At 47.7% G+C, this 62323-nt stretch overlaps 1 protein-coding gene across 2 annotated transcripts; it reads right to left on the bottom strand.

Moving 5' to 3' along the window:
- Nucleotides 1–1514: 1514 nt before the first annotated feature.
- On the bottom strand, nt 1515–49835 carry FAM117A (family with sequence similarity 117 member A). 2 transcript variants are annotated; one of them, XM_066263904.1, is made up of 9 exons: nt 49600–49732; nt 38302–38384; nt 23252–23421; nt 11281–11376; nt 9731–9841; nt 9146–9280; nt 7829–8030; nt 6528–6678; nt 1515–2762 (listed from the first exon to the last, which is right to left on the bottom strand). In XM_066263904.1, the coding sequence occupies exons 2-9, from the start codon at nt 38354–38356 to the stop codon at nt 2462–2464; spliced, it is 1221 nt and encodes a 406-aa protein (XP_066120001.1). In that variant the 5' UTR covers nt 38357–38384; nt 49600–49732; the 3' UTR covers nt 1515–2461. The 2 variants fall into 2 exon arrangements, with proteins under 2 accessions (XP_066120001.1, XP_066120000.1); XM_066263903.1 differs by lacking the exon at nt 38302–38384 and having other exon boundaries at nt 49600–49835.
- Nucleotides 49836–62323: the final 12488 nt, after the last annotated feature.

Here is a 62323-nt window from a genome sequence, read left to right on the forward strand (position 1 = left end):
GTTTAAAGTATTATTTGTCATTACTTTCTCAACCCTAATCTTATTTCCTCACATCTCAGAGGTGTAAATGGACGGTTACTGAAGTGAGTTTTCTTTAGGGCCTTGCAACTTGCCAACCATGCGGCAGATCTTCCTGCTGCCCTCCAGATTCTTTCCTATTACTGAGCTCCTGGTAGGACCACCCTCCTTTATCCAGGTGTTGGACATCCACCTGCTGACACCAAGAACTAGGGCAAGACTAACCCCAGGTCTTCTCACTACCCACCCCAGAGCCCCACTTGACTGCACTCTGGGCTGCTGTTTGGGTAGAGGTTCCTTCTCCCCTTCTAGCAGCCTGCTCCTTTGGCACAGCCTCGGGCAGAGGAAGGAAACTCAGGGCAGCACCACACCCATCACTCTGGGCCTGACTCACTAAGGCTTTGGGGAGTAGGCCAAATATCTTTCAGGGGGAGGGGTAAGGATAGAATATGAGGTCTGTCCTCAACCTCCTCTCTCTATTATACTAGTGAGGGAGGAGGGACCCCCACACATTCGCCCTTGCCCAGTATCTTGTCCACGAATCAGTCAGTGATTGCACGGCACTGCAGTAGCTGGGTGAGAGACCTGGGTTCCATTTCCCAGCTCTGCCTTTTCACCAGTTGGGATTTGAAACAATTCACACCTCTGAGTCAAGTTCCCTCACCTGAAATTAATGGGAATAACAGGTGGAGAGTGCTGTGGTTAGAAGCATGGGTAGTGGATTCAAGTGCTCTGGTTTCCAGTCCCAGCATTGTATCTGTTATTCAATGTTTCTGTCCTTCCTTCAGAAGTACAGTGGGATTTATCACATCTCTCATTGGGTTGTTGTAATATTTCAGTGACATTTTATGCAAGCACCTAACAGGGTTATCTGATGCATACCAAACCAATGAATCTTAGTTGGGATAGCTGCCTTAGGAGTTTGTCTTGAGGTCTTTCAGATAGTTATGACTGCCCTTGAGGTAGTCAACTTTTCATCCATACAATGAAAATTAACGTCTTTTAAAACAATGCTTTGTAAATCGCAAAGCACCATCAGGATGTTGGGATGGTTATTCCTATTTCCACCAAAAGCCTAAGAGCTCTTACAGGTGTGGCACTGTCATTGCTGAGAGGCAGCAAAAACACAAGAACAGTTTTTTCTACTAGTCAAGGGGCACCCACAGTGTCAAACTGTCTCCCACTGGCCACCCTCATTTCCTCTCTGCAACCCACCCTCCCTAGAGCACCTTTCCAGACTCCCTCGAGGATAACTCCTTCCCCGCTCCTCCACCACACTCCTCTTTCTGGGCAGCCTTTCAGGGGATCCGCCGCTTATGTGCCCGTGGAAAGAATCCCAGCCTGGTGGCTTGAGGACAGGGACTCTGTTCATCAGCATCATTCATTAGGTGTTAATTAAAGGCTCCTTATGAAGGATGAAGTGACCAATATAATACAATACTCTCACTCTCCATCCCACCCCCTCAACCCCCAAAATACTGAATAGAACCTCAATCTGCTGGGAATACTTATTTATTTGGTCTATTAACACCAAGATCTGCAAAAAAAAAAAAAATACAACTTCTAAACTAAACACAGGATAAGAAAACTTGAACAGTAACATTCTTCTTCAGTTTTGTGAAGCTCTGCAGTACGGAAAATATACAAACTTCAAACAGCTGCAAAAATAGTGTCTTTGGGAGAAAATAGAGTTTCTACATCGATACAAGAAAAATAGGCATTTTTCTAATCCAACCCAGTCCTGGGGCAGGTGGAGGGTATAGAGTTGCCATTTGACACCTGAAGGAATGCCAGCTCTCCCTCCCCCCACTACCCACCTGGGGCTGGGTAGGCTGGGCTGCTGCTTAAGACAATCTTAGTCAGGATAAAAGCGAGATGAAAATGCCACTTGGGAAAACACTAGGTTCCCCCTCTGCCAACAGCTGGATTGGTCAAGTGTCGTGGCCTTTTAGGGTGCTTTGGTCAGCTCCTCCAACCAGAGGGAAGCCCGGGGATGGAGGCCGAGAGGACGGGGGTATCTTATCTTTGGGTCTCCCCATCTGTGTCTGTAGAGGAGAGGGAAAGGAATCTGTGGTGTCTCCTCTCCACTGATCACAGCCAGCCTGCTCCATGACAAGGACAAGGACCCCATACACAGTCCTTTGCACTCACACCCAGTAGTGGGGGACCCAAGACCTTCTGAGTGAGTTTCCCACCAAGTGAGAGAGGTGGCAAGAACACAGGTGTGACTTGTGAGCTGCCCAGCTGCTAGTGGAGAAGGCAGGTCCCCTCTCATTTGGAGGGGAGGGTGTCCATCAGAAAGAGGACCCAGGGCTTTGACACAGTAAGTGAAAGTGCTCGAAGGCCGAGAGGGAAAGGCTCCTTTATCCCCACCTCGGTGGACCTAGGGAGGGGCCTGCCACCAAGGCACTGGTCTCCACGGTAAAGTGTTGGGGGAGGGGGCTCAGACCACCAGGGAGCTCTGGAAAAGCACGGGCTCTTCTGATGGCGGGGTGTGCTGCCATGGCTCGAATGGCAGCATGGAGGCCTTGGGGGCCTCTGAATCCTTCCGAGGTGGTAGCCTGGGGCTGGCGGGAGGAAGGGGGGACCCCGGGCTTGAGGGACAGTTACGGAAGATGAAGCCCATGCTGGGGAAGAGGGGCTTCATCAAGCTGACAGGGCAGAAGGCTGAGCCGGTCGGGTTGAAATGGACTTTGTTCTTGTCAGGACAGGAAGTCAGGAAGACCAGGTCAGGATCTGGAGACCTGGAAGATGGAAAAAGAAACACACAGATATACACATGTGTAAACACACATACACACACACACACACAGAAACAACCAGTGAGAAGAGATGAGAGATTTCCCAGTGTGGGGGGAGTAGAGGAGCTGGGTCCCCAAACAGGATGAGGATTGAAGCTAGACAGGAAGGAGAACTTCCTGACAATATGATTCTAGAAGAGACTAAGGGATCTTTTAACTTGGGAGATTTTGTCAGTGAACAGTGTTTTGGGGGCAGAAAAAAGAGAGTAGAGATCCAGGCAAATGACTTTCTAAGACATTTCACAATCTAAAGCAGGATTTCTCAGCTTCAGCACTATTGACATTTTGGGCTGAATAATTCCTGGTTGTGGGGGGCTGGCCTGTGCATTATAGGATGTTTAATGGCATGTCTGGCCCCTATTCACTAGGTCCCAGTAGCACCTGACCCCCTCCCCCCAAGCTGTGACAACCAAAAATGTCTTCTGACATTGCCAAATGACCTCTGGGGGTAAAACCTGTCCCCTATTGAAATCTACTAGCCTAAAGAATCTCATTCTTGCCTGGCCTGTGGTGGCACAGTGGATAAAGCGTCAACCTGGAACGCTGAAGTCGTTAGTTCGAAACCCTGGGCTTGCCTGGTCAAGGTACATATGGGAGTCAATGCTTCCTGCTCCTCCCCCCTTCTCTCTCTTTCTCCTCTCTTTTCTTTCTAAAAATGAATAAATAAAATCTAAAAAAAAAAACTATATAAAAAAAGAATCATTCTTGAGCACATTGGGAAGGTGTGATTTTTTTTTTTTAATTTTTTTTTTTTTTAATTTTTCTGAAGCTGGAAATGGGGAGAGACAGTCAGACAGACTCCCGCATGCGCCAGACCGGGATCCACCCGGCACGCCCACCAGGGGGCGAAGCTCTGCCCACTAGGGGGCGATGCTCTGCCCATCCTGGGCGTCGCCATATTGCTACCAGAGCCACTCTAGCGCCTGAGGCAGAGGCCACAGAGCCATCCCCAGCGCCCAGGCCATCTTTGCTCCAATGGAGCCTTGGCTGCGGGAGGGGAAGAGAGAGACAGAGAGGAAGGAGAGGGGGAGGGGTGGAGAAGCAAATGGGCGCTTCTCCTGTGTGCCCTGGCCGGGAATCGAACCCGGGTCCTCCGCACGCTAGGCCGACCCTCTACCGCTGAGCCAACCGGCCAGGGCTGGGAAGGTGTGATTTTAAAAATCTTCACTGGGAGGGAAAAATAGCAACCATTGTGAGAAAGACAGCCAAGTCTACAGCCATGTCCCCTGAACGCACAGCACCTCGTCTGGTGTCGGAAGCTAAGCGGGGTCGGGTCTGGACAGTGCTTGGGTGAGAAAGGCAGCCAGACCGCATCAGGAAACCTAGGTTCTAAATCACTCTGAGCTCTTGGCCTGAACTGTCTCACCTTTAACGTGGAAAGAACCACCTTACTCTCCTGATTGTGTTGGGGAAATGGAGGGATAAAAGGAGGACAGGTCAGAGTTCTAGGACAGGGAATCCTTACATGAAAAGGAAGTGTGTGACCGTGTTTCAAGGGTGAGACCGCCTGAGAAGCACTGGTTGTGAGGATTCTGGATGAGAAGACAAAATGGGTAGGAAGAGGGGGGACCCTGTCGCCCACGGCTCCCATCGACTGCCTTTTTCTTGAAGTCCGACATGTATACAGAAAAACGCACTCAGTGTACAGCTTGATAAGTTGGCTACCATTTTCACTGTAGATTCTGAGAAGTCCAAACCCAGGAAGAAGAGCAAGGTGCACGGAAGGGGCAGAGGTTGGCACAGAGTAAGAGCTGGAAGGAAGTGGAGAGCTGGGGTCCCAGAGGACTCCACAATGGCAAGGTGTCCCTTGAGCGAGCAGGGATTAAAAGGGTCTTACTTTATGGAGGGATTGGGAGCAGGCAGGCAGAGGGAATGTTTCGTGTGTGTGTGCATGCACGAGTGAAGAAGGTGACCCACAGACCAAGCAATGTCTGAGGGACATGACGGCAGCCAGCATGACCTGAACAGCCCAGTCCCCTTCCTGGGAAGTTCAGGCCATCTCACAGGGGCAGCATCTAGAAAGAGGAAAATGAGGCAAAAGAACCACTAAACACAAGAACTTCCCAATAAGAAAGCTGACATAACGAGGAGACCCCAATGAGCTGAGAATTTCTATCCTGGGATATGTTCAGTGAGTGACAGATCAGCACCTCGCTTAAAGGGTGACATGGGTGCAAGAATCTAGATGAGATGACTTTAAGACCTCTTCCAACACTGAGTCTACAAAAGAATCAAGCAAGCAACCATCTAGTTTCCACAAGCAATTCCAGGTTGTACTTGCTCAGCTATACCGTGGACCAGAGAGGGACACAGGAGTCCAGAGTCCGCTACACAATCCGGCCTCTCGTCTCCACATCACCCCAGAGGGCCCCGGGTTCTGGAGAGAAACCAGGCAACCGTGATGGTGTGAGAAACACCCTGGTGGCTAGGCTTTCTCCTTAACTCCTGCTCTGGGTTATAGCTGTCCTGCTGCTGCCATGGCTTGTCCTCTCCCTTACCTGAGATGCAAATGAAGCCCTCAAGGCCACAAACCTTGTCCCAGATAAATGTCCACTCACACACCATGACTAAACTTCCTGACTGCCATGAAAACCACAACTTCCACGGTGAATCTGCCTTGGGGAATATTAAAGCTGGGTTGGGGAGAGGCGGAGGGCAAATGAAATAGGCTCTTGGCCCTGGCCGGTTGGCTCAGTGGTAGAGCATCGGCCTGGCATGTAGGAGTCCTGGGTTCGATTCCCGGCCAGGGCACACAGGAGAAGCACCCATCTGCTTCTCCACCCCTCCCCCTCTCCTTCCTCTCTGTCTCTCTCTTCCCCTCCCGCAGCCAAGGCTCCATTGGAGCAAAAAGTTGGCCCAGGCACTGAGGATGGCTCCATGGCCTCTGCCTCAGGTGCTAGAATGGCTCTGGTCGCAACAGAGCGATGCCCCAGATGGGCAGAGCATCGCCCCCTGGTGGGCATGCCGGGTGGATCCCGGTCGGGCGCATGCGGGAGTCTGTCTGACTGCCTCCCCGTTTCCAGCTTCAGAAAAATACAAAAAAAAAAAAAAAGAAAGAAATAGGCTCTCAGGGTGCCTAGTATGGGGGCTGGCTGTGTAGGCATGGGGAGAGGTCAGCTCTCAATTCTCTCTGGTAACAGGAAGAATAAGAACAGCTTCTGATTGTCCAGTTGGGTTTGGGAATATGCCACAGTCCGTACTTGTAAGAACTGGAAATTTCTGTCTGGACCTTCATGACACTTGAACCAGTGCAGCTGCAGGGTGAAGACCCGACTCAGAGGCAATCAGAACACTGTTCAGGTTGCCCCGCCCCTCCAGTGGGGACGAGACACTTCTCCTCTCTGCCTGTAGAGAACTACTAATATATTCTCTCTCTCAGATTATGGTCTAGCAAATTCTCACACCTTCCCCAGGGAGGGGGGGAAAATAGAAGAAACAAAGGGTTTAGGTTTCAGAGCTCTTTCCTTTCCAGCTCCTGCTGGGCTGTGGCTGGCAAGTGGGCAGAGAGCAGGTTTCTATGGAGACATGATAAGCAAAGACTTAAGTGCTCACAGTAGGTAATGTCAACAAGTTTGATCAGGGAAAATCTGCAATACCAATCATCTGAAGTTGACAGTGCCTCCCGGACGAGAGAGTCCGAGACTGGAGCAGGGCTGTCAGGTGGGACAGCACAGGGCTAACCCCTCTGCCCTCCCCCCAGGTACTCACGTGGCCTCTTCGAACACACGCACTCTCTCACAGCCTTCCGGGGGCTCCCGTTTGAAGACGTAGCTGTGATTGGGCCGAGGGGAGGCGGCAAAGGCAAGGACTGGAGATGGGCTGCCGTCTTCAAGGAAGGCCGGGTGGCCTGGAGAGGAGGCTGCAACAGAGCAAGGCCGAGTCCAGCGGAGCTGAAGGAAGGCTCTCCCCACTCCTCCACGCAGGCCCAAGTGCAGAGAAGAGGCTGGGGGCACGGTAAGCTGGGGGCCGGGGTCATGCCAATCCAGGTGGTGTGTCTGTGCTCTACCTTAAAAGATCTTTGGGGCAGCTTACAACAATATAAACATGTCCTGTTACACAGGATAATAAAGATATGGTCGGAATGATGGAAAAATCAGGTCTAATATCAATTCTGTATTCCCAGGAGATAGAGGACAATTGGAACTTCAAGTCTCAGACTTGAAGGAATCCGAACTCCTGTCTCTCTGCCTTCTTCCAGGACTGCGCCGCCCTGCCTGCTTACACACCACAGCTCTTCCTTCCACAGCCTTGACAGTCCAGCCCTCCCTCCCAGGAATGCTCTTGTACTGACTCAGAGAAGCAATCTCTACTCAACCCCACTCGTGGGATAAAATTCCTTTTGCTTCCTACACAGTGAATATACTTTGCAAATATTGACTTTATCTGTATTTATCTCACATTTATTCCTTATTAAACTATGCTCTATTTACCTCTTCGTATTGTTAAATCACGCCTTTGGCCAGCCTGCCTCATGGGGTTGCTGTGAGAATCAAATGAGGCGGTGAGGGCAACAGTGCTTTGTAACGTGAGCAGGACTCTTAGCTCGTCCTGTCCATGATGTGGCCGGAGCACAGCAGAAAGCAGAGATTTGGAGTCAGAAAGCTTGGGTTTCCATCTGGGTCAAACCAGGTGACCCTGGACACTTTCTCTTGTTTTATATAATTTACAACCACCTTGAGACCTATTGCTGGTAATGGGTGCAGCAGACGCCTGAATAGACTCAAGGGCTTTCCAGTCAAAAATGGGGATAGGAGGGAGTGCTTCCTTGGATTACAGTGAAGATTAAATAAAAGTATGGGTGTGGATCTTTATGTAAATTATAAATCACAATCGATATCAAGAACTATTAGCTGGTATAAAGTATGGAATAAAGATGACTCATTAGGATACTCTAGTTAGCTGGCAAATGTAAAGAAAAATGCCAGGCCTGAAATTGATTAGAGGCAGAAAAGGGAACGGAGCCAGCCCTGTACCCCGAGTGGCCCTGCTGCGTGGGCCTCCACACTTACCCTTGTCGCTGGGGACGGCCGCCAGCTCCTCGAGCGCACCCCGGTGTTCCTCGCGGCCAGTGTGGCCAGAAGGCTGGGGGGATGCCAGGGGCATGGAGGGCGAGCTGGAAAGGTTGCCAGGCTCCAGGAGGAGGAGGGGGTGGTCACAGCTGCTACTCTGGGGGGGAGCTGGGGCGCGGTGCCCATCAGGAATATCAAGGATCTGCCAGGGAAAGGGAGGGGGATGACTCTCACGTCGGTCTCTTCAGGCTTACAGGGACCCTCAGGGTCCCCCCTGTGCCCTTGATCTTATCCTCTGGTTCATAACACACAGTGACAACAGGACACCATTTTCTCCAGTCCCTGCTTTCCCAACGTCCCACCTCAATCTAAGGGCAAACCCCTCCGAGTTCTCCCCTAGCACTTTGTTCTTTTCCTTCGTAGCATTTACAGCCCAATTTATAATCATATATTTATTTGAACAGTTTCTGAGTGTGTCACCACCCAGGCTGTAAGCTTCCCGAGGGCAGGGGCCCTCTATGTGCCGGCCACCAGGACCCGGGAGCGCTGTGGGCCACTGTAAGACAAGTATGCAGCCCACCATCATGTGAACCCCTCGCCCCTTTCCACATTCACTTGTCCTTGTACCCACAGCTTACCAAATTGTGTGCATGTGTTTGGGTGGGTATACACTCCTACATATAAGCAAATTTAAAATCCACCACTAAGTAAATCGTGAGAGGTATATATCCACTAGGATTGTATTAATACTGCCCAACTGGCATTCCCCAATTGTACGGCATCCATGTAAAAATGTGCCTGAGGCTGCAGAAGAGGTAACTAATAATTCTGCTCAGGAGTGGGGCAGAGGAAGGCCACACAGGGGCAGCGGGCAAGAAGGATACATGTGTGTCACCAGGAAGAGGTGGAGGGCAGTGCTCACACAGGCAATGGGGCGGCTTCCACTGAGAACGGGTGACAATATTGGTGCCAAGTGTGTGGGAACAGTAAGCTGGTGCTTTGAAGACAATGTTTCATTCATTCCTCCCTGTGACTCTTCTCTCTGCTAATCCCTGTTTCTCCTGTCGACCCACCACCATAAAGCCTGCCCCAGTCACACCCAGCCACCAGCCAGCTCTACTGTCCCTGCGGCTTGATCTAATAAACGCAATCCGTGTTCCCTCGGCAGGTTGGTATCTGCATGTCACTCTGCAGCTGCAGCCGCAGCCTGTGAGCCCCAGAGAGCAGAGCCCACTGCCCATGGCCCAGCGTCCAGGCTCCGCATGCCGCCGCCGCCAGCCAGCACAGCCAGGCCGGCCAGCGCGCGGGCCCACTCACCCGCAGCAGCTCCTCCTCCCCCTGCTCCTTCACGAACACCTCCTCCAGCTCTTGGTTGAGTCCTTCCAGGCTCCTGTGCAGGCAGGGGCTGAGGCGAAGGACAGGGGACCCTGAGGGGAAGCTGGGAGGGGACGCCTGTGGAGGAAGCAAAGGCAGCACTCAGTGAAACCCACCAAGCCCCACGGGGGTGATGGTCATGTCTGCACAGCAAAGCCAAGCGAGTCAAGGAGGGTCTGGGGACGGTTATGGATTGTACTGCGTCCCGTCAGTGGGGCTTTCTCCAGAAGTGAGAGCTTTGAGAGGCCTGGAGGACGCTTTGAAAGGCTGCAGCAGCAAGGCCGCAACAACACAGGGGGTGAGCGTGGAGGAGAAATTCTGAACAGGAGGAAGCACCTCACCTCCACTGCCATTCACCAAGTCCAAGTTTGCACGAAAGCTTCAGCTGAGCGCCCACATGGCCACAGACTGCCCGTGCGGTAGGGCTTGGGTGCCGCTCAACCCGAGAGGCTCTGCCCACATGGTGGGGGAGGGTGCCACGGAGGATGACAAAGTGGGGGGAGGCTTGGGGGGCTTGTGGGGACATACCTTCAGTGTCCCCCGCACAGCATGGTCCCCCTGGAGTGGGCAGCCCCGCTCCTTCTCCTTCCCGCTGCGGCTGAGCTTTGTCCTCTGCAGCTGGAGCTTCAACTTGGTAATCTGGTGGCCCAGAGAGAGGGAGAGAGGGAGAGAGGGAGAGAGGGAGAGAGGGAGGGGGGGGCAGGTGAAGGAGAGCTGAAAGGCACTGTGTCCCTCCTTCTAGGCGTGGCTCCTGCCAGAGGCCCATGAAAATGCACAAAAGGGAGATGACAGTTACTCTCCCATCTCAGATACCGCAGTGGTTCCAAACTGTGATGATAGCTTCGTTGGGCCAGCTGGGCACCTTTTTAACTAGATTTGATTTCCTTGAATTACCATGTATTCCACGGAAGAATCAGTTCCCCCCAAATTTAAAAATATGTGACACTGAAACCATTCTGGTCTTTTCACAGATTCCAAAGGCAAGGAATACTACTCTATTAATAGAAATGCAAAATGGTGTTTTTTAATTCACTCCCAAAGTACATTCACAGCTAACTCCAAGGCCCGGGGACCAGGATGTTAGGAGTCCCCCCCCCCCCCACACGTTAAAGCAGACTGCACTGAGCAAGGAGCAGGCTCTACAGAAGGACTATCAGATTCCCACTCCTGTGACAATTAGGGGTTATCATCCCAATTTTGAATATTATCCCCATCACATTTGGAATTCTGGACTTACTTGCCTCAGCTGGCAAGTGCTCAGGAGATGCAGAGCTATTAAATATGAGCCTAAATAAATGGAATTCAGAGGGTAGATCTGCTGCCACAGCCATGCAATATATGACTACTGCCAAAAAGAAAGTGCTTTTAGAATTGCTATTGGGGATCATTCAACCATGACTCCATGCTTAGTGTAAATAACTTTCCTACTCTTATAATTACAAATTTTAAATACTTTTTATTTTCCACTAGCCTTAAACATTTCATATTTTTTCTCTGTTCTTGCAGCCAAGAGGGCAGAAGTGACTCTTCCTGTAAAGAGGTCAAAGGTGACTCCTGGAAAGCTGGCCCCATCGAGGGGCCCCCCAGCATGGCAGATGGAAGGGGTCTGGGAGCCCGGGAACCCTCCTGAGAGAAAGAAAGGCCAGTAAAAAGTGCTGGGGAACAGTGACTATCATTTTCTTCTTTTAAATACAGCTGGGTGAACAGTTAAGTAGAACATGGGGCTGGGGCTTGCCAGTGCCCAGCAACTCCCTCCCTATCTATCTCCAGCCTGAACCACTTATCTGGATCCAACCTCAAAGGAAAGGGAGAACAATGGCGGCTCCCACCCTGTGCTTGGCTGCTGAAGGGCGCCAGCAGTCACCAGCCAAGCCCTGCTGGCAGGAGGGTCTTGGCTCCAAAGGCCCGGCCACCAGGCAGCTGGGAGGCAGCTGCGAAGGAGCCACCTCATTAGGAAAAGGCTTGGTGGAGAAAAATGAGATGGGAAGAGTGAGCCCACCTTGGAGCTGGTGCCTCCATGGGGCTGGGCATAGACAAGAGGCTGCTACTCTGGCTAGGAAGCCAAAGGGGGTAGTTACCTCTTTGCGGTGGTCTGTGCTACCCCAGGACGCGGAGCGCTTATGTGTACAGGAGCTGGCCCGCTCACCTTCAAGCTCTTGCCAGGACAGGGGGGTCTGCAAGGAGAGGAACCCAGTGAGACAGAGCAGCTTCTCAGGCAGGCGCAGGGGAAAGAGAGACCGTTCCCAGGACAGAGGCAGTGGCTCTCTGAAGTCTTCTCTCATCTGCTCACCAACCTCCTCAATACTGTAGGCCGCTGTTATTCTTTTGGGCGTCTTCACTTGCACCTCCTCTTTCCCAATCACCTTCCTCCAGGAAGCCTTCCCTGATGAGCCAGTATGGCCAACCTGCTCTCTGTTCTCATGACTTTTATGCACGACAGGCCCCGCTCTCCCAGGTGCTCCCTGATGGTGAGCACCAGCATCGCCCTCCCTGTCCCCACTAGCTCCAAAAGAGCACACGGTCAGGGGCCCACTAGCATCCTCAATTCTTGTACCTCTATGTGCCCAGCACAGGCCCACGGTGCCTGGGAACCTAGTGAAAACAAGTTACTTGCCTGACTGGTGGTGGCGCAGTAGATAGAGCATCAACCTGGGACGCTGAGATCCCTGGTTCGAAACTCCGGGGTCACCAGCTTGAGCACAGACTCATGGCTGGAGTTCAGGCTCACTAGCTAGAGCGTGGGGTCACTGGCTTGAGGGTGGAATCATAGACAAGACCCCAGGGTTCCTGGCTTGAGCCCAAAGGTTGCTAGTTTGAAGCTCAAGGTCAGTGGCTTGAGCAAGGGGTCACTGGCATGGCTTGAGCCTCCTCAGTCAAAGCACATATGAGAAAGCAATCAATGAACAATTAAGGTGCCACAACTGTGAGTTGATGCTTCTCATCTCTCTCCCTTCCTGTTTGTGTGTGCCTCTCTCTACCTCTCTTCCTCTCATTAAAAAAGATAAATAAGCCCTGGCCGGTTGGCTCAGCGGTAGAGCATCGGCCTAGCGTGCGGAGGACCCGGGTTCGATTCCCGGCCAGGGCACACAGGAGAAGCGCCCATTTGCTTCTCCACCCCTCCGCCGCGCTTTCCCTCTCTGTCTCTCTCTTCCCCTCCCGCAGCCAAGGCTCCATTGGAGCAAAGATGGCCCGGGCGCTGGGGATGGCTCTGTGGCCTCTGCCCCAGGCGCTAGAGTGGCTCTGGTCGCAACATGGCGACGCCCAGGATGGGCAGAGCATCGCCCCCTGGTGGGCAGAGCGTCGCCCCTGGTGGGCGTGCCGGGTGGATCCCGGTTGGGCGCATGCGGGAGTCTGTCTGACTGTCTCTCCCTGTTTCCAGCTTCAAAAAAAAAAAAAAAAAAAAAAAGATAAATAAGCCCTGGCCGGTTAGCTCAGCGGTAGAGCGTCGGCCTGGTGTGCAGGAGTCCCGGGTTCGATTCTCGGCCAGGGCACACAGGAGGGGCGCCCATCTGCTTCTCCACCCTTCCCCCTCTCCTTCCCCTCTGTCTCTCTCTTCCCCTCCCGCAGCCAAGATGGCCCGGGCGCTGGGAATGGCTCTGTGGCCTCTGTCTCAGGCACTAGAGTGGCTCTGGATGCAACAGAGCAAAGCCCCAGATGGGCAGAGCATTGCCCCCTGGTGGGTATGCCGGGTGGATCCCAGTCCAGCGCATGCGGGAGTCTGTCTGACTGCCTCCCTGTTTCCAGCTTTGGAAAAGTGAAAAAAAAAAGATAAATAAAGTCAAACAAAACAAAACACCAAGTTATTAGACAAGACTCTATTAGGAAATCATTAATTGGTAAAGCACGTCAACAGCGCTCCCCTTCCTTCTACCTGGGACAGAAGCAGAAGACATCTGTGCAGAGCAGTGCCTCGAGCTTATTCCGTGATCCCCCCTGTACACAGAGTAAGTGCTGGAAGCCCTCCTGAACACACAGGGGAAGGGACATTGTTGGAAAGGAGGGAGTCGCCTGACCTGTGGTGGCACAGTGGATAAAGCGTTGACCTGGAATGCTGAGGTTGCCGGTTCAAAACCCTGGGCTTGCACGGTCAAGGCACATATGGGAGTTGAAGCTTTCTGCTCCTTCCCCCCCTTCTCTCTCTCTCTCTCTCTCTCTATCTCTCTCTCTCTCTCCTCTAAAATGAATAAATAAATAAAAATAATTTAAAAAAAAAAAAAGAAAGAAAGAAAGGAGGGAGTCAGAAGTCCAAGCTCAGCCCTGACCCCTGACCCCTCTTGGCTTCACCACAGCTCCTTCTCCGGGGCCCTGCTCCACTCCTTGTGAGAACAGAGTTGTCAGTCTGTGGGCCTCCCTCCCCCGCTGCAGAGAAGACAGAGCTGGGCCAAGATGGAGGTAGGGGGAATTTGCAGACCCACTTCCTGAGCCCCCACCGGAAGGAGGAAGCTGTTGGCTCTAAGCATGCATGCGGCATGAGATCCCTCCCCACCACCAACCTCGTTATTCCCATTCCCAGGGAGGGGCCCAAGGGGGAATGCACCAGTGGAACCAGTTCCCCTCTAGCTTCTTTGCACAAGCTGCCAAAACCATGAGGGCTTGGGAACAGTCTCCTCCAACATATCTGCTGACCTCCCCCGAGAGGTTGCTGCAAACAGAAAGGGGGAGGAAAAGAGAGAGAAAACCAACAATTCAACACCCAACAGCTGCTAAGAAGTGCTCAGCAGGGCAGTCGGAGTGGGACTGTGGGAGCAGTCTTCCCGTGTGACAGCTGCAGTGGAGAGGGGCCGCGGGGGGCTGAGGCTCCTGGCCCTCCCCTCTCCCAGCAGCCCACCCACAGGAACTTCACTGGGCTGCGAGATAGCCAGGGTGAGCCAGCTGCCCTACTTCCTTCCCTGAGGCTAGTACCACAGGGACACCAGCAGAGACACATCCCCCCACAGAGCCCCCTGCAGGAGAAGGGCTGGCAGCACCCCTCCATGCCCATACTCTAAAGTCCTCAAGGTGAAGCTGCTCTGACAGTCTATAGAAGCCAAGCAGCTGTCTACTTCCAAATGCCTGCATGTCTCTGAACCACAGTCGGCTGACAGAGCTCAGAAGAACTGCTGCACAGACTGAAAAGTGAGGAGAAGTCCCCCGCTCCCACAGCCCCTTGGCCCAGCAGATGCACAAATGCTCCTCCTTCCAGGGCTCCAAAGCCAACCTACAGACGACTGCTCTGATAATCCACATGCTGAGTCCCATGCCAGCCTGTGTCCCTGGAAAGGTGTCCTAGGCTATGGAGGAGGGATGACAAAAGCTAAGGTGATGAAAAAGCCCATTCCTCTCCTCCAGGAAGATTCTGTACTCACGCGTGGGTGGTGAGAGGGAAAAATAGCCAGTAATGCTGCCACTGCGTCTACTAGCACCTCTGGCAAACCCTTAAACTGCCTTCTTTCTTCTGAGATAGTGAGGGGGTGGAAGGAGCAATGTGGGCTCACGCTGCAGTTTAGAAAGGATGTAAAAATTCGCAGCAGCAAGGATCCTCTCCTCTCTCAACCCCCGCCCCCACCCCACTCTGCTACATCTTCCAGCAGCTACCGCCTACTCTGTAAACCAGGCTCCCAAGGCCGTCGCTCTGCCTCAACACCCACACCCACCCTGCCCATCCATCTCACCATCTCACCGTCTATCCCAGGGGCTCTCCTCTCCAGACTTGGCTCCCTGTCCTACCCAGGCAAACCCAGCTGCTTTTTCTTACCTTGCCCCTGACCCCTAAGCCTGGTCTCCCCATCTAAGATGGCTCGCCCTACTAACTCTTCCCAGCCTGCCCATTAGGGTGACTTCCTTAACTTGTCCACCTCATGCTCACTGCTCCTTTGCTCTGTGTCTCCTCTATTCAGATGGGTTCAGGATACACATCATTCATGCATTCAACAAACAGCTACTGAATGCAAACTGTACGTCAGTTACTGTTCAAAGTGCTGAGGACACTACAGTGCACAAAACAACAAAAATGCTCATCCCCTTGAGTTTATGTTCTAGTTGGGGACACAGTTTAAACAATGGTAAGAACTAAAGAGAAAAATACACCAAAGAAAGTAGCTGGGGATGCTAGGGTGGGGCAGGGCTAGGGAAGAGGGAACAGAAGTGATTTTATTTTATTTTTATTTTTTAGGAGAGAGACAGAGAGAGAGAGAGACAGGGACAGACAGAGAGGAAGGGAGAGAAATGAGAAGCATCAACCTGTTGCAGCACTTTAGTTGTTCGTTAATTGCTTTCTCATATGTGTCTTGATGGTGGGCTCCAGCTGAGACAGTGACCCCTTGCTCAAGCCAGTGACCTTGGGCTTAAGCCAGTGACCATATATGGGGTCATGTCTATGATCCCAAGTTCACCCTGCACTCTAGCTGGTGAGCCCATGTTCAAGCCAGCGACCTCAGGGTTTCAAACCTGGGTCCTCAGCATCCCAGTCCAACGCTCTATCCACTGCGCCACCGCCTGGTCAGGCCAGATGTAATTCTAAATTTACAAAACTCTTCAATGAAAAGGTACTGTCTGAAGAAAAACATGAAGATGAGGTAGTGAGCCACATCGGCATCCAAAGTCAGAGTGGTCCAGGCGGAGGAAGAGCAAGCACGAAGGCTCTGAAGCCGGAGCAAGCTGATGCGTTTGAGAATGATGAGGTCAGAGCGGCTGGAACAGAGTGAGCCAGGAATTCAGCCGTAGGAGATGAGGTCAGTAGGTGTGACAGATTGAAAAACAGTCCCCCAAAGCATCAGGTCCCAATCCTTGGAGCCTGTAACTGTTACTGTAGGTGGTCAAGTTTTTGCAGATATGATTAAGTTAGGGTGGAAAGATTATCTTGGATTATTCGAATGGGCATTAAATGCCATTACAAGTGTCCTTATGAAAGAGAGACAGCAGGAGATTACACACACAGAGAAGGAAAGGCGATGTGACCATGGAAGCAGGGACTGGAGTGAGGTGGCCTCAAGCCAGAGAACACTGGCAGCCACCAAAAGCTGAAAGATGCAAGGAATAAATCTCTCGAGAGCCTCTGGAGAGAGTGTAGCCCTGCCAACACCTTGATCTTGGCCCAGGAAAATGGAATTTGGACTTCTGGCCTCCAGTACTGTGAGAGAATAAATATTTGTTGTTTCAACTCACTAAGTTTGAGATAATTTGTTACAGCAGCATCACGTACCTAATACACTAGGTCCCTGGTTGGTCCCTTGAGTGTGGGCCAAAATACCACATGTGGGTGCTACCTCGATAAGGAATGTACATACCTATATAATTTAAGTTTAAAAATTTGGCTCTCAAAATAAATTTCAATCATTGTACTGTTGATATTTGGCTCTGCTGACTAATGAGTTTGCTGACCACTGCACTAGGTTATGCTGTGTTTGAAGCTGTTTACATGATGGCCTTGAGTATTCTATTTTTTTTTTTTTTTTTTTTTTTAGGTGAGAGGAGTGGAGATAGACAGACTCCCGCATGCCCTCTGACCAGGATCCACCCAGCAACCCCATCTGGGGCCAAAGCTCGAGTACAGAGAAATTTTCTTTATTTTATTTTATTTTTTTTTAATTTATTTATTTTTTTACAGAGACAGAGTGAGTCAGAGAGAGGGACAGACAGGGACAGACTGACAGGAATGGAGAGAGATGAGAAGCATCAATCATTAGTTTTTCATTGCAACACCTTAGTTGTTCACTGATTGGTCTCCCACACGTGCCTTGACCATGGGCCTCCAGCAGACCGAGCAACCCGTTGCTGGAGCCAGTGACCTTGGGTCCAAGCTGGTGAGCTTTGCTCAAACCAGATGAGCTGGTGCTCAAGCTGGCGACCTCGGGGTCTCGAACCTGGGTCCTCGGCATCCCAGTCCGACGCTCTATCCACTGCGCCACCGCCTGGTCAGGCCAGAGCAATTTTCAATGCAGGAGGCTGAGGTGCTCCAAGGAAGCCATCCTCAACGCCCCCGGCCAAGATCGAACCATTCCAGCCACTGGCTGCAGGAAGGGAAGAGGGATAGAAGGGGGAGAGGAGGGAGAAGAGGCAGATGGTTGTTTCTCCTGTGTGCCCTGACCAGGAATCGAACCCAGGATGTCCAATACACCAAGCTGACATGCAATCCACTGAGCCACGGCCAGCCCTGGCCGTGTATTCTTAAGGCAGGCCGAGTATTCTTAAGGCAGGCCTGTGCACAAGTGTGGTCTTTGGCCCCTCCAACTGAACTGGGAAAGTCAAGAGCGGAAACCATACCCTGCCCCTTATTTTTAGTGCCCCTGGGTGTAGAAGCCTGTCTTTCTCAGGGTCTCACCACAGAGGTCTCCTTGGAGCACAGAGAAGTCACAGCTATTGAAGGCTACCCTTCAAAGAAAATAGGGACCCTTCATGGCAAAACAGGGACCAAGCCATGCTGCATGACAGCACTGTAAACAGTTGTTCCAGATGTTCCTTTGGAAGCAGGGTAGAGCTTGAGCTCAGCAGGCCAAAGTCATGTTTGTCAAAAGGACTCATGCACTGGAACAGATCTGTTTGAACACCCTGGCCCTGGGGACCAGCTGAAGGAAAAGCAGGGCTATTTACTAGTCATGATGATTGGCTTTAGCCAACTGTGCAAATGATGCTCGGATTATGCAAAACTGAATATGAGTTAGACCAGAACTTGCCTGGGATCCTGGGATTCCAGAGCAATATGTGGAAGCATAGCAGGGCATGGGGGCAGAGAAGAGATTTCCAAAAAGCAGCCTGATAGAACAAGAAGGCAGGGGCCAAATGGTATGAATAACCTTCCCAAATACAGCCTGTTTCTCTGCCCCCAACTGGACTGAGTTTCTGCCTGGACTCTGAGACAGAAAGAGTACTGGTCATGTTGTCCCCAGTGATACTGGCAGAGCCCAGCTGGGCCCTGGGAACATAACCAGGTATACCTGTGCGAAGGCTTGGGGCAGTGAGGCGCCTGGCCTGATACAGATGGTCAGTTACTATGTGTTGAAATGAAATACAGCAGGGACTCGGCCCCCCTGGACTCTGGCCAGAGACAGGAAAGACTCTGAGGGGGGTCTGCCGACCAATTCTGAGAACTCTGGCTGCAGGTGGCCAAGGCCACCATCTCCGGCTCTCCAGTGACTAGGCAACCCTCACATTTTCCATCATGAACCCATTTGCAAACATTCTGCACTGTTGTCACATCATATGCTGAACAACTGGTCTTGCTCACCAGTTTGGAAAACAGGCGCTGTGCCCAGGCCCCCACACCCACAAAGGAAGGCTGTGATGGGCAGACTGAATTGTGTGTCATCGCTAAACGCTGAGGCACTGACTTGGGAAAAGGAGGAAGATGCTACACAGGTAGGACAAGTCACAGAAAGGGGAGGCTTCCCAAACAAAGCATGCCGCCGCTGCCTCCGGCCTTCAGGACACACCATAAGGTTTGTCAAGGACTGAAGTTATTTTTCTTCCCAAAGGGTAAGTTAGACCTAAAGAAAAGCGTCTGCCATGGAGGCTCACCTGGAACATGCAGAGGAAGTAGGGATGGGGATGAAGAGAGGAGAGGAGAGGGCAGTGGTGGGGAGGTAGAGCAGGCGCCCAGCAGCCCACCTGTCTGCAGGATGAGAACACCAGCAGGGGAACTTTGCTCAAACAGTCATTCCAGCTGTGGTGAGACCACTTCCTCCCTCCAGAGGAGTGTAAGAAGACTCAGATGCTTTGCACAGCAAGAAGGGAGAGGGGTGACTGCAACTGGCATGTGGTGTCATCACCACCCTGGCCCGGCCCAGCCACTAGGAGACCAACCTGAAGCACTTGGTGGCCAGTTCCTATTTACCAGCTGACCTAGGGGAAAGGTGGTTCAGAAAGGGAACACGTATTCAGATTTATCTGGAGAATTCTGACAAAGTCCTCCGGATAACAGGGCCTCTGCACAGAAGCCCTCCTCTTTCTCCCTGGCTGGCCACTCTGCATCCAGTTCCTGCTGCACCTGAGCTCTTTCTTTTACTCACCAAGCTGGTCCCTGCGAGACCTGGTCATCCCTCTCCCATTGCTCGTCCTGGTTCAGAACATGCAGAAGCTCCAAAGCACTCCTTCCCCAGTGACCACATTCATGCACCTCCTCTCCTTCCTAGAACCCAACTTCCCAAGTAAGATCTGTCTACTTCTCTTCCTGCCCTGCCCAAAGTACCTGGGTAACCCAGCGCTCCATGGCAGACTGTGAATTGCCTGGGGACTACCTGTGCTATGCTCGGTGCCTGCTAAGAGCCTAGAACACAGCTATGCCCAGGGAGGGGGGCTAGGGCTATTGGAAACCTACCATATTCAAGAGCAGAGAGCTATTCACTCCATCTTCTGCATTGTGAGGAAACCCTGAGGATGTAGCATGACTGGCTATCTAAATGGCAGGTGTTTTGTGTCTGCTGCCCAGGTCTGAGACTTGGTTGGAATGGGTAGGGGCCTTGCTTGCTCTAGGCGGTTCAGAGAGGAGAGTTGAACAACGGCTCCCTGACTTTATTACAAGGCAGGCCCCCAGGAATGCCAGGGCTGACGGGCTCTCAGAACCCACACTCTGGCTGCTGGCTCTGCAGTAGGGGAGGGAGGGTGAGAGGTGGTACAGGGGAAAGTAAGAGCGCAGCAGTGAGGGCAGCCAGACACAGCGGACGCACTATACTGGTGTGGCTGGAAGAGAAAGGGTAGAAGGTAGGATAGGACTGGGAAGAGGCCACTTAGAGCTCAAAAAATTGAGAGTACGATAGGGCATCAATCTATTTCCTTTGTTTGTTTGTTTTAGTGAGGGTGGGGGACAAACAGAGACAGACAGACAGAAAGGGAAAGAGATGAGAAGCATCAATTCTTTGTTGCAGCACCTTAGTTGTTCACTGACTGCTTTCTCATATGTGCCTTGATCAGGGGCTCCTGCTGAGCCAGTGACCCCTCGCTCAAGCCAGCGATGTTGGGCTCAAGCCAGCGACCTTGGGCTTCAAGCCAGTGACCTTTGGGCTCAAACCAATGACCATGGGGTCATGTCTATGATCCCACACTCAAGCCGGCAACCCTGCACTCAAGCTGGTGAGCCCACACTCAGGCCTGGTAAGCCCACGCTCAAGCCAGCAACCTTAGGGTTTGAACCTGGGTCCTCTGCATCCCAGGTTGATGCTCTATTCATTGTGCCACCTCCTGGTCAGGCCTATTTTTAACAGTCTAAATGTTTTCAAGGACTTTGCTAGATCCCACCTCCTTACCTTTCCTCTACTCTTTCCCATACTCCCTTGCATCTCCCCAGTAAAAACTCTCCCTCATCTCCAGTACATTCTGGGTGATATACCCAGGCCCAGAGGGAGACGCCAGGAGAGCCTCAGGTCGTCGTGGTGTAATATCAGTGTGGAAGAAATAGCTTGTGCCTGGCCAGTGAACTCAAACAGGAATTTGAATGGAGCCCAAAACCTAGAAGCAGAAAATTCCCAGAAGGCCAGGAATGAAAGATGGGCAGAGTACATATTTTGGTTTGGATGCCTACGTTGATCAGACTTCTCCCACCTCTTGACTGCAGCCACAATATTGACAGGTTGCTAAGAGTTCCTCGAGGGCTGGAGCCCATCCCGGCAAAAGAGGAAAGCTGCACAGCTCGGCCTTGCCAGACCCATGGAGGCGCATTGCTGACCTCTGTCTTGCTGTGGCAAGAAGCCCAGACTTGTTACATAAAAAATCTGGCCTGCAGCTGGAGCCTGAGCAGCCACACAGAGCCTAGAGCCTAGGCATCTCAACCCAGCCCAGGGAACATCTGAGGCTGACCCTGCCTTGAGCTGACAAAGGAATGCTCCTTGAGAGGTGGGATAGAGGCTTCCTAGAAGGCTGGCAACAGGAGTGACAGAGACAGGCTACATGGAAGCCTGCTATTCAACAAAGAGGGATACAATTGTAAGGTTACACATGTGATGCAACCTCAAGTCCTGCTCCTCCAAGAAGCCTTCCTTGACTACATACATTATTTAGGCTAAACACTCCTATCAAAAGAGAAAGGGGTGTGTGCTCCAGTTCTGTGAGGGGGAACCATAACCTGTCCTACTTACCCTTTTCAAAGGGTACAGGGAACAATAGTGCTCAGGGCTCCCAGGAAGTAGACCTACTCTGTCTGCCACCTGAAGTGTGTTTTCCCTTCACATTCTGTTCATAGATCTAAAGAGAGCAATTGATTTCAACTGCAGTAAATTTTTGCAGGTTCAAGGTAGGGTATTCCCATGAGAATTCCCCTCCTCTGAAATGTGTCAGATATTTGGCCCCACCTCCTCCCCTGGCTCTCTGTTCACTGGCCTTCATGGAACTGGCATCCAGACTCACAGAGGCCAAACCTTGTTCTCATTTCCTTACTCTTCATTTCAACATGCCAAGAACAGTACTGGGCATTCAAACTTTCACTAATAACACTTAAAAACAGACCTCATTAAAAAAATAAATAAAAGAAAGAGGTGATGTGACGTGTTCAGAAGAGGAGGTGGGTGAAATGAGTGCACAAAACCCGGTCCCACTTGGCCATCACTCCACCTACGGGCAGGCAGATGGGCACATGTCCTCCATTCCCCAGCTTGCAGAGGAAGAGCTCATTTGCCTAGTAACACTCCAGGACTCTGCTTTGCTTCTGAGCACGTATCCTCCTTCCTGAGGACAACTCATTTGTTCTGGAGTTGAACAGGAATGGCTTTAAAATGCATCAAAAGGGAGATCTGACACTTAACAACATAACTGCTAAGACTGTTGAAGTCCTGAATCAGATTAAGAAATATCCATGCATAATTTCACAGATGAAATGACTTCTTGCTTAGGCTAACATTATCTTATTCAAAAACTGACAAATGGGCCAGATGATCTGCAGTGATTCCAAGTTTATGATTTTTATTTTGAGAGAGAGAGAGAAACATCAATTTGCTGTTCACTTATTTACACACTCATTGGTTGATTCTCGTATGTGCCCTAACCAGGATCAAACCTGCAACCTTGGCATATTGGGACAATGCTCTAACCAACTTAGCTACCCCAGGGCCCAAGCTTATGATTCTTCATGAAAAGACTGTCATGAAAAAAAAAGGGGCATGGACTCCCCAGAACTCCAGTGGGTCCCCTGAAGCCCCAGACTGGACCGCTGGCTAGGGATCAACTCTCCATTATCTGAGAGCCTTCCACTCCTATTGCTCCAGTGAGATCGACCCTGGCTCAGCACACTTTTTGGCCACCTCTTCCCTCAGCACACTTTTTGGCCACCTCTTCCCTCAGCACACTTTTTGGCCACCTCTTCCAGTTGTCTGGGGAATGCAAGCTCAACTGAATGTTGGCCCCACTTTAATTTTAGCAAGGTAAATCTTATTTTATTTATTTATTTATTTTGTATTTTTCTGAAGCTGGAAACGGGGAGAGACAGTCAGACAGACTCCCGCATGCGCCCGACCAGGATCCACCCAGCACGCCCACCAGGGGGCGACACTCTGCCCACCAGGGGGTGATGCTATGCCCCTCTGGGGCGTTGCTCCACTGTGACCAGAGCCACTCTAGTGCCTGGGGCAGAGGCCAAGGAGCCATCCCCGGCGCCAGGGCCATCCCTGCTCCAATGGAGCCCCGCTGCGGGAGGGGAAGAGAAAGACAGAGAGGAGGGAGAGGGGGAGGGGTGGAGAAGCAGATGGGCGCCTCTCCTGTGTGCCCTGGCCGGGAATCGAACCTGGGACCCCTGCACGCCAGGCCGACGCCCCACCACCGAGCCAACCGGCCAGGGCCAGTAAATCTTATTTTTTTAAAAAGCTAGAATAAATTCCAAAATCAACTCTTGCTTACCCACACATGAATACACAAGCCAAACCGACTTCTCTCTCCCACCAGTCAGGTGGAATGCAAACTCATTTTCATGTAACTTTACAAAGAAAACCAAGCTGGTAAATATTAGATGATGAAAAGCTACATGGAGAATACAGACAGCCAAAACCTAGGACAAATAATTTCAAGGACTGAGAGTTGTAAGTAGGCCAAAGGCATCTTCAGCCAGCCCCCTCCCCCATCCTTATCCCTTATCCAGTTAGGAGAGAGCATTACCTGGGTGGCCTTGTCATTGGTACAGCAGGTGAAGGCCCCATCAGCATCTCGTGGCCACTGGCCCAGAAGGTACGAGCTGAGGATGGTGTCCAGGGAGAACGTACGTCGGACCTGGGGTGGCTGAGGCCTACACACTGGCTTTTCCGGAGCCACCGAACACGGGACACTGGCTGGAAGAGAGCACGGCATGCCCCTGACATCAGCATGGTGGACAGACATGGAAACCAACCTTCTCTCTTCTGGGAAGCCTCACCTGACTGCCACCTCTTCACCTGTACCCACCCCCTTCTAAAGGAATTTGAAGCCACCCATAAAAGCACGTACAGTCAGTCTGTAGAGAGCTCTCCCGACTTAACCAGCTGGCTCTTATCTCTGGAAACAATTGACACCATTTTACTTTGGACTGGGGTGACTTTCTATACTTGTCCTCCATCTTTATCCTATTTCTACTGCACTATGAACTGTGAACTCCAAGGTCTCCATACTGAGTTTCCTGAGAACAGGTGTTTCCCATCATTAGAGAAGGAACTCTAAGTGGACAAAAGCCAAGTTTACTTCCATCTTTTATCTCCGGCCCTTCTCCCTCCCTCCAGCACTCACTGGGGGCTCCTAAGCATTACACAAATTCAATCAACTAACTGAAGGACTCTATACTTTCTTCAGGACTGGTTAGCCCCAGGGAACCTAGGTGCTTGAGACAAAGAGAATGACAAAGTAATGACTTTCAACTATTCAGAACTGAGGGATCAGCTCAGTGAAATATCCAAGTCTTTTTGTTTTTCTCCTCTATCTCAGACATCTGGCTAAATGGGACAAAAATAAAGCAATGATAAATGTGTTCACCTTATTTTTACCTTGGCTAAAGTTTTCTGGGAGAAGGTAAAAGCTGAGACTTTTGTAAGGGTTCTGGAATCATCTATAAGTTTCAATCATCTGGGTGGACCATGTATTCCATGGCCACATTCAAAGCACTCTACTGACTTAAGATCTATAAGGCTGTTTCCTTTAACAGAGCGAAATGCTTTCCCATCTGTACTAGTCCCTTGATAATTCATGTGCGCATTCAGCACAGCAAAAGGAACTAGGGATTGTAGGTATAAATAAACTTGAAGAGCTATACATTTAAAAAGACACTAACAGGTTATCAGTTCCTCAAAAAGTTAAACATAGAATTATCATATGACCCAGTAATTCTGCTTCTAAGTATATAAACAAAGAATTGAAAGCGGGTCTCAGGGATAGTTATAGTCTCATGCAGACAGCAGTATTATTCACAATAGACAGAAGGTGAAGCATCCCAAGTGTTCATTGGCAGATGAATGGACCAAAAAATGTGGCATATAATGCATGAAATATTAGTTTCAAAAAGGAATGGAATTCTGATACATGCTACCACATGGATGAAACTTCCGACACTCTATTAAGTGAAATAAAATACACAAAGGGACAAATATTCTATGATTCCACTTATATGAGGTACACCTAGAACAGGCAAATTCATAGGGACAGAAAGTAGAATAAAAGTTACCAAGGACTTAGGGGGAGAAAGGACTGGGGGGTTACTGTTTAATGCAGGGGTCCCCAAACTATGGCCCGCGGGCCACATGCGGCCCCCTGAGGCCATTTATCCGCCCCCGCCGCACTTCTGGAAGGGGCACCTCTTTCATTGGTGGTCAGTGAGAGGAGCACTGTATGTGGCAGCGCCGCAAAGCGCAGCGTCGCTCACGTACAGCACTACTTCCAGTGACACGGGACGGACGCCTCACGGCTCCAGAAGTGTGTCATATCACTTGTTACAGCTAGCAGTGACAAATATGGAATTGGATATTGACCATCTCATTAGCTGAAAGCAGACCCATAGTTCCCATTGAAATACTGGTCAGTTTGTTGATTTAAATATACTTGTTCTTTATTTTAAATATTGTATTTGTTCCCGTTTTGTTTTTTTACTTTAAAATATGTGCAGTGTGCATAGGGATTTGTTCATAGTTTTTTTTAATAGTCCGGCCCTCCAACAGTCTGAGGGACAGTGAACTGGCTCCCTGTGTAAAAAGTTTGGGGACCCCTGGTTTAATGGGCACTGAGTTTCTGCTTGGGATTAAAAAAAAAGGAGCTAGAAATGGATTGTGATGATAATTGCACAACGCTGTGAGTGTGCTTAATGCCACTGAGTTCTAAAGATAAAAAATGATTAAATAGTAAATTTTATGCAATATATATTTCACCACAATAAAATACTATCAATGTTCTCTAGATCCATTTAAGTATTTACATATTTTGACATAGTTGTAATCAATATGAAATGTGTATTCTACTTTGTTCTATCCACTTCATATACCCATTTCTAAGTATCAACAATCTACGTGTTTGTCATTTTTAATGACTACATAGTATTCTACCAGGCGGATATACCGGAGTTTGCTCAGCCATTCCCATGTTATTGGACATTGCGGGGGTGGGGGTGTTGCTCCCTTTCCATTTTGGATATCATAAATAATACTGCTTGAACAACTTTTAGTCTCAGTTTTTATCTACTTCCTGGCATATTTTAAGTCTTCTCCCTCAGCCATCATATAATATGTTCTACTTTAAAGCAAATTAAAAATGACTTGTAATTACAATAGGAAGTGTGAATTGTGGAAATGTCAAGCTATACAAAAATATAAACAAAAGAATAAAACCTCAACGCTCAATGCCCAAAGAAAATCACTGATAGTACTATGAGATAATACTATCCTTATAGGCCTTGCCTTCTGCATGTCTGTGTGCCTGCATTAAAATAAAAAATGAAAGCATACTGTACACGCCATTTTGCAATGTGTTTTTGCCTTATATCATAAACATCTCTAAATCAATACATACTGACCTATAACACACCCTGTTAAAAGACCTTTACATTTCTGTTAAAATTATTTAAAGACCCTCTTTCAAAGATGGTAGTCAAAGGCCTCATATTCTGGTCCCACTTACCTGTCCTTTACACTTCACTCCGCTTTAAAGTCTCCATGCCCTGGACAAACTACACTACACACTGTTTCCCACCCATGTTCTGGGCCTTCCCTCCTCTGAGGTTTTGTACTTGTGCCGGGGTTGAAATCTCATCCATCCACCAAGACCGGCCTAACTGCCTGCCTCCACCTCCACAGAGCCTTCTGGGTCCCCTGGAAGGAATGTCTAAGGATTTTCAGATTTCCTCCAGCACTTTGTACCCTTCTAGTACTTATCATCCTCTTTCTTGAATTATGAGTATTTGTAACTCCTAGATAATAAACAACCTGAGGCCAAGGGCTGTCTCTAATTTATCTTTGTGCCCCTCCCAGTGCCTACAGCATAGGGCTGGTGTTTGGCAGTTCTGCAGTATTTGCATAAAATTAAAAAAAAAAACTCTTACTGTTCTAATTATACCACGAATTCCAAGTTGTCTGCACAACCATGCTCAACCCACGCCCCCCCCCCCCAGTAAGCCCCCAGAGCTGCTTGTCTCTTTTCTTCCCTGAGGCTCAGAAAGGCCCACAGTAACTCAATGACAGTCATGCTGGGTTCAAGTTGCAACTGCATCTCCTACACTACTAGCTTTTCAACCACATACTACTTCCTATTCTGTGCTTAAGATCAAAAAGCAGCAACCAGATATTTCTGGGAGCTTCTGACCTTTATCGGCAGCCAAGTCAGACACCAAAATGCTGTTCCCTGTGGCCCTCCCACATTGTCTTTAAGAGCCCCATGGTAACGTGGGGGCTCTAGAAAAGCAAGTTTACAAGATTACATGACAGAGCAGCAAAGAAACAGGTGGGAAGCAGATGAGTAAAAGACTAGCATAAAGGCCAGAACACCACGATTCCTAATGGCTGCGTCATCGCTGTGCAGAGGAAGAGGGCTGTGACTGCAGGACTGAGAGAAGCGATGGGGAGAAAGATTTCCTGGAGATGCCTCTCCCAGCCCCTCGGCAGAACTTGCTGCCTGGGCTCTCCTGTGTTTACACAGTACTCAAGTTCTGCCCCATCCCCACAGACTTCTTTAGTGGGTGTGTAATCTTCTATTCTCCCATCAGCTCTCAAGGGTGCTAGGGAAAGACTGGTAAGGAAACTGAGACACAGAGAAGCCCAGTCTCAGATTGGAGGCAGTCACCCAGTCAGTCAGAGGTGGTCCTGGATCTAAATCCAAGCCTCCTCCCTCCTTTGTCAATTCACGGGGCTGGCGGCCCTCTTGCATGAGGAACACTCTCAGAGGCTGCTGGCACACCTGCCTGCACACCTGGAGGAAAGACTGCCTCCTTAGCTCCTTTGCAGGGAAGGAGATTGGCAGGCCTGGTCTGGGGGTCTGAAATGACTGTTTTGGGTTTGTTTGGGTCTTTGAAACCTGGAGTAAAGCATACTGCTATCTCCTGGAAACAACTGAAACCATGCCCCTCTTATATCAGTTCCCACTACCTTTCGTATCCATCCATTCATGAGTTATAGCAAGACTCCAATCTCAGGCAGCAACCAGACACAATACCTTACCCCCAGCATTCCCTGGGCTAGTGAGGAACCAGAATCCTGGAATTTTCTGTAAGACTCCAACCACCCATTTTGGTCAACTGTGTGTGCTTTCTAGCTACCTCTGACCAAAGTTATTCACAATGACTCTGAGAACTTCATGGGCCCTGATTTACTCCTCCATATACCAGAAAACAAAACAAAACCTATAAATACACAAAGAGGGGCAGGGAAGAAAGGGGTAAAAGATAATAAAGGGTGTGGGGAAAAACCAAGCATCCTAATCTAGACCCAATGGCCTTGGACCCCTTTAATGTGCTAAATCTGCAAGGATCTCACTGAACTAGAGAACTTGCCTCAGTTTCTTTTTCTTAAATGAGACAGCTGGGCCTTAGCCCTATTTCTAGAGTGACCACATCCTAGTGCAGGGTGTTGGCACAGCTCCTAGCCAGCCACAAGATGACAGAGTTACCTTCTGTCTCAGAGCCCTCGGCAAGGACCTCTCCCCTCCCAAACCCCCAAATTCTTGGCATGTCCTGGCCCCTTGGAGGAGACTATAAAATGCAATGTTTCCTTCATGCCTGGAAAATGAATAAGGGAGAGGCACTTAAAAATTAGATTTTGACAGGAAAAAAAAGGCACCACTTATTTCAAAAACCTTACCCCAAATGGTTTGGGGAGCACCTGCTACTTTGGGCACCAAAATTAAGGGCTAAGCCAAGGTGTCAAGTTCCCCCCCAAATGCAACACCAGCTAAAGTCAAATTAGACATTGACATGTTCAGTTCCATCCTCTAAGGGGCTACCAGCTGGAGCAGTATGGCTCCCCGAATATCTGGGGGCTCAGATGGGAGGGACCTAGTTCTGACTGCAACTCTGCCCCCACTGTGATGTGACTGCAGCCAACAGCACATAACCTCCCTGGGCCTGCACTCCCATCTGGTAAGCAGGAGCACCATCCGGCCTAATTTCCCTGTTGGGATGCTATAAGAACAGATTATGAGATGCAAATACACTTTAAAGTCTTCATTAGCTAGATTAGGTCAAACCAGTTGTCACTTAATCCTCCCTCCCCCCCTCCCCACCACAATCCTTCAGGGCTGAAGATGGAGGTGAGGGAGCCTAGAAAGAGGAGACTGCCCAGGAAACAGTGAGTTCTAGCCACTGCTATCCCCTGGAAAGGCGCACACCTGCAGTATCAAAGTCCTTTCCTTTACCAGGGACAGTTAAACCCAGCATGGACACCACCAGGAATAAATGGTGCAGGGAAAGAAATAAAACTGCCGGTAGATGTGGGTATCGGCAGCTGGGGCTCAGCACTCCAGGTGCGCTACCCACTGAGACCTACCTCAGTTAGGAACAGCCCCTAAGAAAACTCACAAGTGAGTGTAGTTGCAATAGGGACGCATGAGCTTATCCCTCCTGGGCATACCGGAGATCTGGGGAGTGGGATCTGCTGGGCAACCGTGTGACTGTGGTTCAAGGGGAGTGTTGAAAGTCACAATGGTTGCTTGTGGTTGGAAGCTGAACTGGTTTCATTTGCGGAAAGTACCCCTCTCAGATTTGGGAAATGGGGAGGAAAAGAAGACAATCGGCTCTCCTATCTGTGAAGAGACGCCCATATCATGACAGGCCGTGACAAAGCAGCAGGCTGCCGGGGCACTGGCTGGGTGGCTGCGGGAGGGTGGAGTGTCCTGTTTACAGCAGTGTGGGGGATTATCGGCCCATCGCATGCACAGCCTCCGCGGCCCAACCACCTGGCGAAGCACCCTGGCACGGGGCCAGGCCATTTCACCGTGTAGCTAGCTGATCAGTAGCGGATGCTTTGGTTCTTGGGCAACAGTAAATGGAAAAACAAAACAAAACAGCACACACCGGAGATAAGAAGCCTTAGGTGCTATCTTCCAGAGCCACTTGGCCCTGTCTCCCAACTGCTGCATTTTTATGGCTTTGGGGAGAGGAGGCTCTGAGTGCAGAGGACCAGTAGTCAAGTGTCTGCACTGGGGGACAGTCAATAGGGAGGAGAGCACACAAACAGCAGATAAGACTGAGCCAGGAGTGGCCAAGCGGGCCCGGCACACCACAGGACAGACCTATGCCTTCAGTAAGCAGATTTTGAGCACCCACCACAAGCCAGCTCTGTGATAAACACTGCTAATCCAGGAGGAGTGGGATAAGAAGCTGCTAAAAAGGGTGATACAATCCCCAAGCACCTGAAGGTGCCCCAGCCAACACCTCTTCAGAGGGACCACCAAGTTGTCTCTGCTGTTCTCTCATATCGCTGGCTGGAAATTAGCTCAGGCCTGACCAGAGCAGCCACCCCACTCCTAGTTCCCAAAGGAGACCAGTGACAGCTCTTAGGACAAGAAGGGGTCAGGGGAAGAAGGCAGCAGATGACACAGGAGGTGAGGTGTTTGTCACTGCCCTTCTCAGCTTGGCCAGAGGTGAACTGTGGAGTAGAAGCTTAGCAGCTTATGAGAGAAATCAGACCCCGACCAAAGGGTTCTGACTGAGCATCTGGGTATGAGTATTTCACTCTGTAGGAGAGAGAAGCCTGGGAAATAAGGCTACACTCCACCCACTCTCCATTAGCCTGAGGCCTAGTGATCCCAAAATACCCAAGGACTACAGAAAGAAAAGGAGAAAGACAGCCAATGAGACAGACCTCACACATGGCAAGAACTCAACTACTAGCAGGTCCAACAAACAAGTTATGAGTCACTTTTTCATGTCGTTGGGCTTTGAAGCATTATTAGCGCTAGTTTTCTCGCCTCCCCTCTTAAAGAGAAAATAACTTATTTATAACAGAAACCGTACGTATGTTGAAGGAAATAGAAAAATACAGATGAACAAAAAACTGAAAAATAAAAGCCATGCATGCTCCCACTCAGAGATCACGTCCCCACTGTACACATCTGTCCTGGTGGTCTCTCTTCATGCACATATGTATGCATATATACTTTTAATAAAATGAGATCATGTTATACACATTTTTCTACAACCTATTTTCTTCAGTCACTGATTTTCACTTTGGAAGGAAGAGTAGGCTGGGGCAGGGTGGCCCTGAAGGCCGAGGCAGGGCACATGGTTCGCACGTGGAGGGAGCAGGCTCTGCCCTGTCTCATCTCCTAGCTGTCAGGCAGGTTTTTTTTTGGGGGGGGGAGGTGTTAATCTGGACAGGAGCAAAGTATAAAACAGGGATTCAGAATTTCTAAACATTTCCCCAACAACAGAGTTGCAGTAAGTAGGCGAGGTCCCTCCTAGCAGCTTCCCGAGCACTGTTTTCCCATTCAGTGCATGTGCTGGGATTGAGCGGTGCAGGCAGGCTTCTGAGCTCCCTGTGCTCCAGGACCACTTCATTGCTTAACTCAGGGACATGTGGCTTTTGGAGGGAAGTTGTGGTCAAACTGAAATCCCCAATATGACTGTACAAGACTTAGAAGCCCTCCTTGGAAAGCCCAAGGAGACCCCATCCATCCCAGCTGGGAAAATTAAACTTGGGCTTTTGAACACTTCTTTCAACATGAAGCAATAGCTTACTTCAACCATAACAGGGAGAAGAAACCAGATTTAAAAGGAAGAAGAAACAAACAGAAACATCACATTTCCCTTACCAGGAAGGATTACCTAACAAGAAAACAGCGATGAGATTTGTATTTGCATGAAAAACTTCTCAGGCAGGTCCTCAATTCATTACCGACTCCATATTTAAGTGTGTAGCTCAAAGGAAAGCGTTTCTGGCTGCATGTCTGACTCCTCAGGCTGCAGACCACATCTATAGGCAGCTGGAGAAAAGGGCCAGATGTCATCGTGAGGGAAAAATTAGGAATACACTAACTCTTCACCATCAGCAGAGGAAAAGGGTGATCCCTGTGTGTGCATGCGTGTGTGTGTGTGTGTGTGTGTGTGTAGAAAGAGTAGACAGCAGTTACTTAGATATTTTGTTCAATACTCGAGAAGCTGCAGTTAGAAGAAAAGGAAGTGGGGTGAACTTTTCACCTTTTATCTGAATTCTCTGAAGAGTTCTGGAAGATTTCGACATTCTTAAAACAAAATACTAGCAATTACCGATTGGAGCAGGCTTTCCTTTGGAATTTACTTGGCCTTTGCAAAAATAGCATAACTAGCACATAGCCTAGCCCTCTCTCAAAGAAAAAAATCCTCACCCTGTAGTTCTTTGGGAGTGATGAATTTCTGGGTGCCCTATAAACTCAGAGAATAGGCCTAAACCCTTCAGGACTTTCAATGCTCACAATGACCTGATTCTTATCAAGCAAAGAAGAAATCACAACACCCAGTCAGGTCTCAGGTAGTCTAGTAAGGTAAGGAAGGTGAAGGAAGAATCAGAGATTGAGGGGCTTTGTCCACAACACATCCTGTGAGGGCAATTTTGATTGAAACTGCACCCCGATTTCTGTTCTGAATGCATGTACCTCATGTACTCTCATGAATTCTCCTCTAGAAGAGGAGCAGAGCTTCCAAGTGTTACAGGTTGGGTGGAAGGGCCATGACACACCCCATGTAGAGAGGTGAACGGACTTCTCTAGTGCCACAGAGCAAACTGAGACGCAGGCCTTTTTCTCCAATAGAAGACTTTGAAACTACATTTTCCACACTTGTGTTTCACTGTCAAACTCAACTGGCATGACTGCCTGACTGCCTTGGTCCAGGAACGACTCCATGGATTGAAAGGGTCCTAGTCCTTCCCCTTTCTAGGAACCAGGATGACCATATATACCTGGGTCTTGAGAACACTGTTTTACCCACAGGCACGGTGGGTGAGGGGAGGAAGAAAATTAAGATCTGAGGGATCTCTTTTCTTGTGAGAAAAGTAGAAAGCCAGTGAAGGAAAGAAAAGGAAACTAGAACAGAACTACAGATAAATTTCAACTAGTCAAAATAGTTTTTACTTTGTGAACAAACCATGGCTTATTTTTAGCTCCCTCCTGCCTGCTTTCTCCCTGACCTCGAGCAAACTCCTAGACAGCAGTATGGAAGTCAGACTCAGCGCAGGGAGTAGTAGGTGAGAATTTGCCTGGAGTGCTTGCTGAGAAAAGAGGATGTGGGCAGTCCACTGGAGATGCTAGGGAACGAGCATCTGCTAATTTAACATCAGCCCACGTCACACAAAATACTTATAACTGACAGAATGTGACGGCCCCATTTAGTTGCCTTTCCCTCATTGATTCCTACACCCCCCATTTTTTATTCTTCTTTTGAACCTCTCATACCAATACTTTACATTTATTGGTGTTAAATCAGAACTGGCTTTATACAACTCCCAATAATATCCCAATCAGGAAGCATCACCAATGGATGTCAAAATTACTGGGTGAAATGTTGCGGAGAACAGAATATTTATATAATTTCAAAGTCATATCCTATAAACCACTTATTAAAGAATAGTATGTTAAATTTTTTTTTCCCACAGAGACAGAGAGAGAGAGTCAGAGAGAGGGATAGATAGGGATGGACAGGAACGAAGAGAGATGAGAAGCATCAATCATCAGTTTTTCGTTGCGACACCTTAGTTGTTCATTGATTGCTTTCTCATATGCGCCTTGACCGTGGGGCCACAGCAGACTGAGTAACCCCTTGCTCGAGCCAGCGACCTTGGGTCCAAGCTGGTGAGCTTTGCTCAAACCAGATGAGCCTGCACTCAAGCTGGCGACCTTGGGGGCCTCGAACCTGGGTCCTCCGCATCCCAGTCCGACGCTCTATCCACTGTGCCACTACCTAGTCAGGCTAAATATTATATTATTTTTTATAATCTTTTTTTTTTTTTTTTTACAGAGACGGAGTGAGTCAGAGAGAGGGATAAACAGGGGCAGACAGACAAGAATGAAGAGAGATGAGAAGCATCAATCATTAGTTTTTCATTGCGCGTTGCAACACCTTAGTTGTTCATTGATTGCTTTTTCATATTTGCCTTCACCGCAGGCCTTCAGTAGACCGAGTAATCCCTTGCTGGAGCCAGCGACCTTAGGTCCAAGCTGGTGGACTTTTGCTCAAACCAGATGAGTCCGCGCTCAAGCTGGCAACCTCGGGGGTCTCGAACCTGGGTCCTCTGCATCCCAGCCTGATGCTCTATCCACTGCGCCACCGCCTGGTCAGGCTAAATATTATTTTTAATATACTTTTACAATGAAGAATTTGGTGATCATACCCTCCAGTGATCAAAAACTTAGCTAGGAATGGACATTCTGTGCCTAAGGTGACAGAACATGAAGTATACAACTTCATTCATGAAACGTGCTTGCCAGAAATGTTTTACCGAAATGGAATCAGGCCCCAGACCTAATTCGTCATCTGTATCAAATACAGGGGACAGAAGAACAAGTTAAACACCACTATGAGGAAGCAGAAAAATAAAGAATGTGGGACATCTAGAAGACAACTGGGGCCCAGGCCGGTTGGCTCAGTGGTAGAGCGTTGGCCTGGCATGCAAGAGTCCTGGGTTTGATTACCGGCCAGGGCACACAGGAGAAGCACCCATCTGCTTCTCCACCCTTCCCCCTTTCCTTCCTCTCTGTCACTCTCTTTTCCTCCCGCAGCCAAGGCTCCATTGGAGCAAAGTTGGCCCGGGCACTGAGGATGGCTCTGTGGCCTCTGCCTCAGGTGCTAGAATAGCTCTGGTTACAACAGAGCGGCACCCCAGATGGGCAGAGCACCGCCCCCTGGTGGGCATGCCGGGTGGATCCCAGTCGGGCGCATGCAGGAGTCTGTCTGACTGCCTCCCCATTTCTAACTTTAGAAAACTCCAAAAAAAAAGAAGAAGACAACTGGTATACACTTTTCAAAAGTCACTAAAAAATACCAAAACAAACAAAAAACAGGAGTGGGAGTGGAGTTATAGAAATAGAGAGGCTTTTAAAAAAGACATAACTAAACAAAAACCTTGACACTGGATCCTGGATCAAAAAAAAAAAAAGCCATAAAATGAAAAATTGAAAATGAACTGAATGAGATGACATGGACTCAGAGATCATTTCTTTAGTTTAATAACAATGTTGTAATTACATAGATGAATGCCCTTATCCTCAGGAGATGGCACTGAAGTAAAGGGCAAAGTGTCATATTCGCAATTTATTTTCAAATGGTTCACCAAAAAAAGCACATATGGATGCACATCTGTGTGTATGTCTAGACGCACACATACATAATGCACAGGCGAAAAGAGAGATTAGATAATTGGGGCTAAAAGTTATCAATGAGTCTAGGTGACAAATAAGTGGGTATGCATTGTGCTTACAACCTTTCTATAGGTTTGAAATTTTTCCAAAATAAAGTTGTGAAAAATTTTTTAAAAACTAGCTTAATTTGGGGAGAGAAATTCAGTTCACTCTACAGCAGGGACCTAAACCCGTCAGCATTTCAGTCTTGGCAGGTTGTAGTCAAATTCACAGCCCTGGATTTCTAATTTGGGGAAAGAGAAGAAGACGGGTGAGAAGAAATGAAACAGTGAATAAGGCTTAATCTGAGGCAAGGAATTGAAACATGTAAATCAGGATGAGGCAGAATAAAGATACTAAGTGAAGGAGACTTTAAACATATTGTCACGTCAGTCCTGGCTGGGTGGCTCAATGGATAAAGTGTGGTCCTGGTACACCAAAGTTGCTGGCTCAATCCCAGGTTAGGGTGCATATGGGAAGCAATGAGTGCACAACTAAGTGGAACAAGTTAATGTTGTTCTCTCTCTCTTTCCCTCTACTACCTCCATCCCCTCCTCTCGCTCTCTAGAAGATGGATATAACCCATATATGCCCAGCCATGTTGGCCCTGGGCATCCACTTGCCATTATTGTTTTTCAAAAAGACTGTAGAAACCAGAGAAGATGGATAAAAATGGCAAAAGGAAAGATAGGTAGGTTCCAAGAGGAAGGTGAAATGAATTAGAATTTATCAGTCTTCTGTGTTGGTGAAAAAATGAAAGGCAGTAAAAAGATTTTAGTTAGGAGAGTTTAGCTAGGGAGAACTTGCTCATCAGAACTGAATGAGGGAAACTGTAGAATCTACCCAGGAACAACTCCAGAAAGAGGTAACTCTATGTTCCCAGCTATCACAATGTTAACCCCTGGAAGGCAGGACGTTACATCAGAACAGCCTGAACCTCCTCTAGCCTTAGGATTCCCCAACTATTAAAGGGTAAATAAGAGGTGCTTCTTGACCACAATTCAGCAAACTGAAAGCTCAAAGTCCATGCTATTATCTGGGGCAAAATAAGTTAAGGGGAGAAAAAGGCACAAAGTCAAAGGGAGACCTGCCTTACCTAGGCTGACCAGACAGCTGTGTTGTGGACTCCCAGATGGTCTTTCCCACCGCCTCCGAAGCAGGCAGTATAAATAGTGCTCAATTTACCTGTGGCAAACCACAAGCAGGTCTGGTCACATGACCGGGGGAGCTGGAAATAAACACCCCGTAGACATCAGTGCTCAGAGGGCAGGTTTGTCACTTGCTACACCTCACTAGTTTGGAATCTGTCAGGACATCTGCTTTATCCCTGACTTTGGTTCATTTTTCTCTGGGCTGGGGGCAGGGAGCAGGGGTATAGGGAGCAATTGCTCAGTTATGTTCCTCGGGGCCAGGAAGATATAGCCACAGAATATGCTTCGCCTTCAGGGTCTAAAATCCTACTAGGGTCATTCTGCTTAACACTCACAGCCTTGAAAAGCTACATATGTGGACCATTTAGTCCCACCTGCAGAAAGTCTTCTCTGATTATCTCCATCTCCTTATTCCTACTCTGTGTCCCCAGCTTCAAAGAGGAAATACCCAAGAGACCACTACACCCTAGTGGTTCCCTAACTAGCCTCTGACATTCTGGAATGACCCAGCCTGACCTCAACTCAGTGGCAAACTCCCAGGCTGTGTCCTGTGGGTGGAAAAACCCCAAAGTGTGCTGGGCAACCTTCCAGGTCAGCCCCTGCTCTACAGCCCTGGTCTTGCCAGTTGTTCAGATCTCCTAAGGGAGGATCAAAGGTTGTGTAGTGAGTGCCTCCAGGATGAATCTAGCCTATAAAGCAAGATTAGATGGCCCCTCCAGAAAGAGCCTTGAAAGGTCTGACACTGGGAAAATGTGTCCTACTATCAGTACATGCCTGCCCACTAATGACTTGATCGCAGAAGGATGCGTGTCAGCTCCCCTCACCATGTGCTTCCAGTAGTGACTGAAGGTAAGTTACACCATCCTCCCCTGTATAAGATGGGCTTTGTATCTGCACTTAAATCAAGAGCTGCTTAACAGGAATGTTACCTTCTTTTATAAGTCAGATAAAGAAAAGGTTTATCCTCCTGAAGCAAAAGTGAAACAGTTCGGAATGTTAAATACCAAGACTTATCCATGCCTCTAAGTACTGGAAGGAAAAGCCTCAATTGCCCTGGTCCCATCTGAGCAGATAGCGTTGACCATTTGCACAGCTGCTCCAACAGAGTCCCCTAAGCTGCAGACAACCCAACGGGATCCCATCTGCATCATGTCCTCATTCTCGATGCCCGTCTACCGGGCACTTTGAGGTAGAACAGAACCAAGAAGATTTAGAGAATAGTGGGACAGCAGATATAACTTGGTAGCTGCCTAAGGGCAAACAATCTGAGTATGTAAGGAGGGTAATAATATAGGCTCATGGGCCTACTTTACATTACTGGCTGGAGCCCATGAAAAAAATCCTTTGATGCCAACTTAACTACAGTCTCACGGCTCTAGGGTAGCTGCAGGGAGGCATTTCAAATAAAGGACACACACTAAAGCTAAAGACTTACTAAAACTTATTTTTTGTGTTAAGAAACAGAGTAGGACTCATTTACTTACCCCAATTCTGGAAAGTAGGGGAAACATCAGTAAGCAAAAAAGTCAGGAATAATCCACGTGCCTTCAAGGAGCACAGATGGACGCATACCACGTGGTTTGGTGTGAGACAAGGGGCCTGGGAATGAAGAGCAGCGTCTGGCCCTCTAACTCCGTCTGCTTAGCAGGGATCACCAGGCCCTGGAGTGTGTGGAAGGTTTCACTGACTAAGAATGAGACCTCACTTTGTGTGTGAAGCTGTAACTCCTGTCCCCTTGGTAAAACATGCCGCAATAAGCCATACAGATGCCCTCTCTCGGGCTCTTGCACAAGGCAGTCGGTTCAACAAACCGACTGGTACACACACAGCTGTCAGGCTCAGGCCCCAAATCTGACATTGCTTTCTAAACTAAATTCAACTTTCCCCCCTCAGATCTCTACATAAAAATGCAAAGTAGTATTACTCCATGGCTCTGGCGCAAGAGGGCCTTCTGATTTCATGTATTTTAAGAAATAAAGAGAGTAGAGTGAAGAGAAGAGTGTTTCTTAGAATAAGGAAGCAGTTTTCTCCTAGAAGGTGCCTGGACACCCTGAATATGCTCAGTGTGTTTCAGCAGACTGCTGCAACCCTGGCGATCCCTCTGCTGGGCCCACGTGGGGAATGTCTGGACTCGGACACACAGCAGCAGGCACCCAATCGTTCTCAGAATCTGATGCCAACCTTGTTCAGCTTGAGTAGTAAGGAGAAGATGAAGTCTCCTGAGAGGTGGCCTACTATAATGGTCAATACCTGGGCCCATATCCCGCCTCTGCCCCAATGTGCTACATGAACTCAGACGAGTCATTGACTTCTCTGGGCTTCAGTTGTTCCGTCTGTTAAATGGGGGAGAATAGGAGATGTTATAAGAATGGTAGAAAAAAACTTTCACCGTGGCACAGTCAAATTATAGTCTAGCATATATTCATTTCTTAGACTTTTTACTTGGAAAAGAATAGCACATACCCATATAACCTTTACCTGGACCCGCCTATTATTAAATACCTGCCCCACTTGCTTTCTCATATGCTTTCTTTCATGTGCACTTTTTCTCACATAATACCCGCTCTTGCACATTCACACCTGAGACACACACACTCAGATATGCACACATCCCGCCTTTTGTTGGGTTTCTGTGTGGTGTTCTATATGAAAACAAGGAAGTGTCCAAGGGTGGGAGGTTCAAGAGAAAGAGAAAGCAAAAGGGGCTCTGCCACGAGCGATGGCTCCACAGCTCTGCCCCCTTGTCCCTGCCTCAAGTGTTCAGGTTTAGGGATGAACTATTATGTGGACAGGGACCAGGGAAAGTACTTGTTAGAAAAGATAGTTGATTATTCTTGTTTTTTTCTTGAAACAACAAAAACCACAAAAAATAACCACAAAGCATTTATATGAACCATGGAAATAGCTTTATTATACAGAATAATTTTATAGTATTTATTACAATGGAATTATATTTTAGGAAGTTGGGAAAGAAAGGTTCCATATAAGCATATGGTTATTAGAACATTCAAGAATTCTACACAGAATCTGGTTTTGTAAGAGAGGTAAGGAGGTAAGACTGCTCCTAACCGTGTCAGGAGGGTTAGGTAACTTCTATGAAACAGGCCAGGCAATTCTCCATGACACCAAGTCTCCACATGAACTTTCTCCTGAATTCAATCCCCCTACTGGGCACATGTTTGTCTCAGAGAGGCACTATCATGTATCACAATGACTTCAGGCCCAGTTAACCTAAAGCTAGGAGAGGGAGACGTGCACAGGTACAGACAGCAGGGGGTCCGGAGAAGGTTTGCACCAGAGTTGCCCCACATGAAAGACTAAGTTGTCACCATGATGGAATGCCACCTGCACCCAATCCCCAGCATAAGAATACACTCCCCACATTTATTCCCAGTTCCTTTTTTGGGGTTCCACATAGTCATACATTAGAAAGACACCTTTTCTTATAAGTTCCATCTTAAGAGAATCTCCACATGATCCCAAGCTCAAGAACAATGACTATGACCCCACATAGGTAGAAAATCCCCCCTGCCTCCTGGGCCCTATCTGTCTCTAGTTAGCTTCTCATTCCACATGGAAAATGTCCATCTCCAATCAGTTGGAAGCACTCAAAAGCCACCACTACATCACATACATGATGTAATAACCACCACCATCCAATTAGTTACACTGGGTGGATGTTGCTTATAGTTTGCTAAAGGAACAAAGAGACTTCTTTGCAGCCCATTTTCCTTTCGAAGTCTCTAATTTGGTCAACTGAACAAATGAATTTTTGACCCTGGAATACAGGTATACAAGCAGAAGGGACACAAACGCCACGATGTGCTGGCCAGGCAGCAGAGGATGCCAGCCAGGGAGGAAATTCACAACAGGCTGTTCAGATTACGTGGGAACAGCCCTGGGATCAGGAGCAAAAGGGCTTTCTTAGTCACATGGCTTTGGGCAAGTCATTTCCTCTCTAGGCCTCAGTTTCCTTATCTACAAAAACAACTAAATGCCACCTGCACCTGCAGGACTGTTGTTCAGATGAATGAGAAACGTTCGAGAGTAGTGCCTATGAGCAACAAAGAGCTAAACATTGTCAAAACTAAATCTCTGTACTCTCTTCTTCCCTGAAAAATACACATGAATTTGGAGGCCTATCAGAGTTGGGAGTCACAAATTCTTCCTTTCCACGAGATCTCTGCTCTAGTCTTCTGTGAACACAGAACTACCCAGAACTTTGATTCTAAAAAGGAATAGTCCACGTGCTGCTCTCAGCCTAAGGATGTGCGCAAACCCCATGGATGTGACTCACAGTGTCCTCCTCTCCCCAATCTCTGAATGCACACTACGTAACACTGTGAAAGCTCTCTGGTTGCATCCCTCTGTCATGCCAAATGCTACCCAGCTCCGCCCTCCACCCCAGTGTGTATATCCTATCTGATGGGCATGAATTACAAAGACAACCCCAAACAGGGGCCATGCGGCAGGTTTTCAGCCAGCTTGCAGGTGTGGGGCAGGGAGCGCACGTGTTATCAACGGTGGTTCTCTCAAAGCAGTGTGGGCGATCAAACGTGCACAGAGCACAGAAAACCCTTAAAAGGAAGGCAGCGTATGGGGTAGGGAAGAGGGGGAAGAAAGGAGGAGGTTAAGAGAAGGGTCTTTTCTTTCCTCCCAATCACATTTTTACTCTTTTCACAGTTACCCCCAGCAGAGCAGATTTATAAAACATTTTAACTAAGCTACCAGGCCTGTGGTTGACAACTTTAAAGGCAGGGGAACAAAGACTCCATGAATGACGGTGTTTGTGTCCAGGGATTGGGAATAATAATAGGCATCCCTTTCCAGCATTTCCCCACACGGTAGGGGAAGAGTAGAAACATCAGTGCTTATATCACAGGGTGGTATCTGGCTTGGGACGGGGGCTTCTAGCCTGATCACACCTCTGAAGCCTCTCTAGGGGCCAACAGACAACTGCTCCCTGGCCTAGAAAAGTCACCAGTTCAGATTTGTCTTCCTGCTTTCCTTTGCTATGCATTATATACCATTACCAGGTAGTTGGTGCAAATCAACCTGGAGTGAGGGACATCCAGTATTCATCTCGGTCTCCTTGGCCTCTCGCCTATACCCACGTCTAAGCCTAAAGCCAGGTAGTCTGGCATCTTTACAAAATCATTACAAAATCCTAAACATTGGCTGTTTCCATAGATCAACCTGGTAACAAACTACCCAAGTCACATTCTGGCTTTAAGTGTTTGGGGAAGAGAGTCTACCAGCCTAGCAATGACATCCATGGAAATGCCACGTCTTTGCCACCAGCTGGGCTTCAAGCCCAATGACCAGGTTGAATAGAACAGTGATTTAGAAAGAGAGAGAGAGAGAACTAACACGAGGGGGTGGGAGTGCTTATAAGTAGCTGAAGAGAGGTGTTATAAGGGGGCACAGTGTATGGAGATCAGAAGTGGGAAAAACCACTTCCAGTCAGCCTGGGGGAAGTGTGGCTCACTCTCCCCACCCCTGTTGTCTTTCCAGCAACTCAATCCAACAAGTATTTATTGAGCACGACACTCCCCATCTGCCCTGGCCCTCCCTCTGCAAAAACACTCAAATCTGTTCAAGCTGCAGGGTGAGTTCCATTGCACTTGAACTTGAAACATGAGGTGCCTACCTTTTAAAAAGGCAGGCACACAATTTCCAGCATGAGGCAAAAGGGACTCAAAAGATTTGAAAAAGTTAAGGAATACAGCTGATCAGACAAGGCCACACCAATGCCAATTTAAAAGGGAAAGGAGAAGAGAGTAAAAATTTAACCTTAGGGAGAATAATATGATGTCCAATTAAAAAAAAAAAAGCCTACTCAAAGCCTAGTCAATCTCTAATTAACCCCATCTAACACTGAATATAGTATTTCTTCATCCTATGCCACCTCCAGCTTGAAAAATATAAATTCATGTCGCTTGTAGACATGTTATTTGCTTTCTGAGTTGTATATGTAATCCTACCTCTGCCTCTCAAAGAGGTAAGCCCTCAAGGCTCTCCTGCATGTTTTCATTTAGGATCAGATGATAAAGGATTCAGGTGGCAGAGCTAGTGGTAGACTAGACTAGACTATGCTTATTAACAAAGCCCCCGCAAAAAAAACCACTCGCTATTTGCAAAATAGGGAGCACAGGGTCAAAAAAGAGGCCTCCCAGGCTTACAGCTCTACTGCCAAACACTGCATTCTCTAAGAAGTCATTCTCAGTCACCTCCAAGAGAACCCCCCCACCTCTATGAGCCTGATGCTTCAGATCAACCAAAACTCTTCGGAGTCTTCCCAGGCCTCCCCTCAACCTCCATCCTTTTTATTAGGGAGCTGGAAGTGGAACTGCTTATGTGCAGGCAGGGCTGAGCCCAGGGCGCTCCACCCCCCCCACCCCCCCAGTGTCAGCTGTCTGTGGCTCGTGAGCAGGGCAGGGTAAGTGTCTGTTCACAGCCCAGACTATAGCTCCAGGTTCCCCAGGGGCTGCAGTTAAAAGTTTTCCTATTATGAAATATTTTGATAGCATTCTTTTAAGTTTGTTAAAGCTACCCTTGATTGGCTTTGGTGCTCCCACACAGCAAAAGGCAATTGCGGCTTATTCACGCCTGAGGATAAACATTTAAATGACTCCAAGCTGGGCAGTCAGCTTTGTAGTGACCCTGAGGAAAAGTGTAAAGGAGAAAGCAAAGTGCCAGGGTCCGAACTCAAAATCGGGAGGTTTGGTGGGGAACAGGAGCTGGAGACCTGAGCGTGAGCAACCAGCTGTGCAGAACCTCCCACCACACAGCTGTTCCCAACAGTGGCTCCTTCCCAAGCTCCCCACGACTGGAGAGGAACTGGAACACAGATAATTTATAACTTCAAATATAATCCAAAACTTTTCTCACTGAGATCAGGATTTGTTTTTTACCTAACAATGTGGATAGATTTGGCTAATGTTTGGTTAATTCATAACCCTGCAAACCAAATAAAGGGAGCCCTCTGTGAAGGTGCAATTCAGGCAGAGGTAGAAAGCTGACCAGCTTTCCCACTCATCTTTCCTCTGCTTCCATTCTTCCAGTCATCTCAGAGGGGAGTATAACTCAGTAACACATGACGAGACTGTCCACTTTCACTGAACTAACTTGCTGGTGGACACCCACCATGGCTCTGAACTGGGAAGGAAACACAAAGCTTTTTCCCTTTCAGCCGCTTAAAGGGCTCCAAACTGCCTGTTGAGTACAAGTAAGCCCAGGTAAGTCTAGTAAAGCGTGTGAGCTAGTGTCAAATAGCATTTGATATACAGTGTCAATAAGAACTCAAAACCAGACCCGGGCCCTGGCCGGTTGGCTCAGTGGTAGAGCGTCAGCATGGCATGCAGAAGTCCCGGGTTCGATTCCCGGCCAGGGCACACAGGAGAAGCTCCCATCTGCTTCTCCACCCCTCCCCCTCTCCTTCCTCTCTCTCTCTCTTCCCCTCCCGCAAATGAGGCTCCATCAGAGCAAAGATGGCCCGGGCACTGAGGATGGCTCCTTGGCCTCTGCCCCAGGCGCTAGAGTGGCTCTGGTCGCAACAGAGCGACGCCCCAGGAGGGGCAGAGCATCGCTCCCTGGTGGGCAGAGCGTCGCCCCCTGGTGGGCATGCCGGGTGGATCCCAGTCGGGCGCATGCGGGAGTCTGTCTGACTGACTCTCCCCATTTCCAGCTTCAGAAAAATACCAAAAAAAACACAAAACAAAACCAGACCCAGCCCTGGAACATGTCACACCCTAAAGTCTGAATCCTTTGGCACAAAGGCTCTCCTGGAAAGCTGTAAGAATCCAGAGGAGGAAGCTCAACTTCTAACAGTTCCACTAAGATCAAGGGATAGTGTGACCTTGGTGCCTGTCATACCATTCAGTATAAACTAGCAGAAAATTCAGAGAAATCGTTTTCTGGCTATTAAATAAAGCCCATCAACCACTTTGGCAACACTCACATTTTGCAATCCTGCTTCAAATTTTCTAAAGATCTATCTATATCTGGAACCAGAGAGAATGATGTCTTCTTAGCATCACACCCCACTGTTGTTTTCATCCCTCCTCCACAGACCTCGAATGGTTGAAAATATCCGAGCTCTATATTACATAAGTAGAGAACTTCCCATATGTACATAATCCTAATCCTTTGCTATCCAAAATATTGAAGAACACATGGACCCACACTTCTTTGGGTACCCAGGGATAAAGCAGTTAAGACACTGTGCCCCCAATTTCAAGGATGCCATCGCTGATGATAACATGTTAAGAGTCAGATACTTCAGCAGTAAATTTTGCTGACCATGAGCCTGGTACTAACAAAGATGTTAAAAGCAAGTTAGCAGTGGCAGGCTGGGAAGTACCTGGTGATTAATGCTCCCAAACAGAAGCTACCTTACTCACAGGGGTTTGAAGGACAACTGTAGATCTTAAAGGATTTTAACTGCACCCCCAAGATTCATTACAGCAAGATGGCCCTTTGGCATAGAAAGGTTGGTCTCTATTCTAATCTCTAGGCTGTTTCTGGCACCAGGGTCCAAAAGGACCATGGTTTGATAAGGGCTTCCTCTCAGGGTCTCCCATAAGCAACCTCCTTTATGTAGTTCCATACCTATCTAAACACCCATCCCCCAAGAACTAAATTTTCAAAGCACTCCAAGTAAAGGAGTTTAATAATTACCAATAGCATTGCTAATAACAATACTGCATTATATTCATAGAAGCGACCATCCTGGAAGACTTAACCAGCACTTAAAAGAAACCCTTCCTAGGTCCCCGTGGGGAAGCCGGTATTTAAAGGCAGCCATGACTACTGCCAGCTCACAGCAATCTGTTCAAACAAAATAAAAGGTAACAACAAAAATCCAAAACAGGAGATAAGCCTAAAGTAATTTTCATATGATTTTAAAATGTGTTCACTTGCAATTGAGAGTTGTCAGGTTTGCAAGGTGGGTAAGTGGGAAGGGGTACAAATTTGCCTAACAGTTAAGCCTTTATGTAAATCCAAATTAGCCTACTGAACATATGTCACCTGCAAGCGGGGAGGTGGGCAGCCTGGATTCACAAGTGCTGATCTCGCACAAAGAAAGGGAAGTGACTGGAAGCTGATAACCCCGTTTCTTTATCCCTAAAATATGCACGAGGCACACAGGCTTGTTGGTTTCCTTCACCTCCTTAGGATTTTCTGAGGTGTATACATTTGAAACTGATCTTTATGTAGAAATAGTGGTCAGGAACATTAAGATGAGGCTAAGCCAACTTTCTCTATTAAGTACTATGTAATAAACATTTTTGTCTTTGCAGGCCAAATGGTGTCTATCACAGCTACTCAACTCTTTTTCTTTTTTTTCTTTTTTAAAATTTTCTTAGAGAAGAGAGAGAGAGAGAGAGAGAGGGAAGGGGAGGAGTAGCACGAAGCATCAACTCCCATATGTGCCTTGACGGGGGAAACCATGGTTTTGAACCCGCGACCTACGAGCTCCAGGTCGACGCTTAACCCACTGTGCCACCACAGGTCAAGCACTCAACTCTTTTTTAAATCGGCTTTATTATTATTTTTTTAATTTTGCCATTGATTTGAGAGAGGAAAGGAGATAGAGAGGCATCAAATCATTGTTCCACTTGGTTGTTTTATTTAGTTGTGCACTCAGTGATTGCTTTTTGCATGTACCCTGACCAGGGATTGAACCTGCGACATTGACACACCAGGGCAACACTCTATCCACTAAGCCACCCGGCCAGGGCACTACTCAACTCTGTTATTGTGCAAAAGCAGCCACAGACAATACCTAAATGAAGGAGCATGGCTGTGTTCCAATAAAACTTGACTTACAAAACCAGGCAGAGGCCTGGCCTGTAGGCCCTAATTACCCACCCCGGATTAAGAAGGTCCTGGTGCGCCGAGGAGGTACAGAGGTAGCATCTGGCTCCCCCAGCACCCATCTGGCTCCAGTGGGCCTAGTCCACTGGAGAATTTGCAAAGCTGCATTGAACATTAGCTTCATTCTAGGGATGTGGAGAGAGAGATACTTAACAGGATAGGAAGACTGGAACCCAAAACAATTCACCTCCTAGTCCCATTTTGGCCATCATCAGTGGTCCTGGAAGAACATAAACATGAACAGCCCCCGAGAGACATGAGACACAGATGAGAATTTAATTAAAGGAGTAACTGCAGTAAGAAATTTATCCTGTGTTTCTATTACCCACTAGTGGCTCTTAGCTTTCTTAGAGTTGACCTTTATTTTCCACTCTACTCTCTTCTGCCTTCCACACCCCTAGCCCAGGCTCATAAAATGAAGCCGTTCCTTACTTTATGAAGACACCCGTTCTGTGAATGGCCACAGAAGGTAAACCCTGCTCTTCATACCATAACCCTTGTTTACAAGGCCTATTATATCTTGTCAAGAACACAACAAGGTGTGGTGTAGAGATAACTGCACAGGGCTGAGCAGACATCACTTTGAGATGGGAAACAGAAACAGTGACGACACTTAATTGTTCCTGAAACCCAGTCCCGGCTCACCTGCTTTTTTAAACAGTTGGGTTTCAGAGCCCTGTTTTAAAAAGCTCATTTTAAAAGATGAGGGAATAAAAGTGCAAAGGGAGGCCCTGAAATTCTAAAACCTGCAGTACTGGTTTCAGACCAATATGGGTTTGCTCTTTGAAGCCTGAAAAGGCAATGGGCTCTGGCCAACAGTGCTCTCACTTTGGCTAGGTGGAAAGAAAAACAATATAAGTAGCAGCAAACACTTTTATAGCAGCAAACATTTTTATGGGCCAAGCACTGTTCTAAGCACTTTATATCTCTAACCTCATTTGATTCTTATGATGTTATTATTCACATTTTACAGATGAGAAAACCGAGGCACAGCAGTTAAGTAACTCCCTCCAAACCACAGAGGTAGTAAATGGCAGAACCGAGATTTGAAACCCAGGCATTCTGGCACACAAAGCCATTCTCCTAAGGGTTTATGACTGCAAGGTGTTTCCTTCTATCACATATTGCCTAGAGAGGAAACCACTTCGGCCACTTCTCAAGACCAAAGAATTGGAAACAATCTGAATACATTTAAAAGTTAAAGTTAACGGGCAGAAGACCTGATGTGTTTCCAAACCAAAGGCCAGGTCTAGTCCCTTAATGTGTGGCCACAAAGAAGTACCCAGGCTCAGGTCACTCTTTTCTTCTTTTATCTTCCCTCTCTCCTGCCTCATTGAAAATCTACAGATAATTTCACCACACACTAGGTAAATGCCTTATTAATGCCTCTGGGATATTAATAGGTGAAGAAATAATTCACCAGCCCAACTCCTAAGCAAGACACCCCCTACCTTGCTCTAAATCATTTTTACATAACGCAGAACTCTAGTTTCCTATGTTTTTATCAGTGTCTTAGGGACCCTGGCCCTAAAAAAGGAACAGGCCATAAAAAGAACCCAGTCATCCAAACCTAGACTTATCTGCTTTCCACAGCATCCACCAGTGTTTGTCTTTTTAATATCAGTGCTATAGATGAAACAGAATAACTGCTCTTAAAATACTACTGCTGGCCCTGGCCGGTTGGCTCAGCGGTAGAGCGTTGGCCTGGCGTGCGGGGGACCCGGGTTGATTCCCAGCCAGGGCACATAGAAGCGCCCATTTGCTTCTCCACACCCCACCTCCTTCCTCTCTGTCTCTCTCTCTTCCCCTCCCGCAGCCAAGGCTCCATTGGAGCAAAGATGGCCTGGGCGCTGGGGATGGCTCCTTGGCCTCTGCCCCAGGCGCTAGAGTGGCTCTGTTCACGGCAGAGCGACGCCCCCGGAGGGAGCAGAGCATCGCCCCCTGGTGGGCAGAGCGTGCCCCTGGTGGGCGTGCCGGGTGGATCCCGGTCGGGCGCATGCGGGAGTCTGTCTGTCTCTCCCAGTTTCCAGCTTCAGAAAAAAAAAAAAAATAATAATACTGCTCATAAATTTCCAGCTACTACACAGACAGGCTTTCTGTTGACTTCTACTAGAAGTGACTAAGTTTCTGGTGCTTGCTGTTATACTAAGTTCCCTGGACTCCAAGGAAGCTAAAAAAAAACCCCAACAGATTTGTAGTCTTGTGGCTTACTCATGACAGGCATGAGTTCAGGCACTGCTTTGCTCTACACCACCAGGTTCTAGGCATACTTTTACTAGTTGGTCACCATCTTGCTACCAGATTTAACCAAATTTCTGCATTCCAAGATGCAATGCTAACATTTACAGCGAGGTCCAGATAGACCTGGACTTTCTACTGCAAAGACCCTCTTACTCCCATTCTTACCTAGAAAGCACTGTAATAACAGCTATACTTTCAGAAGGGGGATGTGCAGCAACTAAGTTTAGTAATCACAAAAAGCTCAAGAAACTCTGGTTTAGAGAATGTCATTAACTGTTAGATGGCAGGGACCATGACTTTTGTACATTTGGTAGACTCTGAGGCTTTGGAAGTGTGTGATGATCTTTTCACATGTGGTGTGAATCAAATGCAAGCCTTCCTTTCAACTGATTGCCAACCTCTTCATGCAAGTAGGTTCCTTTTCCTAACTGCCTGTATTTTGGGGGGAAGGGAGTCATCACAGCTTTGAGTGTGAAAGTTAGGTAAGCTTACTCCTCCCAAGCTTCCCCACACCCACATCAAGCAGCTGTTAAGACACCGGTTCAGAGCTGTTCAGAAGTGGGGGGTATCTGCCCTTACCCCACTGCCACGTTGGCTGGCAACGCCCGAGACACAACAGCCTTGGTGGGGAGAAGAAAAGGCAGGGGGCAAACTTGCCCAACTGTCTGTCTGTCTCTCTCTCTCTCTCACACACACATACACACACACACACACGGTAGTTGGAATGAGACAGCCATATTAAGCAGGTCAATGACTTGGGAACATACTTCTGGGACACACCAAGAAGAATGTAGGGAATAGGAACGGAGCGTTTGTACCGTAGTCAAAGCCGTTAAACTAACGTATTCCAACGACTCAGATGAAATCAGCTGCAGGAGGTGGTATAAAGGGAAGAGCAGGAAAAGTGGTGGAGAAAGGAACTCCACAGCTGCAGAGAGGGATGCTGGGGCCAAACTCAAGTAGAAGTAACACATGGCTCCAAAGGGCTCTCCTCCATGCCCTTCCCCCTCCCTGTGCAGACGTCCAGCGCCCACCGGCTCCAGGCTCCAGCGCCAACCCTGCACAGAGCACCGCCATCAGGCTCTATTCGCCCCTTCCTCCCACCTCGCTGCTACCTCTGCATCTTCCACTCACCCCTACACGACACCTCTGCCACTTTTCGGTTACGCCCCCAAAGCCAGCCTCCATCTGCCAGGTCCCTCCCCTCAGCTCCCGGCCCGACACCCTGCACACCGTCCCGGCGCTGCACCCGGAGTTCACGGCTCCTCGCTCTCGTTCCCTCTGCCCTCCCAGACTTTGCGCGACCCCCTTTCTCCTTCGCCCCATTCCACTTTCTTCCCTCACACTTTTCCCAAAAACCCCTCCCCCCACCACGTGCCCCCTCCCCCAACGACTCCTCCCCGGGCACCCGCTTCAGGCCCAGCTCACCTGCGCGGCCACCCCCGTCCCGGCGCTGGTGCGGCTGCTGCAGCTGGAAGGGGACCGTGGCCCTGAGCGGCTGCAACCCAGCCCGGGGGGAGCCGGCGGGGGCTGGGGGAGAGCAGCCCCGCCGGAGCCCGCCTGCCCCTCCGCGCCCCGGCCCCCAGGCACCTCCGCCTCTGCCGCCCGCTGCGGCCCCCGCCATCGCCCGCCCGCCCGACTGTCCGCTTCAGCCCCACAGCGAGCCCCACACAGCCCCCCAACCCCCGTTGCAGCTGCTTATCTGCCCTACGAGGCGGAGACCGGCCCCCTCAACTCAGAGCTATCATTGGCCTACGGATTCCCAGGCCTCTCTTCCCAACCAATCCTAGATTTAATCGTTCCTTCCCAGAGGCTAATTGGTCAATATGCCTAGCGATCCAACCCCAAACCCATCCCTATCCCACCCCCGCCTGCTTTCGCATGTCCAAGGGGCCGTTGATTGGTCCGTCTGGTTCTCCGGCACGTCCAATGAGAAGACGCAGAAAAGGGGAGCGTCACACCCAGTCCCAGGTAGTATGCAAATATAGTACCACGTGACGTCAGACAGCGGGGGCGGGACCAGGCGTAAGATGGAATCAGGCATTGAAATCATCATAGGGGGTAGAGCGGGGTGTCAAACTTTCAGCAGTTGAGTCCTCGCAAGCACCAAGAAAGAGATAACTTCAAAAGCATTACTTTTCGTTTAATCTCAAGACATTGGTTTTGAACCCCCAAGATTTCAGTGCTGCTTGCAAAGCTCCAAACAGTCCACAAATTAATGCAAAGTGTGTGCACATATTTGTATGCGATTTGCATTATATTTGTGAACTTAATGGCTTTCATGCCTCCTGTGATACCACCCACATTTGTCTTTCTCCAAGTTTCCAAGTTCGTACTTGGTGTTGGCCCAACCTAAAAACAAAACAAACTGCTAGCCTGTAAATTAAATTGAGACTATTTTGTAAGGGAGCAGGGATTTCTCCATTTCAAGTCTAGCTCAACAGAGTGGTAGGAACAAAGCGACTGAAAAACTTGCCCAAATTTGCACAGGGACTCCATGCTAAATCCTGGTCTTCCCAATTCAATGCTCTCTGACCTACAAGTCAAAATGAGACTGGATGGTCCCCAAAGAGAATGCATGCAGTTGTGAAAATCACACACTAGAATATATATGAAGACATTTGGGAATGAAAGCTGCATTTAGGTTACTATTAAAAAATCATTACTCTTCAAAAGAAAAAAAAATGTATTACTCTTGGTATTTATCAATTGTTTTGTTCTATGTATGGAAACAGCAGAAGGCAATCAACCCTGAATTGTTGCGATAAGGGACCATCCAAATAATTGGATAATTCCCTTTAGATTTATATTTAGTTATGAATTCTAATTTTGATCTTGCTACAAATTTATCTTTCTATTTCTGTTTTTGTCCACTTTAATGTTAAAATGAAGATATTCCCTAAAGCCATACTAACTAATCAGAGAAAAGGAGGTAATTTGGGAGCATGCTGCAAGGCAAGAAGAGGTCATTCTGGGATTAAATATTGAAAGCAGATAAAACCCAAAGTGAAAATTCAAGAGTTGGTTGAATATTAAAATCAGCCTATATACACAGAGCAAATTGAGGCAATGGAATGTTCTGCAATAAGGTTTTGTGTGCAGAGTGCACTCTTGCAGGTTTAAAGGATTTACTTCAAGATCTGACATTTGAAATCTTTCTTATTGACTGGGAAATGCTGTCCTCCTTTTCCTCAAAGAGGACAACCTTACCAAAGGCATATATGAATGAAGAAAAACTGATGAGCTGATAAAACTCAATCTTCATACATGTAACTCCATTGAAAAAAGAATCTTGCAAATTATAATATTCCTCAATTCTAGTTAGTTTAAAGTTTATATATATATATATTTTTTAATCCTCATGACAATCTGTAAGAAGGAAAGCAAGGGTTCTACTTTTTTTTTTTAATTCGTATTCCTATTGATTTGAGAGAGAGAGAGGAAGGGGGAGGAGAGAGAGTAAGACAGGAACATCAATTTGTTCTTATATGTGCCTGTGGCAACCTCTGCACTTCTGGACCACGCTCTACCCACTGACCCAGCCGGCCAGGGCAAGCATGGTTTCTTACTATGGCACAAGTAGGGAAACTGGGGCCCAAAATGGTGAGTTCTTTTGATTCCTAGCTCAGATCTCTGTAAGATATTGGACTAACCTGTCTCACATCTTCTTTAATAACAGTAATGGTAGCTAACATTCATTGAGTTCCTTTTTCTATGCCAGGTTCATGTTAAGCACTATGAACACATTATCTCACAAGATGAGTATATTTCCTCTTCATTGAGGCTTCAGAAAGAAATAACATGCCCAAGATTACCGAGGCATCCTGACTCCAGAGCTGACCTCCTGTTCTTCATTCTTGTAAAACTTTCTTATGAACACAGAAGTCTTACTATTTATATTTTACATTAAGAATCTCCAAAGATGCACAGTTGGCTGAGATGTTAAAATTAACAGTTGTCTAGTACTTTATAGCTTTTACATATATTATCTCATTGAATTTTCTGTTTTACAGAAAGCTATGTCACAGAGACTAGGTGACTTGCCCACTTAGTAGATGGCAGGTCCAGGAGTTACAACCTAGGTCTTTTGACTCCAGATCCAAGTACTTTTCAAGCCTGCCTGAGAGGGCTCCTTGGTTTCTTGAAATTTGTTCTTGCTTCACAACTTATTCCATTTCAGGACCCCTCAATATGTAAATTCTCAGGCAGTCTTAGAAGATGGTGAGTGATGCCTGACCTGTGGTGGCGCAGTGGATAGATCATTGACCTGGAACGCTGAGGTCCCCGGTTCAAAGCCCTGCACTTGCCCTGTCAAGGCACGTATGGGAGTTGATGCTTCCTGCTCCTCCCCCTTCTCTCTCTCTCTCTCCCTCCCCCTGCCCTTCTCTAAAATGAATAAATAATATCTTTAAAAAATTTTTTTAAAAAAGATGAGTGATTTTTTTAATGGTTTGAGCCATACTGTATGTATTAGCACTCTTTCTTTATGCCAGAATTATCTCTGTTCCATTGACTTCACAGAGTTGTTGTAAAGATTTAAAAAATGACATAGCTCTGGTGGGATACTTGGTAGGTTAGAGCATCATTCTAGTGCAGAGGTTGCCAGTTCGGTCCCCAGTCAGGGCACATTCAGGAACAGATGGATGTCTGTCTGTCTGTCTGTCTCTCTCTCTCTCTTTCCCTGCCTTCTTTCTCTAAATTCTTTTTTTATTAAGTGAGAGGAGGGAAGGCAAAGAGACAAACTCCCACATACACCTCAACCGGGATCCACTCAGCAAGCCCCCTAACTGGCAATGCTCTGCCTATCTGGGGCCATTGCTCCGTTGCTTGGTACCTGGGCTATTTTAGTGCCTGAGGTGAGGCCATGGAGCTATCCTCAGTGCTTGGGGCCAACGTGCTGGAACCAATCGACCCAAGGCTGTGGGAGGAGAAAAGAGAGAAAGAGATAGAAGGGGAAGGGGAGAGGTGGAGAAACAGATGGTTGCTTCTCCTGTGTGCCCTGACTGGAAATCAAACCTGAGACTCCCACATGCTGGGTCGATGCTCTACCACTGAGCTAACTGGCCAAGGCTAAATTTATTAATAAATGAAAAATTTTAAATATTTTTAGAAAGATAAAATGGCATTATTATTGGACACATACAGTCTTCCCTTGGAGAGAAAAACACAGGATTTAAATTTTGTTCCTAAGTCAAGTTACTAGGAATTGAGGGCCTGGACAGTAGAAGAGCCAGTGGAGGCAGCACAGCTGAAGAAATGGATCTTCTGAGTCCAGAGCATCGTGGTCCTTCCTGATAAGTTGCTGGCAAAAGACACTAAAGTTGACCTAGCTGGAGGAGTGAGAAGGCAGGCAGGCATAGGAGATCCCTGTCCTCTCATTACCCAGGTATCATGCCCAACCAGCTGTCTCTTATTGCCTTCTCTATCACTGATAGCTTCTCTTGGCATGGGCATGATGGGAGGATAAAGACTTCAATTTGAAGATCAACGCCTATTTCCTCCAATAAAAGAAACCATGGCTTTGGGGAGGGTGTGTGCTGTTAAGGGGAGATGCCTTGCCTTGCAAAGCATCTTCCAGCTTACAAGAAACCTTTGTCACTGTCCCCTGTCATCCTTATCAACACGACTGTCATTAATTAATCTACTCATCACACATTTATTGAAATGACCAGTATGCGCCAGACACAGAACTAGGCACTAGAGGAAAATGTTCAGAGACATGCTCTCTACCCTGGAATTTACAGGCCAGCAAGCCTTGAAGCCTGTTCGCAGAAGTGGTACTGGGTTAGAGGCTATTCGAATTGAGATGTGACCTGGTTCCTGCTTTCAGGGACTTTGGGTCAGGGGCAGGCACTCATAGACATTAGAAATGGAGGACTGCATATACCAAGTATACCAATAAATTGTTTTTCATCTATGGGAGAATTATTTGCCTCAGAGGGTTCCCATAGCAAATGCTTACTTAGTCCTTTGATCCCAAACTGCTCGTGGGATGTCCACAGATATCACAATAAATGAGAACTCAAAGAACTGGATTGATTTTTCCTACAAGTGTGTGTCAGAGGTATAGCCACTTCCCACACAGTCCCTATAAGCCCCAGGGGTCTTACAAGCCGTAGGAGTCTGAGGGACCACCGAGGACAAAAGGCTGTGGGGAGTGCTCGCAGATCAGAGTGTCAGCGGGAAGCTTTACCTTGCTGGCTACCAAACTAAGAGAAGGCTGGGGTTGTCTTAGCCAAGGGAAGCTTTCCAGGTCTGGAAACACTGTCTGGTCCTACTTCCAGGACACCTTGACCTTCACCGTGTTCATTTATGGCACAATTACCAACAAGAACAGGAATTCCAAATCATAATTTTTGCCCTCCAAAATCTGATACTCAGTAGCAATTATTCAACAGAGAATAAATTCTGATATTCTAGTACCTGGGGGACTAAACTTCCCAGTAAATGTCTAAGTGTTTATGTCTTTGGCCTCCAGGGTTCCAGAAGAATAAAGCAGAAAATAAGATGACGCATGCACACAGCGTCTCATTACGACTTACCTCGTTTCCTCAGCTTCTGTCTGAAATGTCAGGCCTTGCTCCTCAGGGAACGAGATCCTGAGGAAACGGGGTCAGAACTGAAGGAGCAGAGCAGCCTGAGAGGGGTTGGGAAGGAGGGTTGAGGGAATGAATGAGGTTACGAGAACAGAGTAGGGAGGGGGTCCTAGCCCTCAACACCTCTCCCACACTGGTGGCCTCCCTCTCCCTATATTCCTTCTCTCGCATTTCCAAGGTAACCAAATGGCCTGGATTTTGACCTTCGGTACTTTGTCTGACACATTTTATCCCTTGCTGCGGCCCACTCACTACTTTCTGCCCTTTGGTTTGGTTATGTCACTTGTTCCTTCTCCTTCATTCAGATTGAATGACATTCACTCCTCAACTCTTCCTTTAGGTGGGAATTAAGTTTTCTGCAGCCTTTTAAATTTCTCTTTTTTTAGAGAGAGAGAGAGAGAGACAGAAACATCATCTGTCCCTGCATGTGCACTAACCGAGGATTGAACCCACAACCTTTGAGTATCAGGATTGAATACCAACCGAGCTATCCAGCCAGGACAACTCAAGCCTCTTAAAGATTAAGATTCATCATCCTTGACAATAAAGGAGATAGTGGAAGTTTTAAAACAGGTGAAGAGTAAATGTGGGATCAGTGATGTCAACATTTTGGAATACTGGATCTACTGGCACTCTGTGAAAAATACAAAGTAGGGTGTTGTGTGGTGTTTTTTTTTAATTGCAAGAGACATTAGAGACTATATATGATCTAGCCCCTCATTTTGCAGATAGAGAAACAAACGTCCAGACAAGGCAAGGACTCGCCAGAGGCTACTCAGCAAATTAGAGGCAGGGCAGGGGAACAGGGCTCCTGCATCCCATTCAGCGTGGCCTCAAAACATAACTTTTAAAAGAATTTGGGTGAAATACTATTTAGCAACAAAATAGGATAAAATACTGATATAAGGTACAGTGTGGATGGACCTTGAAAACATTACACTAAGTGAAAGAAGCCAGATGCAAAAGACCACGTATTGTGTGATCTCATTTATATGAAATGTCCAAAAAAGACATTTATAGAGACAAAAAGTAGATCAGTGGTTGCCTAGGGTTGGGAGTGGGAGCAGGAATTACCTGCAAACAGGCACAATGGAACTTTTGGGGTTGATGGGAATGATCTAAACTGGAACGTGGTAATGGTTACACAACTCTATAGATTTACTAAAATTCATAGAATTATATCTGTTTATTAATTATACATATTCAATAAATAAGCAAAGTAAATTTTATGGTATGCAATTTGTACCTCATCAAGAATTTCATAAAAAGAGAGAGAGATTTAGATATGTTTACGAATGAGAGATCTACGGGTGTTTGGCAGACCTTGCTAATCATTTAAGGAACTGTCTCAGGAAACACATACACCTGCCTCCATGATATCCATAAAAGGTCACTGTGCACGACATAAGATTTGGCTCTTTGGCCTATGGAATACCAGGCTGGCATTTTTCATTTTTTAAAACTGTCTTCCTCTCTAAAATATATAAGGAGAACAGGTGTGTCTTGGCCATCACTCTGATTACCACACCTAGAACATTGACCATGCAGATGGTGCTTCACAAAAAATTCATTAAAGTAAACTCGAGTTCTGCTGCATCATGTGGTTGTGTGCACCTTAGGAACCACCAGGTTTCTAGAGCAGTGCCTCAGTGGGAACAGTTTGCACCCCACTCCCAACTTTCCCAGGCCCACTCAGAAATCAAAGGCTTTGGAGAGGAGATGTTGGTTTATGTACATTCCCAGGAGACTGCATACAAACTAAAAGGCCCATTTATCTCAGTCCCCTTTAGACTTCCCTCTTCTTCACTGTTGTTCCCATTTACCTTCTTCAAGTCGGCCTCAAAATTACAATTACCCCTGAGGCAAATAAGATTTATATATATATATAAATTTTTTTTTTTTTTTTTTTTAGTGAGAGAGGAAGAGAGGGAGAGAGAGAGACAGAAAAGTCAATCTGTTCCTGTATGTGCCCTGACCGGGGATCAAACCAGTAACCTCAGCACTTCCAGATGATGCTCTAACCCCCTGGTTGGCAAACTGGGGCTCGCGAGCCAAATGTGGCTCTTTGGCCCCTTGAGTGTGGCTCTTCCACAAATACCACAAGCGGGCGCTACCTCGATAAGGAATATACCTACCTATATAGTTTAAGTTTAAAAAAATTAGCTCTCAAAAGAAATTTCAGTCATTGTACTGTTGATATTTGGCTCTGTTGACTAATGAGTTTGCCGACCACTGCTAACCAACGAGTTATCTGGCCACGGAAAGCTATAATATTCTAAACATTCGTTTCTGATTCATTCAGTCCCTCTCCCTTCTCCTCACACCATGCACCAAATCAGAAATCAAGTATCTTTCCAATTCAAAAGTATTATAAATAGCCTGACCAGGCGTTGGCACATTGAATAGAGCATTGACTTGGGATGCTGAGGACCCAGGCTCAAACCCCAATATTGCTGGCTTGAGCACAGGCTCACCAGCTTGAGCACGGGGTTGCTGGCTTGAGTGTGGGATCATAGAGAGGACCCCATGGTCACTGGCTTGAAGCCCAAGGTCGCTGGCTTGAGCCCAAGGCCACTGGCTTGAGCAAGGGGTCACTGGCTCAACTGAAGCCCCTCAGTCAAGGCATGAATGAGAAAGCAATCAATTAACAACTAAGGTGTCGCAGCTAGGAGTCAATGCTTCTTATCTCTCTCCCTTCCTGTCCGTCTATACCTGCCTGTCCCTCTGTTTTTCTTTTAAGAAAAAAAAAGGATTATAAATATAACAGAAGGGACAAGTGATTTGGTAGTTGGTTTGTGGTCCGATTTCCTTTAGATCTAGAACATAGGCTCCTGAGCCATTCTGAGAGCCAAAAATATCTCTGAAGGGTTTTTGAAATAATAGATAAAAATCTATTATTACAAATATATCAACACAGGTTCTTCCTCAGTTTTATTTTCTGTGCCTTGGTTTATGAGCTTCCCTCCTCCCCACAACGCCCTCTTCTTTACCATCTGCTTCAACTTCCAATTAGACCTCACTTCCTCTAAACATTCCTCAACTGACCGTGTGAGACACTAATGATCCCTCAGGACTCAGGTGTTCAGTTTGTATGTAGTGCAGTGTTTAAGAGTACTAGTTTACGGGTAGCTTTTTCATTTTTGCTAAGACATTTTATATCTGTTTGTCCTTTGTTCCCAATTCTGAGCAAAGGGACCCATTTATTCTGATATTTCTTGTCAGCAACTGGTGCAAGGCACTGTATACAGCGATGTTGGGTCAATGTTGGTTAAGTATGTTTCTCCAACTAATGTTTCTGATCACTCCTGAAAGTTGAGGCTAAAAGCCCTGCAGATTAACAGTACGGAAGCCTCCAGATTTTGTGAGAAGGGGTTTCCTCCTTAATTTAAAGAGTAAAAGAAATGATAGAATCAGGTACAAGCTCTTGGAAAGGTTATGTGCAAATGAGAGGTCCTGACACTTAAGTTTCATTAGCTTCGTTGTAAATCTGTTTCTAACTGAAAGAATGAAGCCAGGTTATATCCCATCCAACTCTTCAACCCTGACTGAATTAAGTATCTATTCCTGGTTTTTCCTGTGGATATCCTGTACCCAACACATCTATTCCACAAGATGGCTCTGGCTTGACAAAATGGACCTGGCAGCCAAGTCCTTCTGTTTAATGGAAAAGTCCCAAAGGGCTGGATTGACATGCTTCCCATTTATTAATAACTTGGTGGCACATAGAATATTGTTCCTTTCAAAGCAGGTGGTTTCTCCTGCTGTGCATGGTGGAGGGCAAAGAACTTGTACCCAATTCTGGAAGCCCCTGATGGCTCAAAGCCTCAAGGAATTAAGTTGTTGTGCAGTGGAAGGAAGGGCCTGGAATGTTCCAGTACATTCCACTAGTGGCCTCTGTGACCTCTGCTTCCATTCAACTTGGGCAAAGGCCTGGTAGTCTACAAAGTGGCCTGTATTCTGTTGGGGTAGGAAGCAGCTTGGCCTTGCTTCTTCCATACCACTCTGATAAAATCATGCAAAGTTGGCACCTTCCCTGGAAATCCCACCCAATAGCTCCATCCAATTCTCTGACCTCCTGGGTGTTTGCCCAGAATGTCAAGTCAGGGTTTGGATACCAACTCTATCAATTTCTTGGCTCTAAACACCCAATTCTGAATTATTCCCCCAAACAACTAGACATCCTGGGCTCCCTGAACCAGCGGTGGGTTTGCATTCCTCAGAATGCCCAAGGAGCCGGTGTCACCTCTAGAGACAGAAACATCAAGGCCCTAGGAAAGAAATAATATAATTAGGATGCTACAGACCACCTGGCCCCGCTACACAGCATAGAAAAAAACTTCCACTTACTGAGCACTTACTATAGGCTTAGCAACTTGTACACATCATCCCATTTAATCCCCAGTCATTGTTATAATACACTATACAGTAGGTATAGTTATTCCCACTTCCCAGGCAAGAAAACTGAGGCTCAGAATGGTTAAGAAATCTGTTGAAGGTTTTATACAGCTAGAGGTGACCTGCTTTCACCTCTACTGTGTACAACCACAACTGGGGGTAGTGAGGGCTGCTCAGAGGACTAGGTAAGGGGGCTGCAGACCTAGAGGTCTACTCCTTACCCAGAGGTTTAAGGTCAAAGATAGAAATACAGGCCAGACCAGTCATGCTATAATATAACCCACTTCTCTGCTTCCCTGTCATTCTCCCAGCCCTAAACTCTCTAGAACTCTGACTTTGTTTATATTGCAGGGGAACAGTGCTCAAAACTCATGAAGGTGAGTCTGGCAGGTTCCAGCTGTTCCCCATGTGTGAGTCAAACATTTTTTTAAATTTATCCTTGGCAAAAGTATATCTGTCCTTCAGTGGACTGGCTAGCCTATGACCAAATCCATTCCCTTTCTTCAAGCTTCTTATCCCTGGGAAGGAGAGAGGTGGGGAAGTTGGGGGGGGGGGTTCCATTAAGGAGAAACCAGAGAAGATTAAAGGAGGCAGGAGGGCGGTGCTGTCCTTTAAGAAAACCTGCCAGAGCTCTGGAGCTGGGACTCTTAAGAAACTTCTGTAGTGTGCTGTGCGGGGTAAAGTGAGAAAGCTCTTCGTGGTGTCAGAAGAGAAGCTACAAGAGGAGGCCCTAGGGAAAACTTGGCAGAAGGTGGGAAGGAGGTAAGAATCCAGGATGAAAGTGTGTATTTAATTCTGAAACCACCAAAATGGAAAAGTAAAGGGACTCACCCCTTGACTCTGTCTCCCACCTCTGGGATGGGCAGCCAAGCACGGGGACTCTTGCTGGACCGTGCTCTGCCCTGCCAGCAAACTCTGGTCGCACTGCCGGCCCGGCCTGCCAGCACGCTGCTGGAGAGAGTGACCGACCGCTGTGTTTGGTTGATAAATGATGGGCACCCCTGCCTGCTGCCCATTCTCTCTTTTCTCCCTGCTTAGTTTGCAGTCTTCTGCCTGGCAGGGAGCCCCAGAGCAGAAGTGGGGGCAGAAGGGTCCTCCAGACAGTATTTAATACTCAGTGATTTATAGACTGCTGGAAGGGAAGGAGGGAAAGCCCCTGGGAATAGTTTCCATGACGTATCAGCACACCACTGAGAAGAGTCTAAAGTATTTTCTAGATGTTTGGGCCTTCAGGCCCAGCTTTGGGACAAGATACAGCCCTCACCTCTCTTGGGGTCCCAGATTCTGATACCATCTAGGATGAGACCAGCGGAACTGGCTGAAATGAGGTAAATAAACATGTATCCAAATTCTTATCCTTTTATTTAAGCCCCACACTACTGAGAGAGGGAAGAAATAAGTGAGGTCGAGCAGCTCAATAGCTGTTTGGGGGGGGATTTATTATTATTACTTTTAATGTACAAGAATTCTTTTGAACCCCCTCCATGGCTCCCAGAGAAACTATTTGAAATGTCCTTGCTTAAGGGGCCAGGGGGTTAAGTGCCAGGGATGGAAGGCTAAATGCCAGGGGTGCTGGTTTCAGGGATTCTTGGGACTGGGGCTAATGGCCTCCCTGCTGTGGGCCCAAGAATACCAGGCCCAGACTCTGGTTGCCCTGAGAGATGCAGCCATTTTTACTTCTGATTGAAAGGCACCACCTTCTGGGATTTTCCCTTTTCTGGTGGAAATCAGAGTAGAATAGGACCGGAGGACCAACAAAACATGTACCCAAGAGTCTGGAGGGCACTGAAGGAGATAATAGTGTGAGGTAGAGTGAAGTCAATGCATTATATAGTTTAGAATTTGAGCCCTGCGGTGGAAAGAAGATTCCTTTTGGGAAAGTGTATGATAATTACCCTTCATAAGGATGATCTCAAAAGGTCAAGGGATGGGCCTTGGATAGCCCTAATGCTCCTGAAACAGTCTATTGTATAGCTATTGTCTATACATGTAAAGAAGTCCTTCTTGACCCTATTCATACTTTTCTTTTTTCTTTTTTTTTTTGCCTCTGGGGTTTTCCAAGTGAATAATTGCATACTGCTTGTCCCCAGAACCAGTCCACCTCCTTTAACCTTCAGCAACAAAATAATTCAACTGCATTTCTTGAGCTCCTACAGTGTGCCGGCATCCTGCTAGGTGCTGGGGGTGCAGAGATGAGTCATGCATGGTGTCTTCTCTGGGTGGTCCACAGTCTAGTTTTCAAAAGATTTTCCTTTCCTCCTGCCCTTTTGGGATTCAGTTAACATATCTTCATCCATCTCTTTATATTTTTAAGTTCATGGATCATATCCTCAGCCTCCATCTTTCCACAATCTTTTAAATTTTGCCTTATCTGGTAACTTTCACTTTTCCCTTGACTAATTTAGCTGACTTTCTCTGGACTCTGATATGTCTGCCCTGGAAGCTGAGTGACCAGAATTAGGTACTATATTTCATATGTGAATGCTATATGAATGTGTGCACACGAGTAACACTACGTTTTCTAACTTCATTTATTCATTTGCCATTCTTTTGTACATCCAATGGTTACTGAGTGTCTACTAAGAGCCATTCACTGCATTAGGTACTGAAGATAAATGACTGTCCTCATGGAAACTACAGTCTGGGGTATGTGTTGCGAGGACAAAAGGTAAAGAATCCAAACAGTCACACAAACAAATGTATACTTACAAACTAAGAAAAGTACTATGGAGAAAAGTACAGGATGCTATAAAAGTGTAGAAATGGGGCACTTGATCTAGTTCGGAAGCTTTAGGAAAGAGTTCCCTGAGGACATGGCATTTGACGTGAGATCTGAAGGATTAGTATTTAGAAGTAGGAGAAAAAGGATATGGGTAAAGTACATTCAGGCAGAATAAAGGGTCTGTAAGAACGACCCTGAGATGGAAGGAACCAGGGCTCTCCTAAGGAAATGCAGGAAGGCCAATCAGGCCGCAGCACAGAGATGAGGTTGTGTGGAACGGACTGGAGGGTTAACCAGAGGACAGACCATGCAGGACATTGCAGACCTGCTATGGATTTCAGTCTTTATCTTACAGAAGCACACAGGATGAAAGTCTTTACAGAAGAGCTGACAATGGGGCTTTCTTTCCCAGATTAATAATGCTGCTTATATTTATCTT

This window comes from Saccopteryx bilineata, chromosome 2 (genome assembly GCF_036850765.1).
Source record: "Saccopteryx bilineata isolate mSacBil1 chromosome 2, mSacBil1_pri_phased_curated, whole genome shotgun sequence".
Classification (NCBI taxonomy): Eukaryota; Metazoa; Chordata; class Mammalia; order Chiroptera; family Emballonuridae; genus Saccopteryx; species Saccopteryx bilineata.

Coding starts and splice junctions, on each gene's coding strand:
- FAM117A (XM_066263903.1), bottom strand. CDS start 49,795: ATGGCGGGGGCCGCAGCGGGCGGCAGAGGCGGAGGTGCCTGGGGGCCG. Junction 6,679..7,828: donor GGCCGTCCCCAGCGACAAGG/GTAAGTGTGGAG, acceptor GCTCTGTTGCAG/CCTCCTCTCCAGGCCACCCG. Junction 2,763..6,527: donor CGTGTGTTCGAAGAGGCCAC/GTGAGTACCTGG, acceptor TCCATCTTCCAG/GTCTCCAGATCCTGACCTGG.